Raw genomic sequence first — 72,089 nt, 5'->3', positions numbered from 1 at the left:
CTGCAGTTCAGTTTAAACTGATTCCTAAGGTAATCATTTCAAACTTGCCCAAGTCCCATTTTCAAAAGTGATTTGTTCTTAAGTGACTTGGGCAGCTTTGAAAATTTTACTTAAGCCTGGTCTACACTACGAGTTTAGGTCGAATTTAGCAGCGTTAAATCGAATTAAGCCTGGACACGTCCACACAACGAAGCCCTTTTTTTCGACTTAAAGGGCCCTTTAAACCGGTTTCTTTACTCCACCTCCGACGAGGGGATTAGCACTGAAATCGACCTTTGCGGGTCAGATTTGGAGTAGTGTGGACGGAATTCGACATTATTGGCCCCCGGGAGCTATCCCACAGTGCTTCATTGTGACCGCTCTGGACAGCACTCTCAACTCAGATGCACTGACCAGGTAGACAGGAAAAGCCCCGCGAACTTTTGAATTTCATTTCCTGTTTGCCCAGCGTGGAGAGCACAGGCGACCATGCAGAGTTCATCAGCACAGGTAATCATGATGGAGTCCCAGGATCGCAAAAGAGCTCCAGCATGGACAGAACGGGAGGTACGGGTTCTGCTCGCCATATGGGGAGACGAATCAGTGCTAGCTGAACTCTGTAGCAGTAAACGAAATGGCAAAATATTAGAAAAAGTCTCAAAGGCCATGAAGGACAGAGGCCATAACAGGGAAGCACAGCAGTGCCGTGTAAAAATTAAGGAGCTAAGGCAAGCCTACCACAAAGCCAGAGAGGCAAACGGAAGGTCCGGGGCAGAGCCGCAAACATGCCGCTTCTACGCAGAGCTGCATGCCATGCTAGGGGGTGCAGCCACCACTACCCCAACCGTGTGCTTTGACTCCTTCAATGGAGAAACACACAGGGAAGCGGGTTCGGGGTACGAGGAAGATGATGATGAAGACAATGAAGATAGCTCACAGCAAGGAAGCGGAGAAACCGGTTTCCCCAACAGCCAGGATATGTTTATCACCCTGGACCTGGAACCAGTAACCCCTGAACTCACCCAAGGCATGCTCCCAGACCCTGAGGGCACACAAGGGACCTCTGATGAGTGTACCTTTGTAAATATTACACATGGTTTAAAAGCAAGCGTGTTTAATGATTAATGATTAATTTGCCCTGGCAATCACGGCCAGTACAGCTACTGGAAAAGTCTGTTAACGTGTATGGGGATGGAGCGGAAATCCTCCAGGGACATCTCCAGAAAGCTCTCCTTCATGTACTCCCAAAGCCTTTGCAAAAGGTTTCTGGGGAGGGCTGCCTTATCCCGTCCGCCATGGTAGGACACTTTACCACGCCAGGCCAGTAGCACGTAGTCTGGAATCATTGCATAACAAAGCATGGCAGCATATGGTCCCAGTGTTTGCTGGCATGCAGACAACATCCATTCCTTATCTCTCTTTGTTATTCTCAGGAAAGTGATATCATTCACGGTCACCTGGTTGAAATGGGGTGATTTTATTAAGGGGACAGTCAGAGGTGCCCGTTCCTGCTCGGCTGAATAGAAATGTTCTCCGCTGTTAGCCACGCGGTGGGGGGGAGGGGTGAAGTGATCATCCCAGAGAATTGGGTGTGTGTGGGGGGGGGGGGTAGTTGGGTTTGTGCTGCATGTTAACCCGGAAACCCCAGCCCCTCCTTTTACATTGCAAACCCATTTTAAATGGCCAACCCAACGGGTGCTTGGTATGGGAAATGAGGGCGCTGCTGTTTGAAACCATTCCCACATGTTATGAAGGTTAAAAAAGCCAAAAGACTGTGGCTTACCATGGCTGCCTGCAAGCTGAATTCTGTTGCCTGGCACTGCGTGAGTGATCTCTCACACCAAACCGGCAGGCCCTCAATATAAGAGGAAAAATGCAACCTTGTAACGAAAGCACATGTGCTGTGTAATGTGAACAGCAAAATTTAACGTGAAAGAGTGTACCCATTGTTCTCTAAAATGTGTCTTTTTTAACCACCTCTCCCTTCTCCTCCACAAGCTGCAAATGTTTCTCCTTCGCAGAGGCTAGTGAAGATTAGAAGGAGAAAACGGTGGACTCAGGATGATATGTTCTCGGCGCACCAGATGTCCTCCCACGCTGACAGAGCACAGCAGAATGTGTGGAGGCAGTCAATGTCAGAGTGCAAAAAAGCACAATATGAATGAGAGGAGAGGTGGCGGGCTGAATCGCGGGCTGAAGAGAGCAAGTGGCGGGCTGAAGAGGATAGGTGGCGTCAGCTTGCTGACAGAAGGCAAGAGTCGATGCTCCGGCTGCTGGAGCATCAAACTGAAATGCTCCAGCGTATGGTTGAGCTGCAGGAAAGGCAGCAGGAGCAGAGACCACCGCTACAGCCCATGTGTAACCAACAGTCCTCCTCCCCAAGTTCCATAGCCTCCTCACCCAGACGCCCAAGAACACGGTGGGGTGGCCTCCGGCCACCCAGCCACTCCACCCCAGATGATTGCCCAAGCATCAGAAGGCTGGCCTTCAATAAGTGTTAAAGTTTTAAAGTTTTAAACTGCAGTGTGTCCTTTTCCTTCCCTCCTCTCTCACCCCTCCCGGGCTACCTTGGCAGTTATCCCCCTAGTTGTGTGATGAATTAATAAAGAATGCATGAATGTGAAGTAACAATGACTTTATTGCCTCTGCAAGCGGTGCTTGAAGGGGGGAGGGGAGGGTGGTTAGTTTACAGGGAAGTAGAGTGAACTGGGGGCGGGGGGGAGAAGGGTTCATCAAGGAGAAACAAACAGAAGTTTCTCACCGTAGCCTGGCCAGTCACAAAACTGGTTTTCAAAGCTTCTCTGATGCGCACCGCTCCCTGCTGTACTCTTCTAACCGCCCTGGTGTCTAGCTGCGCGTAATCAGCGGCCAGGCGATTTGCCTCAACCTCCCATCCCGCCATAAATGTCTCCCCCTTACTCTCACAGATATTGTGGAGTGCACAGCAAGCAGCAATAACAATTGGAATATTGGCTTCGCTGAGGTCTATCCGAGTCAGTAAACTGCGCCAGCGCGCTTTTAAACGTCCAAATGCACATTCTACCACCATTCGGCACTTGCTCAGCCTGTAGCTGAACAGGTCCTGACTACTGTCCAGGCTGCCTGTGTACGGCTTCATGAGCCATGGCATTAAGGGGTAGGCTGGGTCCCCAAGGATAACGATAGGCATTTCAACATCCCCAACGGTTATTTTCTGGTCCGGGAAGAAAGTCCCTTCCTCCAGCTTTTGAAACAGACCAGAGTTCCTGAAGATGCGAGCATCATGTACCTTTCCCGGCCATCCCACATTGATGTTAGTGAAACGTCCCTTGTGATCCTCCAGGGCTTGCAGCAGCATTGAAAAGTACCCCTTGTGGTTTATGTACTCGGTGGCTTGGTGCTCCGGTGACAAGATAGGGATATGGGTTCCGTCTATCACCCCACCACAGTTTGGGAATCCCATTGCAGCAAAGCCATCCACTATGACCTGCACGTTTCCCAGAGTCACTACCCTTGATATCAGCAGGTCTTTGATTGCGTTGGCTACTTGGATCACAGCAGCCCCCACAGTAGATTTGCCCACTCCGAATTGATTCCCGACTGACCGGTAGCTGTCTGGCGTTGCAAGCTTCCACAGGGCTATCGCCACTCACTTCTCAACTGTGAGGGCTGCTCTCATCCTGGTATTCTGGCACTTCAGGGCAGGGGAAAGCAAGTCACAAAGTTCCATGAAAGTGCCCTTACGCATGCGAAAGTTTCGCAGCCACTGGGAATCGTCCCACACCTGCAACACGATGCGGTCCCACCAGTCTGTGCTTGTTTCCCGGGCCCAGAATCAGCGTTCCACGACATGAACCTGCCCCAGTAACACCATGATTTGCACATTGCTGGGGCCTGTACTTTGTGAGAGGTCTATGTCCATGTCAATTTCCTCATCACTCTCGTTGCCGCGCTGCAATCGCTGCAATCGCTGCAATCGCCTCCTCGCCTGGTTTTGCTTTGGCATGTTCTGGCTCTGCATATACTCCAGGACAATGCATGTGGTGTTCATAGTGCTCATAATTGCCGCGGTGATCTGAGCAGGCTCCATGATCCCAGTGCTATGGCGTCTGGGCTGAAAAAAGGCGCGAAACTATTGTCGGAGGGAGGGAGGGAGGGAGGGGCGAGTGACGACATGGCTTACAGGGAATTAAAATCAACAAAGGTGGCTGTGCATCAGGGAGAAACACAAACAACTGTCACACAGAATGGCTCCCCCAAAGATTGAACTCAAAACCCTGGGTTTAGCAGGCCGTTGATTTCACGGAGGGAGGGGGAAGCAAATGAATACAGAACAAATCTGGTCCATCTATCTTTTACATCTTAGGCTGGCAGCAGACGGTGCAGCATGACTGATAGCCATCGGCATCTTCTGGGTGCTTGGCAGAAGATGCTGTATTACGATTGCTAGCCATCATCATCAAGACGGTTCAATAGGACTGCCAGCAGGACTGAGTCTCCAGGAGACAAAACATGTCTGCCCAGGTGCCTCTGACCGAACTCACTGAGGAGTACGACGACGACAGATACCAGTCGTAATACACCATCCATGCCAAAAGGCAAGAAGCTGCTGCTGTATATCAATGCAGCCCCACGTCTGCCAGCACCCAGATAGCCGATGACGGCTACCAGTCATACTGCACCGTCTACTGCCAAAGGCAATTAGCTGCTGCTGTGTAGCAATGCAGTACCACGTCTGCCGGCACCCAGATGACATATGGTGACGGTGAGCTGAGCTGAGCGGGCTCCATGCTTGCCATGGTATGTTGTCTGCACAGGTAACCCAGGTAAAAAGGCGTGAATCGATTGTCTGCCATTGCTCTGACGGAGGGGGAGGTGCCTGACGACATGTACCCAGAACCCCCCACGACACTGTTTTTGCATCATCAGGCATTGGGATCTCAACCCAGAATTCCAATGGGCGGCGGAGACTGCGGGAACTGTGGGATAGCTACCCACAGTGCAACGCTCCGGAAGTCGACGCTAGCCTCGGTACTGTGGACGCGGTCCGCCGACTTAATGCACTTAGAGCATTTTATGTGGGGACACACACAATCGACTGTATAAAACCGATTTCTATAAAACCGGCTTCTATAAATTCGACCTAATTTCGTAGTGTAGACATACCCTTAGTCTAAGCTAACCCAAAATAAGTGTCCACTCAATCTCTTGCACTGCTCTAAATATTTAAAATTACAAGTTAAACTAGTGCAACCAACCCACTTGAATTGTCATCTGGTGTATTTTATATAAATGGAACAGGAGGTTCTCTTTTCCAATTTTGTTCTTATGAGAAATCATTGTAGCTCTCTTTTCATGAGTCTGGTCAGGCCATACTTCATTTACTGTGAAATTTGGACTAAGACCCAAAAATCAATTCCCCCAGAGTTTGGGGAGATGGTTCAGGTCTGGTATCTAGTGCTGCATGCATCACATGGGTCTGATGCTTTACATTCCTTCAAACCGCATAGATTCCTCATTCTGGAGGAGCAAAGCCCCTGCTGCTCATACACATGAAAACTTTATAAACACTTCTGCCCTTCTAATTTTAGCAGCAGTTGTTGATACTGATCCAGGCTGAAATCTCACAATTTGAATCCTCCCATTTTCATCACCACAGATTTCCTTCTCTCACTGTCACCGGAACCAGGGCCGCCAGGGGGCCATGCCCCCCGTCCCCACACCTTTTAACAAAAGAAACACATGCACTGTGGGGAAAACACAATCGTACTGTTAAAGGCCAAGACGCACTATGAGATCAGATCAGATGCATTCCTAAATATCCACTGCAATCCTAGATAATTGTGTAATCGCGTGATCAAAATTGTGCTAAGTTTACATTTTTTGCTTAATAGATATCGTATTGCGTTTATCTGCTACAGCCAGTTGATGGTGTTTGTTAGGTTTCCTAAAAATATATTTTTTACTTATTTTATTTTATATAAAATTTTAGAAAAAATCATTTTATATGGTAGCGCTTATCTGGGGACACATTTACCTCCCTTCAAAGTTGTTTATTATTTATTTTGCTGATGCCTTTTTCCAAGGAGATTTACAATTTAGGGTTACAATTGTTAAAATATGCATTGTATATAAACAAGGATGATTGAATTTTAATGTTACAGAACTGCAAGTTACAGTTCAATAATGAAGAGTGCGATATTAATAAATAGTGGAGTATACGCAGTAAATGTAAGTGAAGTACAATATATGAAGTGCAAAAATGAAATGTAGTCCCGACGTTTAGAACTAAAGTCTTGGGGTTTTTTGTTTGTTCATACTATAATTATACTTTAAATATTATAACATGGCTACATTTTGTATTCTGGTTATTTATATTACAGTTGTACTCTGTGGGATATTTAAGTAGTATTTTAATTCCCCTGCCACTTTGGCCTTCGCCCCCTCCTGCTTCTATAAAAGGTTCCAGCGCCCTTGCCCTCTCTCATTCTGATTTTATTTTCTGCAGTGACGATGGAAGCATTTCCTTCTCTTTTGCTCTGCAGGTCTGTAGCCTGTCTCTAATTTAGTTGGCCTTTTAACATGGTTTTCCTTTTACTTTCCTCACTGTTCTTTCATAGAGGTACAGTCTGGAGCCAACAGATGTTCTTGTGTAGTTGTGGAAAACAATGGGCTAAGAGTATTAACAAAATTCCTTCATTTACTGATGTCTTTATAGTAATAGTAGCATATGAAGTTCAAGAGTCTTTTCCCCCCTCCTTTGCGTAGTCTCATTCCTTCAATTAGAAGCCAGGGTTTGAACAATTTCTACACCATTTGAATACAGATGTGGGAACTAAGCGCCAAATTCTTCTTGGTTACATCAGTGTAAATCAGGAATAGCTCCACTAAAGCCAATGGGATTACTCCAGGCTTACAGCAGCATTGCAGAACAAAGTTTGGCCTCAAATCCTCTCTCACTGCTCTCGCGTTCCCATGCTTTTATTGATAGCAACTTTATCATTCACAGCCCACCCCAAGAGTGTTGTAAAGTAGTCCTGGAATCTAGCAACTACAAAGTGCCTGTTCTAAACTAGTTCATCGGGTGGCTTGTTGTGTGAGTCTAAAAATGCCTCAGCCTTATAAATGGCTTCTGCTAGAATATTTGTTCCATGAAAATGGAGGGCGATAGTACCTCACTCTTGGATGCATAGGCAGAGCTCTCAGCTGAAGTCCATGTAAGCTGCTTACAAAGACAGAATCTAGCCCTGGAACTAAAACCTACGGTAAAGGCTGTATGACCCAGGCTAACAAGAGCAAGGCAATTCCAAATGAAGCCTGAAACAGCTGTTAAGTTTCTGCCCCTCCCTTCACATCCCTTTCATCATTATGATAAGGATTGCAGGAGTATGGCATCAGTGCAGACTGCAGCAACTGTGTAGCCTACGATCACCAGAGCATGGAGGACAGACTGTCAGGCCTTGTCTACACTACGAGAGTACTTCGATTTTAGTTAATTCGACTATGTGGAATCGATATTACTAAGTCGAACGTGTGTGTCCACACTAAGGACAGTAATTAGACTTTGTGAGACTTTGTGAGTCCACACTAACGGGGCAAGCGTCGACATTGGAAGCGGTGCACTGTGGGCAGCTATCCCACAGTTCCCGCAGTCCCCGCTGCCCATTGGAATTCTGGGTCGAGCCCCAAATGCCTTCTGGGTAAAAAAATGTGTCGAGGGTGCTTTTGGGCGCCTGTCGTCATCCGTCCGTCACTCACGCCCTCCCTCCCTCCCTCCCTGAAAGCGCCGGTGGGAAATCAGTTCGCGCGCTTTTCTGATTACTGACAGCGCGGACGCCACAGCAGTGCGAGCATGGATCCCGCTGCGACCATCGCTGCAGTTGTGGCAGTTCTCAACGCCTCGCAGCTTCTCCTCCACCTGTACCAGAGGCAGCTGCAGATCAATCATGAGAGGAGGCTACGGCACCACCGTGACGGCATGAAGTCGGACACTAGCTCCGACCTCTCTGAGAACATGAGACCCAGCGCCCAGGACATCTCGCTGTCACTGGGTCTTGTTGATACTGTTGAACGGCGATTCTGGGCCCGTGAAACAAGCACAGAATGGTGGGACCACATAGTGCTGCAGGTCTGGGATGAATCCCAGTGGCTGCGCAACTTTCGCATGCGGAAGGGGACTTTCCTCGAACTGTGTGAGTTGCTGTCCCCTGCCCTGAAGCGAAAGGACACCCGGATGCGGGCAGCCCTGACTGTCCAGAAGCGAGTGGCCATAGCCCTCTGGAAGCTCGCAACGCCAGACAGCTACCGGTCCGTCGCTAACCACTTTGGTGTGGGCAAGTCTACCGTGGGGGTTGCTGTTATGCAAGTAGCCAGGGCAATCGTCAAGCTACTGCTATCTAAGGTAGTGACCCTGGGAAACGTGGAGCTCATCAGAGATGGCTTTGCCGAGATGGGATTCCCAAACTGCGGTGGGGCTATAGATGGGACTCACATCCCTATCCTGGCACCGGACCAACAGGCCAGCCAGTACATCAACAGAAAGGGGTACTTTTCCATGGTGCTGCAAGCACTGGTGGACCATCGGGGACGTTTTACCAATATCTACGTTGGATGGCCTGGCAAGGTTCATGACGCTAGGGTGTTCAGGAACTCTGGTCTGTATAGACGGCTGCAGGAAGGTCTTTACTTCCCGGACCACAAAGTAACTGTTGGGGATGTGGAGATGCCTACAGTCATCCTCGGGGACCCTGCATACCCGCTAATGCCCTGGCTCATGAAGCCCTACACTGGCGCACTGGACTCAGGGAAAGAACTATTCAACTACCGGCTCAGCAAGTGCAGAATGGTGGTGGAGTGTGCTTTTGGCCGTCTCAAGGGGAGATGGAGAAGCCTACTCACTCGCTGTGATCTCAGCGAGACCAATATCCCCATTGTGATAGCTGCTTGCTGTGTGCTCCACAATTTGTGTGAGAGCAAGGGGGAGACCTTTATGGCGGGGTGGGAGCTTGAGGCAAATAGCCTGGCTTCTGATTACGTCCAGCCAGACAGCCGGGCGATTAGAAGATCCCAGCGGGACGCGCTGTGCATCAGGGAGGCTTTGAAAGCCAGGTTCCTGACTGAGCAGGGTCTCCAGTGACTGTTCACTTTGTGGACACAGATACTGAACCTGCCCCCGTTTCTTTACCCAGTTACTGTTGACTATCCTTCCAAGTTACATACCCCCTTCCCCACCTTCCCAACAAATAAAATCTGTTCCGTTTTGTTACTGAACAAGGTTCTCTTTCTTACTGTTTTCGCGGGAATGTTTTAAACCGGGGACGCAGACTGTGGCGGGGGGCTGGTTTATTGTTTTGATGCAAATGATGCTTCTAAACTCCGGGAATGACAGGCTCCGCAGTGCTGGATTGGTTGTTTCAACGCAGCCTGCCAGCAGTCCTGGGCGGGACTGCATGTATGTGTCGGCCAAGTGACTTTCTGGCAGGGGGCGGAGGGTAACAGATCCCCTGCTGCGTGGCTCTGTGATCCAGGATAAGGACCGCGGCAGAAGATCTGTAACTGCCCTCCCCCGCCACAAAGTCACAGATCAACCCCCTCGCACCCCAGAACATGAAAACCGCCTCCCAGACTGACCAGGGTAACTGGTGACTGTACTGTGTATGTGTCCTGATGCTGGACCTGCCCCCGCCTCTGTAGCCTGCTACAGGTGACTGTCCTGTCCAAGTAACAAACCCCTTCCCCCCCTTCAGACAGAATCCCCTCTAAAAGACACTCTCGGAAACAGTACTTAACAGAAACAGATGTTTTATTATGAACCGCACATGAAAAGGGGGGGAGGAAACTTGGACGTGGGCTATTGTGAGATGGGTAGGAAAGGGCTTTTCAAACTTTGGAACGAGAGCCTTCCATTGCTGCAGCAGTGTGCAGGGGCCGACTGAAAGTTTTAACGGCCCTTGCCGCCCCTCCTTCTTTGGACTTTTGGTGAGGGGGGTGTGGGACTTGGTGGCGGGGGAGGGCGGTTAGAGATAGACAGCAGCAGGGCTCTGTCCTCCTGCCTCCGGTCTTGCAGAACATCCACTAGGCGCCGGAGCGTCTCCGTTTGCTCCCTCATTAGTCCAAGCAGGGTTCGAGTAGCCTGCTGGTCCTCCTGGCGCCACCTCTCCTCCCGTTCCATGACTGCTCTGTGCATTTGTGACAAGTTCTCCCTCCACTGTGTCGTCTGGGCTGCCTGCTCTCGTGAGCACTCCATAAGTTCATAAAACATGTCTTCACGCGTCTTTCTCTTCCTTCTCCTAATCTGCGCTAGCCTCTGGGAGTGTGATGCCAGGCTGGGTTGGGAGACAGTCGCAGATGTGTCTGTGGGAATGGGAAAAAGGGAGTAAATTCCTGAGACAGATAAATGAAGTTGCTAACAAAGAACATAGTCTTTCTCTGTGAACAACACCATGCACTGGACCTTTCACATGCGCACACAGGACAAGGTCGAATTTTCGGCCCTCGCCTTCAGTGCCTGGGGTCTTGCAGTTGCGATCAGAGAAGCGTGGCAGGACACCTCTACTTTTGTTGCAGGAAAACATGGTAAGCCGTAGACTTGTGGCAGCTTAAAAATGTAATAGTAGCACTGGGCTCCTTTCGCACTGAATGCAAGGCCACTCTCTGCTGGCAGCAATCAGGGAAGCATGAGCTCTGCCCCTGTCCCACCACCTCGCGGCTGTCCCCGGGAAAGATCACTGTATGCTGCCCCTCTGCCGCCTCCACCGCGTGGCTGTAAAGCAGTCCCAATACTAACATTCCCCTCCCTAATTTAAAGCAGGGCGTCATGTGCGATATAACTCTAATGAGGATCTCGGAGAGCGAGAGGGGAAGAATGCTTCGGGAGACCATGCAGAGGCCAGGGCCGTATGCCGCCATGCTGTGCCGTGCCATGATCCCAGACTACTTACTGGACTCATGGCGTGGGAACGTGTGTTACCACGGTGGACCAGTTATGTTAAAATTACATGTTTAGATGTTTAAAGCACTCACTGCTTGATCCTTCCCCTGATTCGGTGTCCGGGGTAACGGCTGTGGATGGTTGGTAGGGGATCTCGGTAAGGGTGATGAAGAGCTCCTGGCTGTCGGGGAAATCAGTGGTGCAAGCGCTGTCGACTGCCTCGTCCTCCTCATCTCCTTCCTCATCTTCCCCGTCCGCTAACATTTCCGACGAGGAACCGGCCGTGGACAGTATCCCATCCTCTGAGTCCACGGTCACTGGTGGGGTAGTGGTGGCGGCCGCACCTAGGATGGAATGCAGTGCCTCGTAGAAACGTGATGTGTGGGGCTGGGATCCGGAGCGTCGGTTTGCCTCTTTGGTTTTTTGGTAGCCTTGTCTCAGCTCCTTGATTTTCACGCGGCACTGCGTTGCATCCCGGCTGTATCCTCTCTCTGCCATGGCTTTAGAGATCTTCTCGTAGATCTTTGCATTCCTTCTTTTGGAGCGCAGCTCTGAAAGCACGGACTCATCGCCCCACACAGCGATGAGATCCAAGACTTCCCGATCAGTCCATGCTGGGGCCCTCTTTCTATTAGATTGCACGGCCATCTCTGCTGGAGAGCTCTGCATCGTTGCCAGTGCTGCTGAGCTCTCCACGCTGTCCAAACAGAAAATGAGATTCAAACTGCCCAGACAGGAAAAGGAATTCAAATTTTCCCGGGGCTTTTCCTGTGTGGCTGGTCAGAGCATCCGAGCTCGAAGTGCTGTCCAGAGCGTCAACAGAGTGGTGCACTGTGGGATAGCTCCCGGAGCTATTACCGTCGATTTCCATCCACACCTAGCCTAATTCGATATTGCCATTTCGAATTTAGCGCTACTCCTCTCGTTTTCGAGGAGTACAGAAGTCGAATTTAAGACAGCTCTATGTCGAATTAAATAGCTTCGTGGTGTGGACGGGTGCGGGGTTAATTCGATGTAACGGCGCTAAATTCGATATAAACTCCTAGTGTAGACCAGGCCTCAGAGAATTAAGCACTGAACATGAGGTATAATTTCATATCCTTGTCATAGTTGGCTTGTGCCACCGTCTTATGATTTATTCAGGGTGGTTAAACACTGGAATAAATTGCCTAGGGAGGTTGTGGAATCTCCATCTCTGGAGATATTTAAGAGTAGGTTAGATAAATGTCTATCTGGGATGGTCTAGACAGTATTTGGTCCTGCCATGAGGGCAGGAGACTGGACTTGATGACCTCTCAAGGTCCCTTTCAGTCCTAGAATCAGGGCCGGCTCCAGGGTTTTTGCCACCCCAAGCGATGCAAAAAAAAAAAAAAAAAAAAGCCGCGATCGCGATCTGCGGTGGCAATTCGGCGGGAGGTCCTTCGCTCCGAGCGGGAGTGAGGGACCGTCCGCCGAATTGCCGCCAAATAGCTGGACGTGCCACCCCTCTCCGGAGTGGCCGCCCCAAGCACCTGCTTGGCAAACTGGTGCCTGGAGCCAGCCCTGCCTAGAATCTATGAATCTATGATTACTTACGGTAATTGACTGAACTGCATTTTCATTAAATAGCATTACTTGCAAAAAGCTAGCATATGGGTTCTGACAAACCATAAAAACCTATCAATTTCTCTGATTTTTAAATACACTTTTGCTGATTGAATTGACTCTATCAAATCTATGGCCTTCCCCCAAACTGTTCTATTCAAGTTAATTGAAACAGTGGTTGGAGATTAAAGCCAGGCTGACTCCAGTTTTATGGAGTGTCGATTGGGTAGCAGGTGCCATCTAAATAGGGAGCACAGAAGGTGCATTTGGTGGATTGAGTGTGGCGTAATATCAAGGTCAGTAACCTTAGACAGTTGTGTTGCAGCAGGCTACCCTCCTTTGTATTTTGAGATGTTAGTGCATAATGTGACCACTGCGTAGCCAATCACAGTAGAACATTTGGGCTCCTTTTGTGTGTCCTTTACTTCCATTCCAGTTGACTACGATGAATCAGATCAATTCAGAGAGCCAGCTCCCCTCCACTTCTCTGGCAGTGCCAAGCAGCATAACCTTAAACAGGTGGCAGTGGCGGATTCCCTTTGCATAGGGGAATTGGGCCACTACTGTGACTCCTGTGCTACCTCCACCCCACTCAGCCTATGATGTAGCTGTGCACTAGGGGAAAGAGCGGCTGGCATGGCCAAGATGTCTACACCCCAATGATCCCTAGCTGCTGGAATGGCCCTGGCTGGCTCCATGGACCACCAGGTGAAAAGCAGAGCAGCTCTGAGGCTGGCCTACTTTACACTGGGGCTGGGCCAGCAGCTAGATGGCCCCTGAATCATGTGAGATGTAAAGTGGCTTAAAGCCACCTTTGCAAACATCCCTTCTGAACTGCAACAAGTGCAGCATGGAGGTGGACCCCGAGATGTGACGAATATCCTCACTAATCACCCTCTCCCTTTGCTCTTTTGCCTATTCCTTCAATTAACTCTGTACCCTAATGTTTGGAGGCTACATCAGGAGAGTTAACTATGCAGCTAGTCTGTCATTCCATTATTCTCACACAGTGTTCCCAAAATCATTCACCTCCAGTCCAGACTTTAAAAATTTTGTACTCCTTTTCCAAAGTGAAATACACTAATATTACTGGAAGTCTGACTTTCAAGGGTCCTCAGTTTTTGTATGAGTATTTTTTGTCGTTACATCTAAAGACATGATAATAGAACGTCCAGCAAAGCCTGATGCCAAAAACATCTTGGCAAGTCTCCTTAAGGGTAAGCTCCTTAGGGAGGGGACTGTTTTTTAGTTCTGCATTTGTGCAGCACCTAGCACAATGGGGTGCTGGTCCATGACTAGGGCTCCTAGGCATTATGGTAATACAAATAATGGCAGGAGTTGTGGGAGACGAGAACCAGATCTCAATTTAACTCTCTTACCTGCACTACAGGCCTGAAAAGGTTAAAGAGTAGCAGGATTCAGCATTGATTCAAATGGTTTTTTTAATTAAGTATTTGTAGAGAAATGACTTAGCTTTGCAAAAACAGAGCCAGGGGGAAAAAAACAGTTGTGACTAAAGAAAACAGACATAATGGAGTAAAAGCGTACCATACAGAGGTGTGAAAAATGATCTGATTTTGTAATGTTAAGTGAGGTTTAGTCACAAAAGATCAAAATATCTTATGCTTGCAAACCACAATCTCATTCCTAACTGATACAATAAACTGGGAAGTGTGTAAATTGTGCATCTCAGAAGTGTTTACCAGAGCACATCAACACTGCGTAACACTTGCAGAATTTCACCCCAGACTTGGCTGCATTTCAGTGGTGGGTGAAATGCTTTCGGTAGTCTGGAGAGCCTTTGGAATTGAAGGGCAATATATAAATATAAGTCATTATCCTTGTTAATGGCTTTGCTATTCATTAAATCTCACATCACATCCATTGTGCTTAATTCCCCTAACAGCCATTAGACTCTTTGGCAGCAAGAAAGCATGAAGAAAGGGGACAGAGCTACACAGCAGGAGACCGCAAAGAACTGGGACAAATTTCAAGAACACTTCAGCAATTTGAAGCTAAGCAAAGAGCTCTAATGCAACAAAATGGTTTTAAACTCCTCCCCCTCTCCCTAACCAAACATTTTAACACATAGGAAGAAATGGTGACCCAATCCATATTGTACTCCTCATCCTATCTTCCTTTTACAAATTAAATTTCCTGTTGGGTCCGTTGTGCTTCATCTCTGAGAAAATACAAGCAAATGAAGCTTGTAAGGAGGTGCTGCCAAAATCCTAATGAGCTGCATTCCCAATGTATTGAATGAGAAGCAAACGTTTTCTCATATAAAATAATGTGGGCAGGGAGAGATGGCAGCATGAGTGCCTGAGCTACACCACCAGCCAAGAAACTTAGAGCGCGCTGGTGTGAAGAGTAAAAAGAAGCATTGTGTCATTCACAAGAGAGACAGTCAGAATTGCAGAAGCACATACAAAAAAGGATTAGACATCCTCACACCAACTGCACAAGACACCATTCAGCCCAGCTGGAAAAATAAACTAGTTCCACCCAGAAACAAAACAAAGCAGGATTTCCGGGAAGACTACAAAGTTCAGGGTCTCTGTTGCTGAAGATAAAATCTAGACTATTGGACAGCAGTGATTTAAAACTTAGATTTAGAAAGAGTGCATGATGCTCTCTTTATTATTTCATGGGACTGTGGAAACATTGCCTATGTAAAATGGTAACCAGAAGTCTTATGGACCATTTCAATATGCACACATGCACACACACTCTTACTTGTTTGCTACTTTAATTAAACTCTGTAGGAAAACTTAAGATCTGTCACTTTCCTGGTAGCATCCATTCCTTATGGGACACACCATTCAAGGACCATATAAAACTTCAACTGGAGCACAGTCAAGCAGCAAAATCCACAGGAGTTATCTACAAGAGGTTATGCTTCTGCACTACCTTTTCTAAAAGCTTCCTTGTGTATGGGATTTTCAATAAAACAGAGAGCCTATTGTGATGCTGTATGGAATCTGGGGGACACTTGAGGATATTATGAATATTAATATTGTAAAATTGCAATGAGTTATGCCAGATATGCCATGTACGATATCTGCAAAAATGTTATGATTTGCCAAATATGATAATCTCATTTATATGTTTGTATCACTTTTATATTATAAGTTATACATATGTTTAGTATCAGAGGGGTAGCTGTGTTAGTCTGGATCTGTAAAAAGTGACAGAGTCCTGTGGCACCTTATAGACTAACAGACGTATTGCATCATAAGCTTTCGTGGGTGAATTACCCACTTTGTCAGATGCATGTAGTGGAAATTTCCAGAGGCAGGTATAAATATTCAGGCAAGAATCAGTCTCCATTTTGTCTTCAATCCTGCTTCTTACCCCTGGAAGAACTTTGCTACAAACTGAAGCTCTGAACAAAGGACTGAATGACCCATCGAAGCTGTGGATGTTTTCCAGAGGGACTTTCAAGCCAGCAAACTCACCAGTACTGCTAGGAACCTGATATATACACTTTGAAGTCTTTGTATGTATATGACTGTTTTACCATTTAACACCTCTCTCCTTGTTCTTTCCTTTTTCTTTATAATAAACCTTTAGTTTTAGACACTAAAGGATTGGCTGGCAGCAGGATATTTTGAGTAAGATCCAAACCTATACTGACCTGGTGACGTGGCTGACCCTTTGGGGTCAGAGGAACATTTTTGTATATGTGAGCAGAGTTTAAAATAACTTCTCACTGTTCTGGACCTACGTGCTGACTGGGAGCCAGAGAACTGGAATGCAATAAAGGGGGCTGTGTGATTTCTTTTTTGCTTCTTGATAACCAGTGTGGAGGATCACAAGCACAGTTTGTGACTGGTTGAGGAGAATAACTTCAGTGTTACCCACCAGTCTTGGAAGATTTGCTCTTCCTTTTGCAGCCTGCCCTGACCTTCGTATTTCCAGTGAGGGTTGCCCCGGGCACCATGAGTCACACCTATAATTGAGTTTTTTCCTGCCTAAATAAACAGTATAAATTCACCACTCCCATAAAACTAATCCATCAGCTTTAGCCCTATTGCGTATCTTAAATAAGGGCCTGCTTCCACTGATATCAATAGGCTGAAGGTAGCATTCCTTTGTACTAGGAAAGATCTAGAAGACAGATTGATCCTCGAAAAATCAATGGCTATATTAGCGGAGTCAGATAAAGAATTCTCACCTCCCTCAGTTTATTGCATGCTCCTCATCTGGATAGTCCTAAACGGAAAAAAAAACATTTGTGAACTAGGCATTCACATTCACGTGTTCTTAGAGCTTTACAAAAATCTTCAGCATTCTTCAGTGATCAAGGAGAGACACAATATCTTATCTCCCTACCAATGCTAGACAACAGTAACAGACCACAGACGTTGAATTGCATCAGTGTTTACAGTAGATAAAGCCTAAAATAGATACGTACATCTCTAATCTGCCACTTTCCTCTTTACACTACACTAGCATTTTCCCTGGTGTTCTACAAATCTAGTTCCAGTAGAACTATCAGTCCTGAAGCTGTTAAACCTTCTCAGGGTTATTTTGAGATGGGCAGCTCTGATATTACATTTTAAAAAATTATCTTTTTTTATCAAATTGTTTATCCAGCAAAACAAAAAATTACTTGTATTAGCATTAAATCATAGGCCGTGCTAGTATCAAAACCCTGCTGGAAAATATACATGATACAGTTCAGTCCATAAATTTTTCAGATTAATAAAATTGTAATTTAAAATTAGTCACAGTTGCAAATTGCTGCTGTCAGAGTCTCTAAATGTTGTTGGACAGGGCTTTATAGATGCTGGGGAACTTTAAATTCGCTTCCTGATCCTATACTTTGCTCCGCAATACAGTAACTCTTCATTTAACATTGTCCCACTCATCGTTGTTTCAATGTTACGTCCCTGCTCAATTAGGGAACACGCTCATTTAAAGTTGTGCAAGGCTCCCTTATAACGTCGTTTGGCTGCCTGCTTGTAAGATTCTGTGGAAGAGCAGCGACTTTACAAGGGAGCATTGCACAAGTTCCGCTTCTCCGCCTCCCTCCCAGCACTTCCCCCACCACTAAACAGCTGTTTGGCGGCGCTTAGGACTTTGGGGGGGAGGGATGTGGTGTGCTCTGGAGAGGAGGTGGAGTGGGGGTGCAAAGAGGTGGGCCTGGAGTGGAGCGGGGACAGGAAGAGGCGGGCCTGGAGCATTCCCGACAAAATCCGAACCTGTTCTCCGGGGAAGCTGCCGCTGCTGCTGCAAAGGTCCTTGCCTGCAGCGGGCTGTGCCTGTGTGGGGTAAGCCAGGGGCACTTCCCAACCACAGTACAGTACTGTACTGTACAGTATACAGTATTATGCCTTTTGTCTGCCCCCAAAAAATTTCCTTGGAACCTAACCCCCTGCATTTATATTAAATCTTATCTGACAATTGGATTCGTTTAACATTGTTTCACTTAAAGTTGCATTTTTCAGGAACATAACTACAACGTTAAGTGAGGAGTTACTGTACTATGAGCTGGGTGAATAATTAATTTAAAAATGCTCTGTGAATGTTCACTTGAAATATTAAATGAATTCACTGTAGTCGTGTATATACCCCATTGAATATTTGCACAAGGTGAACAGTCCAATTTACTAGCACAACATCCATAGAAAGGGAATTTCAAACCAAGTTTCAATATGTTGGAAATGGGTGCACATTCATTGAATTATGGAACAAATGCCATGAGACTCACATGGCCAATCACAATTAAGAAACACAGCTCAAATTTGGAGAAAGTGATAAATCCATTGCGAATTTTTGAATAAATACAAATACAAATATAAAGGAAATCACTCACTGTGTGCAGAAAGAGGCTAAATTCAGATCAGCTTATTGCAATTCTCTTCCTCAGCTCTTCTGATAATATATCCCTTTTATGTTCCTGGTCCAATAATAGTGTGGCATGAGCTTACTATCTACACCAAAATCCTTTGATAGTTGGAACAATAACACATTTTCCTACAAGTATTTATAATCAGGACCCTGTCTATTCATATTCCCTCCCCTCTGTCATCATACTGTGTAGTGAGAGAAGAAAGTAGTCATGGAACAATATCAAAGGCTTGTAGAAAATGTGAAACTTATGTGCACCACCGTTTTATTCACTCAAGGGGAATTTTTACATTCAGGCTGGATATACAGAACCCTATTCCATTAGTGGAATATTTTTTCTACCTTACTACATTTCCAATGCAGCTTTCAGTAGGTTACCATTTGAATGTACATTTGTACATGTCCAGTCTCCTGGAATGAATGTAAATTTAGGGATTTCTCCACAATCATTAGCATCAGCCTATTTATTTGTCTCTTGCATTCAAACTTCTGAGCAAATCAGAGGTTGTTTATAAACAGATCTTCTAGTTAGTATTTCTAGTTAGTCATAGGACTGTCAAGATCTTGATAGTGAAGCTTCACCATCAAGATCTTGACAGTCCTATGACTAACTAGAAATATTTTTTGCTCCTAATTATTGCAAATATAGCATTCATTCCCATATTCAAGCACTGTCCTCAGTTGCACCTATTCAGTACCCATTTGCTGGGGTTGCACACTTGTAACTGAGGGCAGAATTTGAACCAGCTTGCTCCGACAGAAATCAATGATAAAGTGGCCACTCACTTCAGTGGAAGCAGAACTGAGGCACTAGATTAGGCTCCTCATCTTCACTATTCATGGGAGATATGGGTGAGGAAGAGGCACTGCTAATGCTAGCTACAAATATTCCAGTGATGGCATTCCCACAGGAAGAGGAGGGTCTTAAGAGCTCTTTTTCAGCTAACAAAGCTACAAGCTGCTTTATTGTGGAGGAAGCTGTGGACACCACAGCTTCTTCCCCAGTTTCATTAATTTCAAATCTCAGCCATAACTTTGCTCAAATAAAGACAACAGGATTCAGCCAGTGTTAGCCCAGCTGGCTCATGACACTACCCATTGACTTTGTGCATTTTTCTGTAAGCAAGCACTTGCAGGATTTGGCCCAAGTATTCACTGTTGTGATGCTATAATGAAGTAGATTAGTGAGGAGCATGGTGCTGGAGTCAGCCTTCCTCACAAATCCCCCTCAAAGCTCTATCACCATGTAACATGCTCCCCTAACACCTCTCTGTTTGGAGGAATTAGATTCCACTCTGCCCTTCTCTCAATATTTTCTCACTGGCTGCTTGCCACGCTCAAATTCTCAAGCCTCTTACCAACGCCTGCAGAAATTGATAGCATCCCTCTTCACATCTCCCTCTTTTCATTCCAGTTTAATTTTGACTAAATATTTTTAGTGCCTGTCAGAAAGAAAACTTGACTCATACATTAAAACCACCAGAAAAGCAGTACAAGATGCTAATTTAATCCTAGATGTATAAGCAAAATTTTAAAGAGACAAATGGTATTAAACTGCAGCTGCTAATGTTGCCAGTTTCACATACTTTTGAAGCTACTTAATCATTACAGAACGGCTCACGATTCCTTCAGACAGCCAGGCACAGACCCATGATATACCCTTAACTACACTAATGAACAGTACATTTGCCTCTGTCAACCTCTCCAGTGCAGGAGTTGCAAACTGAACCTTATACAGTAGTGAGGACCTATGTACCCCAGGGAGATTAAACCTAGGTGAGTGTTGGTTGTATTTGCAAGGCATCTCTCTCCTGAGTTCTGCCACATTGGCTTTAAATTATAACCCAGAGTTTATAGGAATTTCACGGACAAAAGTTGTCCAAGGGATGAGCTGAATTAGCACATCCTCCAGGTATCCTGAGCACACACCTTAACCAAATAGCACCACCTGCCTTGTACAGCTGCACTTCTCTTCCAAGTAGACTTTTCATCACTAGGGCACTCTACCTCAGGCTGGCATATCCCAGCCAAATATCTTGATTTAACAGAACTCTGCATTGGAACAGGACTCCTGCACTTTCTATACTCATTCACTGACAAACTAATAGCATTTACCAGGCCTGACTTAGGGACTTTTTTACACTCTGATTTCCAATTGCTGTTAGTGTTCATATGAAATACACTAAGCTGTAAGTTTGTGTTGAGTATTATTGGATTATGATCTTTTTAAACACACACGATAGTGATGAAGCTAACCAAGCAATCAAAAGATGTGCAGCAGCATGTGTATGGGGGGGGGGGAGGAGCAGGTGTCAGTAAGAGTACACTGCAACAAAAAAGCAATAGCATGAGAAGTCCCCTTATAATTATTCAAGTGCCCAGAAAGATGTCAAAGATACTGCTGAATTGTGGGATGTAGTTTGTAAAGTCTCTTAAAACCCAGGATCAAAAGTGCCATACAAATGGCACTAATTTTGGAGCACTCTGTGGGTTCATTGACGGAGCTCATATATTCCTCAGTGCTACCTTAATTACCTTGGTACATAGAGCAGATATTTCATTCTTCTGCATAACAAGCTTCGCACTTAACAACCTTGTTGTTATAATTTCTCAAAGTTTCTCTTTTTACTGTTCTGTAGTCAATTACAGCCTCATCTCCCTCATCCATTATAACTGGCCTTTAGCCTGATAATAACAAGCACTCCAGAATATAATGGAAAATGGGAAATTTGTCCCCAGCTATTACCATAACCACAGGCTGTAAAGGTTCTGAAACATCAACCAAAGCTCAGTTATAGCTGATGTAAGTGCTCTACTCACTATCCACAGGGAACAGTTTAGAAAAGACATCTTTGGAACAACAGCAGAGTCTGCACTGAATCCCAGTGTAGCCCCCAAGGAGATTACCTAGATTCCTGGGGCTCTGTCTGCTGGCAGCTCAGGGAGAGGCACACTGTCCCTGGGAGGGAGGGGGAGCCAAGGCAGACTCAGAGTCTGCCTGGCAACCAATAGGGAGTGAGATGCTCTTCCCAGAGAGTTCAGGAAAGGGGAGAAGCCAGTTTTGAGTCAGTCTGGAGCCAGTCAGGGCAAGGGCAGGACTGGCTGTGTGGGGAGCTGGTGAGTCCCAGGGTTCCCCCTGAGAACTGGCCTCTAGTGACCTGAAAGCAAGATCCCTCAGCTGGGCTTTTCCCTCTCCACCGATGACTCCCAGTTTGTAGAGTTTTGCTGGGAAATTTCCCCAGCCAAGCTGAGTTAGCCCTCCAGCTCCCTAGGTCACCACATGGTCAGCTCTGCTCTGGCTGCTAGTTCAGAGCTGCTGCCTGCTGTGAGTGTGTCTGGACACTGGGCTAGGAGACTACAGTTTGGATTTTAGTACAGTTGTGTAATCTGCACCTTGAGCCCTGCACCCCTTTGTGGTAAGGGGAAATCCTGGGACCGAAGCAGCCTGACTCCTGCTTGAAGAGGATCCCTGCCAGCAGAGATCAGCCCCTCTGCAGTGACTGAGGAGTCCAGAGTCATCTCTGAACCTGAGGATCATTCATGGAGTTTGTGAGTGCACCATCTTTTAGTTAGTCAGTCAGGGAAATTGTTTTGGGGACCCCCTACTCCCTGAACTGTGTCCTCAAGCCAGGGAGTAAGGGTCTGGGGATTTTATAACCTGCTGCATATTAAACCTGTGGAGGGACTTACCACCTTCTCCCATTTGTGAGTCCTTTGGGCTGTACTGAACCCAGTCAGCCACACTGCTAAACCACTGCAGAGAAGATATTGTGGTCATAGGTCATCAAGGGCCCCAACAAAGTACACGTACCAATGGGACACTGATCTTACATTTGCTACACAAGGTCACGTGACTAGGGAAAGTTACGGGTATTATCAGCATGGGCACCGGTGACCCTAAGAATAGTGTTTCACCCTGTTATGTTATATTTGTTTCCTGTTTAATATAATTATTGTATTGAATATATTGTATGTGTTTGTATTATTTCTTTGAAGTCTCCAACTATCTGGCAAGTAAGTGGGGATTACCCTGTGGTTGGAATTTTCCTCCCAAGCTGCCCTGGTGACCCTGCCAGGAAGGAGTGATGGGGGTGGAGGCACCTCCAAATAAATTCATAGGAAAAAATAAAGAAGATACACCCTGCTGAGTGGGTGGCGGGATCCAGAAGAACCCAGACCTGTCCATCAAAACCTGTAAGCAGATTGGCATTAAAGAAGGTAACCGGGAGGAGAGGGGGCGCTACACCAGTCCAATCAAACCAAACTATTGATCAAAGCCTAGTCTCTTTTCCCATACTACACATGGTATTTCTGTACCAATTCTTAGATTTGTAACTAGAATTTGTGCTGGAAATGGAGTAAGTTGCCACTAACACAATAGCTATTCTTTATTCCACCCAAAACAGCATCTTGCATTATAAGTAGTAGTTCTGAATATGACTATGAGCCTAACAGATGTTAGTTTAATTAGCGGCACTGACAGCATTTAGACAGCACAGTAGAGGGTGAAGAGCACCAGTAACCTATAGAGATACAGATTTGATCTCCCAAGTGCTACAGAAATTTTAAAAAGTATGCCTCTATACTTACAAAAACTGTGTGAAAGAAAGTTAAGATTGCAAAGTCAAAGTCAAGCTCTAAAAAGTTAGGAAATGCCAGAATTAAGGGTGCCCTAATTCTGTCTCCTTGTGCGTGTGATTGTGATAGTGTTTAATTATATGCTCACATACAGTTTTAAATAGGATCCCTGCCTCAGACACCTCTGACATTTGACCTATTCCCACTTTCCAAATTTCAGAGTGTTGCTGCCTATTGTTGAGATGCTATAGCTCTTGAAAGTCAAATATATATAATGGACTTAGTCAACACTAATGAGTTGCTAGTGCTCACTATACAATGACACATCCTACCCCTTTACTTTCCTGCAGCAAGAATCTGGAAATCTGTGTGTACTTTACCAGCTAGCAATACAGTTAAAGAATTATATGCCAGACCTGTACAACTTCATTCAGGATAGGCCCGAGCAAGGCCACTGGAATTACATAGCTTTTGCCGGCTTTAAATGAGAGAATTGAGAAGGAGCGACACTACGGATCCTCTCCAGAGTTAACAAGTGTTCTGACACAATAAAATTTTCTAATGTAGACAAGCCCAGTTTGAGCATGTTTACAGGTAAGGTTTGTTTCATCCCCAAAATATATGGATGTTTGTTCTGGTGAGTGGGTCCATCTCTCTGTATTTTGGAGATACAAAAAAGAATATTTGGTGAAGACCAATCATCTGAGTGATAATAGATTATAGTAACATGGTGTTAGTCCGTTAACACCTGAGATATGTGAAACTGGCACCAAAAAACAAAAAAAGGCATTTCTGAACTCTTTGGTGAGTTCGGGCTTTGTTTTGAGAAAGCCCAGGCCCATTTGTATGCTGAGTTGGAAGTTCGCAAAGCTCAGCCATTTCATACATTTGACAGGAACACAGGCGGAATGAACCATTTCAGCAGAGATCATGTAGAGTATCTGCATTCACTTGATCTCAAAACTCAGTGACATTTGTGAGGTGCAAGTCCAGACAAACTCAATTAAAGATTCCCATTGTTGCAAACCAGAATAGCCATGTTTGCATAGTTCTAATCACCATAGACTCCTCTACTGCACTTACTAGGTGCCAAATTCAAGCAAAGTCAATTTGGAGCAAGTGGGCCTAATTCTGAGCTTTTTACACAGTTTGAGAATTTATACTGATATACATACATACATACATACATCCCGAACAGAATGAAAGAAAAGATGGATACCATCCTACATGAACAACAATCTGAATTTAGTCAAGGGAGATCGTGCACAGATGCTATTTTCACCCTGAGACAGATTATTGAGAATACAATTGAATTCCAAGGCAGTCTTGCCATCAATTTTGTGGACTTTCAAAACACATTCGATAGTGTAAACAGAGAAACAGTGTGGAAAATTGTGGAACAATATGGAATTCTAACAAAATTAATCAACATTCTGAAGGCATTCTACGGCAACTCAAAATGCTGCATTAAAATGGAAAATGGATTGAGTAAGTCATTTAGCATCAAGACAGATGTAAGACAGGAGTGTGTCCTGTCTCCTTTTTTGTTTATGCTGGTCACCAACTATGGATTAAAACAATGCAACAGTGATATATATAGCTTAAAATGGAACAATTCAAGGCTATTTGATCTAGACTTTGCTGACAACATCGCTCTTAGCAATGAAGATGCCAATGAACTACAAAAATGCACAAACCAAGTAAAAGAAGTAACGGAGAAGACAGGTTTGAGATACAATGCAAAGAACTGTAAAGTCATGTTAATGGGGACTACAGGCACAGAAATCAAAATTGAAGAAGAGAAACTGGAGAAAGTGGACAATTTTACGTATCTTGGAAGTACCATCAGCCAAGATAGTACTAGTTCCGAGGAAATAAGAAGAACCGGGGAGTCGAATGCTGCATTTGGAAGACCCAAAAACATCTGGCAACTCAAAAACATTTCCCTCAAGACAAAACTGAGAGTGTACAAAGCAATTGTTATCGCCATCACAACTTATAGCAGTGAGACATGGCAACTTACCAAGAAATATACGCAAAAGCTGGAGGCATTTAATCACAACTGTCTGAGAAGAATATTGGGAATAACATCTAGAGATAGGAAGACGAATAAGGAAGTCAGAAAAATTACTGGACAAGGCACCCTCTGACAAATAATCTACAAAAGAAGACATCAGTGGTTGGGAGATGTGCTGAGAATGGAAAAAGAACGCTTACCAAATACTGCCCTTGAATGGAAGCCAGAAAACGCAAGAAGAAAAAGAGGAAGACTGCGAATAACATAGAAACGAACAGTTCTGAATGACATCAAGCACCTCAACATGAAATGGGAAGATTTGGAGACAAGGGCAGTTGACAGGCAAGGATGGCAAATGTGGGTAGCCCAATGTGCAGCAAAGCATGGGATGGACTACGGATATATACTTCACATTTACACAGCTATAAACAAGACCGGAACCTGAATTCAATTTCCATGGAAGTCTCTGGCCAAGTTCATAAGAAGGGATGTAGATGACTTGACTTCAGTAATTTTGATACTGTCTTGCGTGACCTTCTCATAAACAAACTAGGGAAATACAAACAAAATGGAGCTACTATAAGGTGAGTGCATAACTAGTTGGAAAACCATTCCCAGAGAGTAGTGGTTCACAGTCAAGCTGGATGGGCATATTGAGTAGGGTCCCACACAGATTGGTCCTCAGTCCGGGTCTGTTAAATATCTTCATCAATGATTTAGATAATGGCATAAAGAGTACATTTATAAAGTTTGCAGATGGTACCACGCTTGGAGGTGTTGCTTTGGAGGATAGGATTTAAATTCAAAATGATCTGGACTAACTGGAGAAGTGGTTTGAAGTAAATAGAATGACATACAATAAGGACAAATGCAAAGTATTCCACTTACGAATCTGGTGGGCCCGACAGGTCTGTGATGACACCATTAGAGAGGTTGGTGTAAGCGCTAAACGGGAAAACGGTCTGTTCTGAGGCGTCACCTGTCATCAGTGAATGCAGCAAATGAAATAAAATTGTGGTGATGAAAGAAACATTCAGTGGTTAGCAAGGAAAGAGTTACATTTTATTTAGCACTTTAACAGAAATCCACTTCATGTGCATAGCTCCATTGACTTCAGTGGTGCTATGCCAGCTTACACCAGCTGAGGATCTGGCCCTGCAATTAAAATTAATTTTTCCTACCTTGCTGAGCACAATGCACTACCACAGTGAGGCAGCATGTGTGGTAAGATCCGCAGATGTTTTCTTTCCTAACAAATATATACTGCATAGAAAATCAGGAAAATCAGACTCTGAAAGAGATAATTCGTCGACAAAGTGTTGGTCTTCATCAAGATTTAAGATTTTTTGCCATCATTAGATTGCTCTAAGAAACTCAACTGTGTGAGCTAGTCCTAATGAATGGTGCTGCAGGTCTCGTACATGTACTGGGATGATTACTGATTTGGTCAGAATCTCAAGATAACAGTTTGAGACTTTCACAACGAATCCTTATCCTAATTTTAACCTGATATGGTCTCTAATCTGAACCCTGGATCCCAAGCCTAATTTTTCTCCAAATAAACCATTTCTAGATATGACTGCTAATGATTATCAGTTCATCTCTTGCTATGACCTGCTAACAATTGCACATAGATGTTACTGTATATAGTGACGTTCACTTGAGGATCTCTAAGTGCTTTATGCACACTAATGAAAGGAACTTCCCAACACCACTGTGGATGTGCATATCACACTTTAAATATGAGGCACATGGAGGTTGAGTCTTGCTCATCATCAGGCATCCACACTCCAAGTCCTGAGTTCTAGCAAATAGACCTAGTGCCTCCATGCCCCAGGGTGCCTTTAAAAGATAAACAACAGGGCAAACTCATTACATGTTAGAGCATTTTTGAAACAGCCCATACAGTTAGTGGCTCATGTTCTCAAAGATTTTCTGAAAAAGCAATCTAAATGAATTTACTCTTGTTCTTTAATATATCTTCTTGCAAAATGATTTTCTAGGGTATAGGGTATCTCACCATGCCGGTGAGGCAAGTTACACAAGTCTTTTTATGGAACCTGAAAAGTTATAAAATATAGCTCTGCTCTGAAACAGATTAAACAACACTCCAGCAGTAGACAGTGGAGCTGGAAATCAATTCCCTGCCTGAATAATTAGCATCAAGTCTACAGGCAGGGGCAGATTTCGAGTGAGAAAATGGGAATTAACTGTCTCTCTTTTACATTAATATGCAATGAACAGTGTCTGCTAGACAAATTGGCTGTACTACCACAGTTCATAGGTTGCAGATGTCTTTTTTTTTTTTTTAACTTGATCAGGATCCTTGGAAAGGATTTGGAGTAGAAAATATTCAATTTTATTAACTTCTAAAAGTTTGGGCAGAATTTTGCAGAGTTCCACACTGAGAGGGAGACTCTTCCCTTTGTGAAATCTTCTCTGGGTGACATTAAGATAATCTTTTAAGAATTAGTCCCTTCCTCTCCAACCTGGCAGTTCTTTAATCAGTGACCCTGTCTAGTGATCTCTTCAATAAGATTAATGACAGTAAATTGCTTGTCAACAGCATAGTTGACGCAGAGGATTGTGTGCATACAATGCGGGGTCCTCTATGTCCAATGGACTTACAAAGGGACTTCCGAAAATTCCCCAAAACTTTCCTCTTAAGCCCCTCATATGAAGGCCCATGGACTTATAGCTGAACAATGTTTGTCTCTGGCATGGACTCTGACAGCTTCTGTATAGAACTTTGGCCCAGTGGTAAAGCCCTCCCACCCACGAGTGAAGTCCCTTTGAAGTTCACATTCCAGGCAACATTTCCACCCCAAAAGCCCTCCTCTTTTTTTTTTTTTTTTTTTTTGGAAAGCAGATCTTAAGAGGATACGGCCTTTCATTTGCATTTGACAGATTCTGCTACCGTGTTCAAGTTTAGACGGCTGGATCTGAAGTAGATGCTGTTTTCCTACTGTGTCACTTGATTGGGACACTAATTTGTTGGCTTTAGGATTTAAACACTCCCCCTTCCCCCCCCGCCCCGCCCCGCATGTTTAGCTGGTTTCTATGCATACCCACATCTTCAGTTCTAATGTATTCCTAGGAAATATAGTAAACTGATTCAAAAGCAACACAGGACTTCAGATGAATTGTTTTCTTTTTAAAGTAGTTTCTTCAGCCTGGATATGGTTGAAGTCCATAACTGCACACAACCCACAATGTCTATATTACATTGTGTGATCTGCTGGGTTGATCATGAGCTTCGGTTAGAGATTTGGCTCTTATGCTTATGCATTGTGTGGCCTTGAGCAAATTACTCTATCCCTCTGGGTCTGAGTTTCTCCACCTGTAAATTGGGGTTAATACCTTGCAGGGGGGGTTGGCAGGATTAAGGGTCTGGGAAGTACTATGAGCATGGAAAGTGCAATATAGGCACTGTCTTTATTAAGTGGTGCCTGAGGCAGCCTTACACTTTGTCTCCACGACCTTCCTTGCTGCGCAGCAAAGTTTCATTTTCCTTGTTTACTATGGTTAATGCTCTCTGGAAACTCATTCCCCTTTCTGCACCACCTGATGCTTATATGCTTAAAACAGCACCCAAAGAGCATTGAAATATCAATTGTTCCCCGGAGCTTGGGAGTCTTTGCTTTGAGCCAGTTAATCACTCAAGAGCCTCTGCATATGATTAAACTTCAGGATGGAGCAAAGGGAAAATCTGCTCTTCAGGGCAATATACAGTCAGAGGTAAATCCTGCCTCTCTCTTGCAGAGGCATGTCTGTGGCAGACAGGATGTGTGTATAGGGCTGTGTCACAGGATTATGCACCCTCTGGGTGTGGCAGAGCTCAGCTCTCCAAGGGATCCCTGCTGTGCCAGACACTAGGCTGCAGTGCTACTTCCCTGACACATTGCAGCTTAGGGATCGGGAGGGAATCCTACATTCTCCTCCCTAGGGAGCAACCCAGTACCAAATTCAGATGCTGCAGCTGGGCCTTGGGAAGAGCGTTTTGCCTAAGTCAGTTGGTTCTGTAGAGCTCTAGCTAGGAATGTTCTTTGCACTTGTACCACATTAAGTTCAGATCACAGCCTTATGTCTGTCTGTCTGGAAAGCAGTACATGGGAGCAACTTTTACATCTTGGACTTCAGATCAGATTCTGCTTCTCACTATATTCCATAGAATTTTATTATGCAGGATTTATTTCTTTGAGCCCTGCAATAAGCATGTGTGACCTATTTTACCTCTAGGCAAGCTGCTTGAATTATCAGACAGATCACCTCTTGACTGCCACGTGCTACCGACATTTGAATCTACTGACTATTTGAAGATTGTTAAACAGAGTGTTGACTCCTGTTTATGCATAGAAATAAATCAAAAGATAATCGGACATATTTTAGCTTTGTTGAAATGAAATGGAAATATGATGCAGATGAGATGGGGTAGTACTTTTTTGCCTAAATATATTGTGCCAAGTGTACTGTCCTGTCAGTAGAGTGTGAAGACATGGACCTAAAAACTGATTAAAAAACAAGTATAGCTACAGGATTGAACATAGAATCAACCAACTCTGACGGATGAGAATTCTAAACTCTGATCTGCCTGTAATGTAGTCAGAATTACTTTAAATTTCTACCAAAGTTAGAGACTCTGAAATTTGCTTTACCAGCAGTGACTCTTGGCAGAGAGAGTGCAGTGAACATATCCAGATATTCTGGGTAGATATATAAGGCTAGTTAGAAGGCCTCCTCCTGTAGCTCATTCACTTGAGCAGTCCTCCTGAACTCATCAGGACTACTCAGATGTACCAGGGCTGCAGGCTCAACCCCAGAGTGTGCACTGCCAAGTGAACCTCTTGTTCAGTATTTTGGTTTGACTGATAAATTTCCAAACTTCACAACATCTTGATTTTTGATGTTTGAGTAGCAGCTAGACACTAAGTCTCCAGTTCAGCAAAGCACTTAAGCTCGTGCTTAAATTCCATTGGACTCAATGGGACTTAAGCATGTGCCAGAGTCACATGAGGGCCAAAGTCATCAAACCAACATGTCTAATGTTAGGATCCTTAGTTTTTTTTAAAGCTGCAAAGCACTAACTTTAGTGGGATCTGTGGTTCTTCAGCACTTCTAAAAAACAGACCAACTTTATTTAGGTGCTTTAAACTATGGATTTAGAAGTCCGACCTAAAGTACTTAAGATTGGAAGTTTTGGCCTAGATCTCTCTCAAATTTTTGTGAACAAAAATGCTGCTTACACTTATAGAGACAGTGTATATTCTTGGCTATGTGTTGTAGATTTATACCACTTTACTAGCCACAGATTGTAGGGCATTTTATTTTTCATGTTATTTTTACACATTCCTACTTGTAAAATGTTTTGAAGACGAAAAGCTGATAAAGAACAAGTTTGGGTTTTTTTGTTTGTTTGTTTGTTTTTACAGGGCCCAGTTCAGAAGCCCCTAAGGAGAAACTCTCATTGCCCTCAGTGGGAGTTTTGCACAAGTAAGAAATTTACAAGTTGGTCGTACATATATATTGAGACTCCATACTTATGGCACTCTAAATAACTGGCCTTAATTAGATTAGTCTAGACATGAGTCTCATGCCAAGTCCTGGGCTCTAATATACCTAGACTTTAATGGGGTGTAAGCCATGGAGCCATAGAATCATGTTAGAAAGAGGAATCTAAGCAAGGAGGCAGTAGGACAAGCCTCCTCTAGGTCATGATATAGATTGAGTTCTCACCAGTTCAGTCTCAATCTTCGTAGAAAATGCAAGGAAGTGCACACAGCTGTTTTTCAGACTGAAAAGCGTATTAGACTTGTACTTGAAATGAGGCCTTTGTCATCCCACTGGAAATGAGCTTCCCTGCACTTTCAGTCAATTTCCACCTCTGTCATGATCAGAGTGCAGCAGGCGAATAAGAAAGGCACAAGAGGGAATAAAAAATAAAGAACATTGGATAGAAGTAAATTCTGCCACTGAAACCTGTTCAGATGTTTAATGGAAGTGGTCTTTTGCATGATTATAATCAAAGCACAGAGTTAGACTGAGTATATAGAACAGAATTGGAAAATACTGGATTTTTCAAGATGAAAATTATATTACTTGTTAATTATTTTACTTTCCCTGGGACCAAATTCTGCATTATGAAGCATGAGCAAGTGCATATTGATCCAGCAAAAACTGTCCAGACATAGAGGGAAACAACTTCCCATGTACCTAACCTTCGCAGCCTGCTGGGGTTGCCTCTCTACAAAGGGTACGTCTATACTTACCTCCGGGTCCGGCGGTAAGCAATCGATCTTCTGGGATCAATTTATCGCGTCTTGTCTAGACGCGATAAATCGATCCCGGATCGATCCCGGAAGTGCTCGCCGTCGACGCCGGTACTCCTGCTCCGCGAGAGGAGTACGCGGAGTCGACGGGGGAGCCTGCCTGCCGCGTGTGGACCCGCGGTAAGTTCGAACTAAGATACTTCGACTTCAGCTACGTTATTCACGTAGCTGAAGTTGCGTATCTTAGTTCGAAGTGGGGGGGTTAGTGTGGACCAGGCCAAAGTGTTGGGGGGAGGAGTTGGTACTATAGAGCAGTAACTTTACAGCCTTGTCTATATTAGGAAAATTAGGACCTGTAACCTATCAGTGCAGACAGTGCTTATGTATTTTTGTCACCATATAGTCTGGTCAGGGTTACAATAGGCTGAGCGCTATCTACCCTACAGCTTCCACTGTTACTACCACAGTTAAAGCTGTACTGCTAACAAGCTATGGGTTCCGCTGAGATGAGATGTTCTGACTGAATATGTTACACTGCCAAAAGCCCTGTTGAAGCTTTCTTCTTCCTTGGCTTTGGAAAAGTGTCTGAAGACCCATAAGCATTTAATGGAGTTTCAGCCCTATTGTTTTCTCTTCATTAGTGAGTCACATAATTAATTCTTGAGGAAATCGCATGAGTCCTAATGGGAGTTCATTATTCATATTTTGTAGCTTTTCACATACTAATTTCAGTAGGTTAACTTTGATATGGCAAATAATGAATCTAGCTGTTGAACCTCTTGTAAGCTGAGTATCTGTTGTTGAAAAATGTGCTCATGTCATCACACCATAAAATTGAGATATCATTTCTGGGACATAGTATGTTAGCAGCTATGAAAGATACAATGTATTAGCTTCAGCTTCTCTGGTTCAGGAAGATGATAAACACTCTGTCCTGCACCAACACAGCCCACTGTGCTCAAGGACAAGTTACTCCTGGGGAAGCCAAGGGAATATATTTGATTATCATAGAACTGTAGGACTGGAAGGGACCTCAAGAGGTCTTCTAGTTCAGTCCCCTGCACTCAAGGCAGGACTAAGTATTTATCTAGACTATCCCTGACAGGTGTTTGTTTAACTTGCTCTTAAAAATCTCCAATGATGGAGATTCCACAACCTCCCTAGGCAATTTATTCCGGTGCTTAACCACCCTGACAGTTAGGAAATTTTTCCTAATGTCCAACCAAAACTGCCCTTGCTGCAAATTAAGCCCATTGCTTCTTGTCCTATCCTCAGAGGTTAAGGAGAACATTTTTTCTCCCTCCACCTTGTACTTGAAAACTGTTATGTCCCCCCTCAGTCTTCTCTTCTCCAGACTAAACAAACCCAATTTTTTCAATCTTCCCTCATCGGTCATGTTTTCTAGCCCTTTAATCATTTTTGGTGCTCTTCTCTGGACTCTGTCTAATTCGTCCACATCTTTCCTGAAATGTGGCACCCAGAACTGGACACAGTACTCCAGTTGTGTCTTGCTTACAACACTCCAGCTAATACATCCCAGAATGATGTTTGGTTTTTTTGCAACAGTGTTACACTGTTGACTCATATTTAGCTTGTGATCCACTATGACCCCCCGATCCCTTTCCGCAGTACTCCTTCCTAGGTAGTCATTTCCCATTTTGTATATGTGCAACTGATTGTTCCTTGATTGTACCTGCCTACCTAGCTGCTGTGAAGGGACCCAGCTGTTGGATACCTGGGTGTTATCCTCCTCCAGAGCCTGAACATATCCCAGCCACTTCTACAGGCTTGGGATACCTAGGCGCTGTCTCAAGATACAGACCTTCAATCTAGCACCCTCAGGTGAGAGCTGGAACCCACTATCCAACTGCCTAACACTCGTATCAGTGCTCACTCTTCAGACTCCCCATAGCTTAAACACACTCTCTCACAGAACTCCACCACAAGGTAGGAGCCTTCTGGGTTAGTGTTTAACTCTCTCAGGAGGCATGTGGTAAGTATAAAGCATCTAACACACATGGACACTTTGCACACATTCTAATAGTATTGCTCTTTTACTTAGCATTGGGTGGTCCAAACTTTTTAGTGATATTGGCTCCATGCATCGTTGGGCTACACCTTCACGGGCCACATACAGAAACTAAATGGCATCCTCCTGGTTTGGTTTCTGCCTGAGGGTGAATTCTTTTAGAAACTCTGAACAAAAGCAATGAAGCCATTTTTCAGTAGGTGGTGAGTGAAAATGGCAGTTATTATTAACAACTGTGCACCCTTATTTTGAATAGCTCTAGCACTGAAACATCAGGGTAGAAATTCAGCATTTGGCAAGGCGTCATTCTTCACTGGAGGAGTAAGTAGTGCCAGAACATTCTGGTAATGACTGGTTTTGCTTTGAACAACTTAAAACCTATTGAAAGTCACAAATATATTTTGCATGGAATTTCCCTCACTAATCTCATAAAATATGGAGCTAAGGCCCTGCTACGCTAAAAATTGGAAAAGAGGAAGATGAAATCCTTAGGAAACATTCTCCAAAAAGAGAATGATTAAGTGATTAAGATCTCACCCCAACAAACTGTACAAACAGCGTTCATTCCAGAAAAGCTTCAGTAAAGTAGCATTGACCAGAATCAGGCAGTCAAAAACCACAGCAAGTGAAAGTGGCTGTTTCTCATTTTGTCGCTAGCAATGAATCAGTTGTCACCTGACACAGGTTTATATAAATAAAAGCTTTCAGCCATTTCTACTGTCCACTATTGTTAAAATGATTTAAATAAAGTTTGGGATTTACAATGGATGAAAGTGATGTATAGGAGAGTTCACTGGGCTGTGTTGTAACATTAACTGGAAAGCAACTTTGAACAAATGACGTAAACATTCACGTCAGGTCCTCAGCATAGCCACATAATGGATAGTAAATGCCCTTATTGAGTATATTGTCACAATCTGCTGACATTAACATTTCATGTTTGTTACTATGCTGCCCACAAAGGTCATTTATAACTTAAGAGCAACAGCTGGGATAGAACCCAGATCTTGCACCAAAAGCATATATTCCTACCACTTGAGTTACAGGAGAATCACCACTAGCTGTTAGTAATACATGGTCTGACACGTGAGTGCTGATTCCATGCAGTGGAGGGCTGTAAAACCAGTGCTCAAGTCCTGCTGGAAGACTCTGAGATGCCATTCCAGCAACCTTTTTTTTTTAAAGCCAGAATGGCATCTTGCAGCACTTCGAGTACTTGCATTCCAGCACTGCTTGAAAGCTGCACTCAACCCCTTAGCAAAACACTAACTAGCCATTTCAACATAACAATATTTTTGCTTTTGTAGTACATAACACCTTTCATCTAACAGTATCAAAGTGAACTTACATTAATTAAGCTTCAAAACGACCATGTAAAATAAGCAAGTAGAAGTATGTGCAGATGACATTTGTGACAACTTATGTGTCTTCATTTGCACCCACTTTTATACCAATTTCTGCTTATGCTAGAATCGGTGTTAGGCCATGTCAGTTCATGTTAGATTAGTTTGGCAACCTATCACCTGCATAATCAGCTAAAAGGGGCACAAAATAAAGTGAAATTGGTGTGACATTCTGGTTAAGAAATGAACAATCATGGAGCATAATTCCTGAACTAATCCTGAAGTGATAGTTATACCTTTTTCCTTTCACAAAACATGGATTAAAACAAACATGGGGATAAAATATTAATCTTACATGTATTAAATTAATCAAATGACCCATCTTCCCTCTAGTCAAAGTTATAAATTTATCTTATATTTCAGTTCCAGTCAGTGGCTGGTCCTCACTTAGGAATCAAAATTCAGGGTAGAAGCCAGAGCTCAGCTAAATTTAACAACTACAGAACATTTATCATAAACATGTCAACCGTTCACAATATATTGGGATGAATATGTCCTCATTTACTTTTGTGCATCTTTGAAGGAAGGTGGAATATGGATGTTTATTCCAAGAATTACTCCAGTATTCTATTTACAATGTTTCTGTCTTCTTTTGATATAAGAAAAGTTGGCATTAATGCAATAATAGGAGTTATGAAAGAATGCTACCAGGTCTTTTTGTAACTGCACAAAAAGTTTGTTTTATTCAACATCTTCCTCAGGGCATCAGGTTAGCCAGAACCATGCATCACCTAGGATAAGAGGCACTGCAATCAAAGCTCTCTCTCATGAGGTAAAAATTTCAATCATGTTAAACTGTTCCAAATTACATGTTATGATTTTATATTTGAATTGTTTACCACTGAAAGCTGTACTAAGGCAGGCCATTAGGATTTCAGATTGGTTTAAGATTAATAGTCAGAAAGTAAAGACATCAGCTATTATTAACCTAAGCGATAGGATTGAGGCTTTCGTTTCATTTTGCATCTGAAAAAGAAAGTTTGAACTAGAACATTAATGGAATTCTTGGTATTAATGGAGTTAGAACATGACAGGCTCTGAGACAGACTGTAACGCTTGGGGTGTTTAATCCTGCTGTGAGATATGGTCTTACTTCAGAGCAGTATCAACGTGCTGTCATGTGTTCTCCCAGATTTTTCAGGGTTGGGGTGGGGAGTTTTTTGTTTGAGTTTACTCAGCTTCAAAAAAGGCAGTTTTTAAAAACCTGTGTTGAGCTAGATTTTCCAGAGATTGGAACACAGATATTAAGAGTGATCTGCTGAACCATTTAGAACCTGCTAAAATGTACTAAATTCCACCTGATATTTCAAAGGTTTCCTTTCCCCAGAACACAAGGCTCCATTGTCTCTTTCTCCTCCTCAATTTTTTTTCCCCATGTTTTTTTCCTATATTTGGCTGACGCCTGAAGAAACATAGAGGATATTGGGAAACTCTGTTCCAGAAGATCAACAAGGAATCCCTGATAAACTTAATCCTTTCATCCTATTCCAATGCAAAGGGATTAGATATCCTTTTCAAGTCATTTCTATAGTGGTCAATATAAAAATGTTTCCCCAGGTCAAGGTTTTATGCTTTGTGATCCAACCCAATAATTGTTTTGCATGAACAGGATATATTAGCTCACAAACCCAAGAGAGATATATTCATAAACACCCCAGATAGGCAAGTATGACAAGTTATGTATGCAGTCAAACTTAAAGGCCCGATAAACATTGCTCAGCCTCTTTGAATTGAGTTTTCAAAGTCAGCCTAATCCATGAGTCACACCTATGTTCTCACAGCAATTGGGGTTTTTTTCTGTGTCAAACCTGCTATCATTCATACTTTTTCCTACAGATTACAAGAGCACCATTACAGGCTCACCATCGTCTGCATCAACAACCTCCACTACAACAGCATCAGCATCCATGACTATTCCAAGAATTTTGTGGACAACCAGGCAGTTACAGTTATAAAGTAGCTTTGATGTCTGTGCCCGATTTCTCAGGTTTATTAGGGAAGCAGCCACCAAGTCTATCTTGATTTCATTAAGGTATATCTTTCTCCTCAGAAGGTTCTTGGTTCTTATCCAGTTCAGGACTCGAGTCACTAACCCTGCCTAGCAGCTAACTGAAGTTGATATGGGGAAGCACTAAAATGTTTTCAAATGGTCTGTTTATCATGGGTATTTTATATAGAAATGTAAAACTGATCACAGGATACTCATTCCATGTAGTTGTATTAAAGGTATATAAGTGGGATATTATCAGTTATTCTGAATAATGGCTCTGTTAAACAGGCTTAAGAAAAGAACACTTGTACAGTATATGGAAAGCTATTTGCACTGGGTACAGCATTATTACAAACATTTCACTTGTTTTAAGAGTAGTGAGCACTTACACTGCATTTCATGGGCCAGATTTTTCTGCTGCCATAACTCCACAGAAATCAACAGCTGCAAAGTTTTTGGCTATAGTTTGGCTATATATGTTATGGAGATTAACCCTCAACATCCCTTTGGGAGTTATGTTGAGCATTATCTCTATTGTACAGCTGAAGTAACCACACAAATAGGTTTGATATTACTTGGTCAAAGGTGACCGATGACTCAGACAGGAAATCAGAAACTACTCACTCCCAACCTGGCCTCTTAGCACTAAATTTTTGGATGCTTAACAATTTGATCAGTATGTGTTTGCTCATCTTGAATTGAATTACTTATATTTTAATCCATGAAAGAAGTGTCTAAATAAAACGTATTGAATGAGGGGGGAACAAGCATTTTAATGAATGTTAAGTTGATTCGACCATCCCATTTATCAGGTTGCTGGGCAATGAGGCTGGGTTGTTCTTAACAGATTACATGCTTTGTGCTTTTCATTTTGCAAGGTTCCCCAGTGCATCACACCATTAACTGTATACATTATAGAAATCAACTACACTGCAAATTGCCATTTGTTACAGTTCAAGGTATATATCCCTTAACGCAAATGACTACTGCAGATCTGTTCAGTAGTTGTCAACCCCCAAAAATAAAAAGCTTTAGCTCTGTTAGAACTAAGCATGTGTTACACATTGGTAGAGTTTTGTATCATTCATATGGAAGATCATTCTTCTGCAACATACCCATTTAATTTCTGCAAAACAAGGATATTATTCTTGGAAGTTTAGCCATTTCTCTGTTTCCATGCTTGATCCGTTAAGGAACTCCTGTGAAGATTGGCAAACAATCCCCTAGTTCACGGGCTTTCTGGCTGTATGATCTGTCCTGTGCTGAGGAGGCAGCTATTGCTGTCTCCTACAACTCTGCAATATTTCCTTCAGTATTTGTGGAAGTGTGGGGGGAGAATGTCACACATGCATGGAGGGGAAAATGCTTTCAGAGAGCCAACAACTCGGTGTCTGGAGCCCCAGCATATTTAGCTGTTTTTATTTCCTGCATTTTATAGTGTAACATGGCTTGTGCTGTTGTACAGAGAAGTGAAAAAAGAACGAGATGACAAATGAATGCTCTGTAGTTGTTGCTGTGTCGGTCCCAGGATATTAAAGGGACAAGGTGGGTGAGGCAGTATCTTTTATCTTTTCAAGAAGAGCTATGTCTGGCTCGAAAGCGTGTCTCTCTCACCAACAGAAGTTGGTCCAATAAAAGACATTACTTCACCCACCTTGTCTCTCAAATGAATGCTCAAAGCAGGAGAGAGAAGAGCAATGGATCAAACTGGTAACTAGGCAGGTAATACTAAGTTGCATAGAGGGTGAAGTGCAAACAGGAGGAGAACATGTGCTTTAAGGTTAATACAGGGTTTGGGCAAGTTATGGTGGATTGTACTAAACTAGTTATTCAACTACAAGTAGTGCACAGAAAAGCATTTTGTTGGAAAGTCAGATTTTTACCTTAGCTCTCTTAAGCTTTTTAAATGTATGCTAAGTGGCTCAATGCAATACAGAACAGGGACACTAGAAAAGGATGGAAGAAAACCAGTTACAATTCAAAAGAAAAATGCTGTAGTCAGGCCAAGACATTAAGAGAAAACTATTTTAGGCAATAAAATGGAAAGCAATTGTTTCCCCCAATTTGAAATCATGTTTTCCCAACACAGCTAACGCTGAGCGTACGTATTTCCTTCAAAGGCAAACACTGAACAGGGCTCAGCATGTTTATTTGCAAAACAGTCAAAAGCAGTGAATAACTAAGTGTCTTTGCCATCAGTACAAGATGGCTGAACTGTCACTGGTTAAACACAGCTGCTGCTTTACTATGGCTATAGTGAGAATTTAGAATATTTAGGTATTATTTTTGAGGAAAAGAGGAGGAAACATCCATTGCACAATCTGATATTTACAATATTGGATTTGTTATCCCATCAGTGTGTATACACATGGACCCATTCAATTATAGGGGATACATATGCTCAACAGGAGAGTATTTATTAGTTAAAATATATTCAAGGTAGCTGCGAAAAACATTCGAGAGAGAATCTGCCAAGATGATCTGATCTGCTGCTGCATTCCAATGAGGGATTATCCACCCTAACAATGTGATGCTGAAAAGCTGGTAATTCTAGGTTGGGAGAGTAAATGTTGTTCTGCTCAAAATGGAACAAGCCCTTCCATCATTCTCTGAGAGAGAACATTGTATCTGTTTCCCAACACATTAAAGTTAAATGCTTTCCAAGGACCAAAATTAGACATCATTGGTTTTATTAAGATAAAGCCAAATGGAGTTATGTTGATTTATGCCAGGTCAGGATCTTGCTGACAGTTTAAATTTATCTGTCAGCAAGATCCCAGAGGATGATGCAATGCTATTCACATCTTGAAGCGACACAAAACCCAACATTCATTATCCCACCCACAATTACCAGCCTGTCAATATTGCTTTGCTTGTGTTAACAATCCCTTATTTGAATGCAAGAGAAGATCAGATCTTGTTTCTGTTAGAAAATTAGCAATCTTTCACAACTATGTTGAATGTGCAACTTCAGTGGAACTACACTTAGGCCTGGTCCACACTAACCCCCCACTTCGAACTAAGGTACGCAAATTCAGCTACGTTAATAACGTAGCTGAATTCGAAGTACCTTAGTTCGAACTTACCGCAGGTCCAGACGCGGCAGGCAGGCTCCCCCGTCGATGCCGCGTACTCCTCTCGCCGAGCTGGAGTACCGGCGTTGACGGCGAGCACTTCCAGGATCGATCCGGGATCGATTTATCACGTCTAGACAAGACGCGATAAATCGATCCCAGAAGATCGATTGCTTACGGCCGGACCAGGAAGTAAGTGTAGACCTGCCCATAGGGTCTGGCCCCAAAAGTGCAAGGCTAGTTCTGCTTATAGACAAAAATTGGCATCCAAACACTTAGCAAAGTGTTTCAGATGCAGCAATTCATAATTAACAAGTAAGCATGGGAATCTACAGCTCTGACAAAACTGCCCACTAAGATGAGTAAAAATTGCAATATTTGTGCTTTATGAATGAAAACCTATGACAGCTCTAGTCAAAATCCTTGCTAATATCAATCAGGTCATGACAGCAGTGCACACCAAAAAGATTTGATACCTACCCAACAAATATTGTGTGAAATCTAAAACTAATTAAATATGGCTTTGCACACTGATTTGGGATGGTTAGATCTGAGATCATGGCTCACGTAGTTTTCCCAGACTGTGATTGCTGCTCAGAACAGATGTACAATGGGGCAGTTCTGGATGCAGTGCACTAGTAAAGCAGAATCTTGTCCATATGTAAGGCAATATATTGTAATATTGGCTGCAGTCTGATCAGAGCTAAGTCTAGGAGGGCCTCTATAATAAAAAAGCACCTATCTGTAAGTTTTGCATAATGTTTCAGACAGCAATACAAAGCATATGCCCACTGACCAGCTTCATGGTACATTAAATATCTCAAGCTCATGGTTTGCAATTCAAAGTGCAATCTTGGAAGCATCTTGCTATGAACAACCTTGTTGTGCTAGAAGCCCTTCAGGGGGTCTTATGTTCTGTTCTGTAAACTTAACCTGCTGGAAAGTGAATCATACTTAAGGGCCTGTGTACACCCTTGAAAAAATCCAGATTTAATTTAATTTAAAATGAAATGTTTGTTAAGTTATGTTGACAGAATGAAATGCAAATAGTTTTCTAAATGATCCAGGCCTTTGGTTATTTGGAAAGTCTACACAGAAGCTACATAGATCTAAGCCAGGGGGTCTCAAACTTCATTGCTCCGAAACCCCCTTCAACAACAAAAAATACTACACAACCATGGGTGGGGGGAAAGCCCAAGCCCAAGGGCTTCAGCCCTGGGCAGGGGGCCTGTCACCTGACCCCCGCTACCTAGGGCTGAAGCCCAGCTTCAGCCCCGGGCTGTGGGGCTCGGGCATTGGCATCGGCATCAGCCCCAGGTCCCAGCAAGTCTAATGCCAGCCCTGACAACCCCATTAGAACAGGGTCGCGACCCACTTTGCAGTCTGGACCCACAGTTTGAGAACCGCTGCAATGGAGATTTGGTTGACTTAATTAGGTCATACAGAGCACAAAATTTTTCACAGCCCTGAGCGATGTAGCTAGGTTAATCTAATTTTTAGGTATAGACCAGGCTTAGTTACAAAATTAGAAAGTTGCTTAAAAGTTACTTTTTCTCAGTCACTTCAACTAACAAATCAAGGCATCATCCCTTAAGGTCCTGCGCTTATTTGATAATAAATAGAACTCAAAATTGAAATTATTTTTATAGCAGGAAAACAAAACTGTGATAAACACCAGAAATATATTCCAGTATTTTAGTTTAAAGGCTTATAGGCTCCTATATAACAAGCCAAAAATGGATGGTAGATAATATATGTAGATTCTAGGATCTTATCCTGCGAGGTGCTGAGCTTTCTTAATTCTATTTAATGTCAGTGGGAGTTAAGGTGCTGTGCACCCTCACAGCATTGGGCACTTATTTATCAAGAGCCATTTAATATAAAATCAGAGCAGTAGCCGTGTTAGTCTGGATCTGTAAAAAGCAACAAAGTCCTGTGGCTTATTGGAGCATAAGCTTTCGTGGGTGAATACCCACTTCGTCAGACGAAAGCTTATGCTCCAATACATCTGTTAGTCTATAAGGTGCCACAGGACTCTTTGTTGCTTTTTAATTTAAAATGTAAGCCCATTCTGTTAACTAGTATATTTTAGGCAGTGGGTGAGGAGGAGGAAGAGGAGAGTGAAAATTGGTTTATCATCATGGTCCTTGAAAGGGTAAAGTGACACACAACAGCCCTGAAAATGTTCTGTAGCTAAATTGAAAAAATTAAAACTTTTGCTCCTTGGCACATTTAATTTAGGTAAGTGTTTCTAAGGAGAGCACTTGCTGCTTTTTTCTTTCCCCACAGTATTTTAAGATGTACATTAGTCTTGAAAATTGTGCAGTTCATAGCAAAGCCATATATTCTTTAGACTCATAGAGGCCAATTGGGATTTGGGCTGGGGAGTTCCATGGGGTTCATGAGAAGGGAAGAAAAGGCGGGTCTCTCTTTCCTGCCAGAGGGGCAACATGTATGCAATAGATTCTATGCTCTGTGTTACGGTTGAGGGCAACTGCACCTGTATTCCTGCTCTGTGGTCCACCAAACGCACCCACTTAAAGCTTTTCCAGCTCCCAGTCATCACCTCTCCTGGGCAGAGATCCGCGTCTCTCTCTCTCCTGACCTGAATTTTTCCAGGCTGCACAATTCCCTGCCTACATTGTGATATTTCCAACAAGATAGACTGCCTAAAGAGGCCAGCATCTGCACTTTGCTTCCTCTCCGGAGACTATTTCCAGCGTAATTGTTACAAGTTACCGACAGCTTTTTCTAAGCAAGCGCATTTATTCAAAGGGGAAAGCATTACCAATAAAATATTAAAAACAATAACAGAACCTACACGCATGCTAACAAACTTGCCAGAGGTCGTACCAACTCCAGCCTTGGGCTCTGGTAGGTGTCAGCCCTTCAAAACCCACAACGGGTTTTTCCCGTGCTAACAAATTCATTACTGTCTCAGATTCAGAACCAGAACCCAGATTGGGCAGTTCTGCTGTTTCTTGATACAGCTCAGTCCTTTGAGGTCCTCAGGTAATCAGAGGATAATGACCCACTCCTCAGGACATAGCTTCCAAAGGCTGGTTTTTGCATAACCAGAGGAGGGGAAATTTGCACCTCCCACTAGGAAATCCATTTAACACTTAGTGTCTCAAAAATCCATTCTGGTCTGGCACATTTTCAATATAGTCCTTCAAATTCCCAGGCCTCAAATCACACACACATCCCCGAGAGGTTACATACCATCCCAGCCCACAATAATACATAAACTTACTACCATAAGGTTTTTCCAAGGACACTGCAGGAAATTACCGTATCTGTGACACACTGTACACCGACTTCATCAAGATGGTGAAAGTGGTCAGTCTGCCTCAGGGCCGTCCTTACCCATACGCAAAGTACGCAGCTGCGTAGGGCACCAGGAAATTTGGGGCACCAAATTTCCTGGTGCCCTGCGCAGCTGTGTGCTGCTCCAGTCGCTGCTCCGGCTCTTCCCCAGGGCCCCCACCCCTGCTCCGCTCCACCCCAGCCTCGCCCCCACTCCCCTGAGGACTCCAGAAGCAGTCGGGCTTGCACTCACCGGTAAGTAGAGCGACCTGGCCCCAGCTGCGCCGCCGGCGAGTGCTAGGGGGTGGTTCCCCCCTCCCCCCAACCAAGCCTGGGAGCCAGGGGAGCAGAGCAGGCTGGGGCCGGGTCACTCAACTTCCTGCAGGAAGTGGCCAGCCCTCCTCCCCCCCCGGAGGCCTGGGGCCAACCGCCCCACGGAGGCCTGGGGCCAGTCCCCCTTCCCCCCCGCACTCCCCCGCGGAGGCTTGGGGCTGCATAGGGCACCAAAATAGCTAGGGACGGCCCTGGTCTGCCTACTCATAGACCCATTGGCAATACCTCGAATCTATCCCCCATCTCTTCCACCAGTTTAGGCAAGTGCTATTGCTAGATCTGTTGATCTGAATGTGTAGGAGTTAAATCTTGGGGAAGTGCTTGTCAGCTGTGGTCCAGTATTTTAGATGCTGGGCTTATCACCAGTAAGGACTGTTCCCTTCCCAAATGTGTCAGACTACAGATTGTTCTTAGGTGTAGCTGCTTCCTGCACAAGCAAATAAAATATTACATGGTGGAAAAACACCAAAATCTGTTGGAACTATTTGCACAGGTAAGGATTACTTTGAGGTGTATGTGTTGGAGGATCAAGCTCCATCCTGCTAGGACCTGATCCAGATAGAATGAACCTTTAGAACTGAAGGACTACAGAAGCTACAGAGGTTTTGCTAAGTATCTCCTCTCTAGCAGCTGCAGAATTAGACATTCAGTGACTATTTGCCTAAAATTTTTATACAACTATTTGCACTCTGAATTAAAACTTGAACATGAAAATAACGGGGGAGGATGAAAGCCAATTAATTCACAAGATTTAATTCACAAGTCACTAATTCACGGCCTGCACAGCGTTATACCTATGAATCACTGTAAGAGCGGGTTAATTAAAAACCTCTTTCCATTGATTTAAGTGTGTGCAGTGTACTGGTACAAAGCAAGATGTTTTCACTTACAGTCCAAGGGTGTGTGTGTGTGTGTGTGTGTAAGGGCAAGATTTATAAAGGTATTGAGGTGCCTAAAGTTGCAGATTGAATATCCACCTATCTGCAGCTGTAGGCACCTAAATACCTTTATAAATCTGGCCTTAGAACTCAGTGGTTGTTACATTAACCTTTTCCTCCTGATATTTCCCATGTTTGTAGATCCGTGTTGGTAGCAATGGTGGGAATACTAATGTAGATCAGCTTTGTTTGTTTCCCATCGTAAAATGGGGATGATAATACTTATCTCACGGGTGTATTAATGCTTATGAAATGTTCTAAGATCCTCAGAGGGTAGGGCCCCAGATTTATCCCCAGATTTTTCTTGGCCCTGAATAACCTATACACACACTCGCACACAGACTGTATGAGCAGAGAGAGAGAGAGAGAGAGAGAGATGGCGTGCAACCAAACAGACTATCAAACCAATAACAGTCATATTTCACATCAAAGCCAGTCCAGCAACCCTTACTCATGAGTAGTCAAGCAAAACAGGAACTGACATGATTTTTTCCCTCCCCTGTTAAATCCTTTTAATATAATGGTTTAAAAACAAATTTAATGATGTAACCTACAGGGGAATAAACATTTTTAAATCCTAAATCCAGTCCATTGAAGTTCAGACCTATAATCTTCACGTACATATGACAGTTACCACCATTGCAAGCAGGGCTATAATACTGAAAAGATCAATATAATGCTTTTAGCTGGGCACTAAAGGTGAGAGCGTTTAGGTTCCGAATCATTTAAGATAAGCAACAGCTTAATGTTTTTATTTCCAGAGATTTGACCTACTTTAGGATTGCTCACAAATAACAGTCAAAAATGATTGTTGATGTCAGTTAGGTTTTGAATTTGCTCCTTTACAATAAATAACTTAGAGCAAACAGCAAGAAAAACAGCTTTTTTACATCCAAGACAGTGTGCTCCAAAGGCTATAGCAGAGCACTAAATTAGGACTCCTGGAGCCTATTCCTCACTCACATGACTTGCTATGTGACCTTGGGCAAGTCACGTAACTCGGTTTACTCTATAACAGCATGCTCTTTTATAACTACTATAAAGCCAGCATTTCATTAGATAGATAGATAGATAGATAGATAGATAGATAGATAGATAGATAGATAGATAGATAGATAGATAGATAGATATAAAGTGAGCTAATATGTGCTATGCACATTAGGCAGCAGACAAAACAGGCTTTAGAAGTGCCGTTAGAAAAGCCAGTTTGTATTTGCTTTATAGTAGCTATGCAATTTGATTGACAAGTCAATAGCACCAGAATAATACTTTGCACTTAAACAGCACCTTTCATCTGAGAATTTCAAAATTATTTTAGTGTGGTCACACACACACCGTATTGTATATGCCTGGAAAGCACCACGCACATTTTTAAACTATAGAGATAAACATGTTAGTTAATTAAATCTCACAACACCCCTATAGTGGGTGGGCTCAGGTGGGTAAACAGGGTTAAGTGACTTGCCCAACGTCACATAGTGAGTCAGGCATAGGATCCAGGAGTCCTGACAGCCTTTGGTGCACACTGTGATGTACGTAATGTAGCTGTTTATTTGTTTGAAGTTATACATGGTAAAGGAACACATTCAAAACTTCATCGACATATCAAAAGCTATTTTTGACAGTTATTTGTGAACAATCCTAAATTAGGTCCCATTTTCCTGGAAATAAAAAAAGGATTATTTGATTGGCTAGTGTGCAATGAAATTACTTTAAAAACACACCACTCAAATGAAGAGAAGTGACCTAGTTTAGAATTTATTGTAGGTCCCAAGGCAAGATTTGAAATGCTCTAGCAACGGAATGCTAAGGGCAGCTATACTTCAACTCCATTAATATTGCCGTGCCTGTTCAGCTGAACTCAAGCATATACAGATCTCAAAAGGTCATGACTCACAGATCCTAAACCAAACTCTAGGGTGGTGGAGGGAATCTGTTAGACCCAAAATCATTTGCAATCTAACTTACAGTGATATTTAGCCATATCACTATCACCATGTGCATACACCCAAAGGAAAAATGGTATTGGGGTTGTGGCACTAGTCTGGGACTCGGATCTGGATTTAGTTCCTTGCTCCACCACAGGCATCCTGGCACAACCCTGGGCGGGTCACAGTGTCTGTTGTGCCTCAGTTCCGCATCTGTCAAATGTACTTCCTACATCTGACCCTTAGTTTTGTTTACGTAAACAAAGCCCCAGGTTTTTCAAAATGGCTCTCTTCAGCACTAACTGACTTAGGAGACCAAGTCTCATTTTCAAAAGTGACTTAGACACCTAGGTCAACTAGACATTGCAATGTCAAGCAGAGCAATGCCTCAATACCTTAAAAAATCTTGACCAAAGCTCTTTGGGACAGGGGACAGCTCCTGTGAGTTTATACAGTGACTAGCACAATGCGGGCCCTATCTCTATTGGGACCTCTAGTTTTATTGCAATATAAGTATTGATGTTCACCTCCAACTTTTAAAAATGTATTACCAACTCAACCACACTAAGATACACAACAGTTGTCCATTCCATTACATTCCTGGAAATCTTAACCCATAAATTTGTAGCCCTTCCATTAATTATTACTGCAATTAAGGTTTCTACATATGTTAAGGTTTAGACTGGGATATTCTAAGGAGTTTAAGGGAATTAGTGGCACTAAACCTGATTCAAAACACCCAACCTTAGCTGCTATGGACAGGGTATTCTAAGAAGCACTCTTAAATTAGGACAAATCCATCCATGGTGTGAAGTTGATGAATTAGTGAAGCTACACCAGGGATTAATTTTTTTTCTCATTTAACTGAATTCACAAGTAACCTCTTAAAAAGAGGATAGATGTGACGTGTCGAATACTCCTGTTGGCTCACACAAAGCAATTGCTGAACCACACAAAATTCAAAGCTTCTCTTTGATTTGGATAAGAACAGACACTTACTAGATTTCCAGTATTTCCTCCTTCTGGTGAGTGCAAAAATACAGGGATCATTGCTTCTTTTGGTATTTTGTCACTTCCATTTCTGCTCAGCGGGCACATAGATGCCACTGTGAAAACAGGAGAAAGTTAGTTGAAGTGTTAACCAGACTTTTGAACCTCCATACAACTTTCAACTCAGTTCTGGGCAAAGGTCTGGGGTAGGTTCAAATTTTTTTCTAAACTAGCTCATCTAGCCCCAATCTTAAGAATACTTTCTATTCCTAAAGCAAATACCAGCCTCAGAATGCCTTACACATAGGGCCGGTGCAAGGATCTGGAGTTATGAATATTAACTATGCATCTGAATTTCAAATGTGATTGCTCCTGGGTAACTCCCACAAATTAATTCACATCCAGTCTAGCCAGCACATTGTGAATGGACTATTCAAGGTAATGGCCCATCAGCTAAAACAATGGGCCATGGGAACAGCTTAACCTCACCTAATGGTCATTCCTGTGAACGTTCTAGCCAAAATATGGGTAATGGCCCCTCTCATGACTCATCAAAGCATGCAAGGGCATGTGATACTGGACTCCACCATGTGTCTATTTTTTTCACAAACTGTGCTGGGGACTTTGTTTGGAAAGTTCCCTCCACATGGAAGAAACTATAAAAGGGGAAGTGACATCACCACTTGGCCTCACAACTCAACACCTGGAAACACCTTAGGAAGAAAGACTGAACTGGGGAAGGGGGTCCCAGGTGGGAAAGACAGAATCCCAGCCTGTGTATGGAAAATTGGTAGACTGTTTGTACCAGCATGGTGAGACACAGGTTATTTCAAATTGTGTCTAGTGTATAGTACTCCTCGGGGAATTCTACAACAAAAATGCAGAATTCTGCACCAAAAAATCCAAACTTCTGCTTATTTTATTTGTCAAAATAATGCAATATAATCACACCAGTTTCACTTATTTTGGTAATTTATTTAAACTACCATATAGAAAAAAATTCACAATAAATGTTCAGCATTTCCTAAACACATGAAAGTTCAGTTACAAATTCTGGGTAACCGATACCCTGCATTCCAGTTATAATCCTAGATTTTCATTTAAATTACATTAGTTTTATTTTAATGTTTACTGTTCTGTAAAGTAGAATATCGCTTTAAATTGCTCAGACTTTCACACATGAAAGTCATACCGTTTTGCTAATCATTGTCCTGCATTTTTTTAATGGATAAGTAAAATAGATCCTGAGCTGTAATCTAACCCCATTGTGCCCCTCTGGTACAGGAGAAAAAGCGAGAAAGTACAAAGACCTTCCTAGCTGAGGATTCCGTTACTGCCATTTACAATAAGGCTCCTTTACACCACTCTGGCAAGGTAAAGGAGCCTTAAATTGGCTAAGAATGGGAACAATTAACTAACAATGGGAACATTAGCAGCCTGCCTGCTTAGTTGTTACATTTCTGCTCTGCCTCAGGGACAGAGCCTGCTTCACACAGCCCTGTGCCTCCAAGCCCGGGATGCAGCAACAGCGAGCGAGTGAGCGGGACATAGTGAGTCTCTCTCACTTGTTCGCATGCAGGCAGGTGCCCAGCCTCACCTCCTTAATGTCTCTCCACACACACACACACCCCACGATGATCTGCTCCCAGCAGACATGCCCAAGGTGATGGGGAAGGGGGGGGGTGTTCCCCACAGATTTCTTTGCTCCCCCATTTTTCTGCAGGGGAGCCAAGATATCTGTGGAAGGTATGAATTCTGCATCCCCGCAGGGACACAGAATTCCCCCAGGAGTAGTATAGAATTTAAATTGCAACTTTGTAATCAACTTTGATCTGTACGCTATTACTTATAATCACTTAAAATCTATCTTTCTGTAGCTAATAAATTTGTTTTATATTTTTTACTTAAAACAGTGTGCTGTTTGAGGTGCAAAGGGAAACCTGCTCAGGAATGGGGGCTGGTGCACTGTTCTCTCCACATTGAGGGAAGGGTGGACTGGAAAATAAACTTACCTTTTGACCAGGGCAAGATGGTACAGGTCTGGGATCCTAGGCTGGGGAGCTGGGGTGCGGGGCTGGCTGAAGCCTCTCTATTGTTGGTTTATGAGTGACTGGCTAGAGAAAGCATTCATGTAACTGCAGCTGGGTGTGTCCCTGTTTGTGTATGGCTGTATCAGTGCAAGTCCTGGAGAGGACTGTAGCTTGTCACAGCCTCACAGCTTGAGAGGGGGCCCAGAGGGCTCAGCAGTATCTCAGTTCCAGGTTGCACCCTGGGGCAGTCTGTCACAGCAACCCCTCACTATGGTGGATCAGCTGTGCTAGACAGGGAGTAGAAACGGTTGAGTCAAGACTCAGCCCATCCCCCACCCAACCATATCTAGGTGGCTGGGAAGTAAGCCAACACACAGCTTGCAGCATACTTACACCTACATGCCATGGGCCCAACAAGTCCAAGCAGGAATGCAAGTGGAGTCTCCTTCATCCCCCCACAGGAGCAATGTAGGCCAAGCCACAGTCCAGCCTTTAATTCCTGTAACAAGACGTATAATGTTTTCTGTCAGACTAATGACTAAAATTGATCAATGAGATTTAGGGAAATTTGTAGAGTTTCCCCCACCCTCCAGTTCTAAGTTGTTTTCTCTGAACTGAGTTGCACACATAGATTTTATTCTGTGTGAGCGATTTCATTTTTAAATTGCTTGTAATAATTATTTCATTGCTATTGTGGTTTCTAAAACTCCTCTATGCTAGATTGGTCTTCAGATTATTTGACTCTTTATAAGTCTTCCAGTTAAACCCTTCACACCGAAATCCCCTCTGTGCATATGTTTCCATTTGTCCAGGTTGGGTTTTTTTGGGGGGGGGTTTTTTGGTCATGCCTCTTGCATACAGGCACATTTGAAGCTTCCCCTGTGTGGTGGTCTAATTACTTGCTGGAGCTTTCCTGGATTAATTCCTAATTTTTTCCTTAAATCTGTTTCTTCCCCCTAGAGTTTATGGAATCATTCCACAATTAAGTTTTGCTGGCCTTGCTTGAAATACACTTCATTTCAGCTGCTTTTTCTTCTCTCTCCAAAGGCCTCTCTACAGGCACCCCAATACACTTGTCCCTTCCACAACGCGGATGCCTGTCATTAAACTCTCCCCACATTCTGGGCCAAATTTAAAACCTGGTATAACCAAATGCAACTTAATTAAATGGAGCTAATATCAGATCTCTGTTTGCATCCCCCCACACACACTAGAGTAATTTAAACTCTGTTCAAATGTATCCTGTGCCACACGTTACAAATAAAGGCTCAATTGTTTAAGAACCTCTTTCTACTTAACACTTCCTCCACACCAGCTCAGTCATGTTTCCTGTCTTCTTGCTCACCATTTTCTCCTAACCTTAAATATTTTACCTGCAGTATTTGGGTGCAGTACCATCAAGGTCTTGCTCTTAAGCATCCCCCTTAATTCCTCAAAACTCATTTGTAGACCTACTCAATTTACACACAAAAGACACACACCATATTTTATTGTCTAAAGTGAGAAACTAACAATTGCCACAGCCTGTAATCCATTACTCTCGCACAGTTCTGCCAGTGCAGCTGAGTTCTGCTCTGAAATACCCTTTTGTGTGATTGCCAATAAGAGTCTCCTGGGCCCAGGGTTTACTGCTAAGTATGCTCAACTGTACAGAAATTTTGACGCATGGGCACTAACTGCTGAAAAACCTATTCATTGGTCCAAGCTGCTTTTCAAGGGATAGCTTTCTTAGCAACAATGGAGAGCTCTTACAGCAACTTCTTTGGGAAATTCATTAGGCAACACTGATTAGTGGTTAGACCAGCACTGCTGTCAGGAGATCTAAATGTCATTTCCCCATTGCCACTGATTCACTCTGACCTTGCGTAAGTCAAATTTCTGGGCCTTCCTGTTCCAAGCTATAAAAGAGGAATACTACCCACCCTCATTGGCAGTTATGAATCACTTTGAGCACCTCAGCTCATTTCAAGTGCAAGGCACACTTCAACCCTGCCTTTGCTAATATGTGTTGAATAAAATCCCCTACAGTTTCCCAGTGGAAAGGAGAGGGAAGAAAGAATGAACCGCATAGAATCATAGAATCTTAGGACTGGAAAGGACCTCAAGAACCAGCCCCCTGCACTCAAGGCAGGACTAAGTATTAACTAGACCATCCCTGACAGGTGTTTGTCTAACCTGCTCTTAAAAACCTCCAATGATGGAGATTCCACAACCTCCACAGGCAATTTATTCCAGTGCTTATATGAGAGCTGCTAATGTTCAAAGTACTTCTGGATGATACTCAGATACCATGGTGATGAGGACTGTATAAGAACCTGAACTGAAGAGATGAAAGGCACTATATCAGTTTTAAGCCTGAACCACCACCACCACCACAACCAAGGAACAGTTCCCTGTAATGTTGCTGTTATGATGTTCTATACTTGCACTCAATGTTCCTCTGGGGCAGACGCTTAATACCTTTAGCTTTTTATGAACCACACTGCTTTAAAAATACATTTTCATTCCTCTTAATGTGCGATTTCCTTTGGGGTCACCTCCTGCTATGGTATGTCCAATCCACACAAAATGCCAGATAAATTTGGTCTGCAGGAGCTCCAAGCTGCATGTACTAACATTTACAACAAATTGCGTCCATATTTCAGTACAAGTTGGTTGATTAATGGTAGTGCAGGCAGAGAGAAAAGACAAAAGAAATAGAGTCTCTCTTTCATTCAATACATTTTACTTTCATGTAATATGCTCAAGGCCCTATTTACAAACTAACAGCTAATGCAGGTCCACACTAAAGAACAGACTCTGTGGGATTTCCATCTCAGCTGTATTTAGAAAGATCTGTGCATTAACAACTTCTCTACACTTACAAGCTTACAGCGATACAGCTGTGCTGCTTTAAGAGCGCTCGTGGAGCCGCGTTATGCCGATGGGAGAGAGCTCTCCCGTTGACATAATAAAACCAGCGCAACGCGCAGCGGTTGCTATGTCAGTGGAAGACACTCTCCTGCCGACATATCATTGTGCACACGAGCACTTATGCTGGAAAAACGTATGTCGCTCGGGACGGGAGGGGTGTTTTTTTTCACACCCCTGAGTGACAAAAGTTTTGCCAACATAAGTGCTAGTATAGACATGGCCTAAAATGAATCTAGAGTCACATCCCTCTCCTTTATCAAGCTTTTATTCTGAACTATGGATTACATTTAGATCTACAGTCATGAAGGATGTTGGGTCTGATTTTTCCTCACTTCTACAGACATGAATTCACTGGAGTTATACCTGATTCACACAAGTGTGAGAGGAGAAGTCAGTCCCTTAGTCTTAAGTGAATTTACATGAGTTCCTTAGGACAAAGACTATCACAAAACTGTCTAGTAAAGACGGGTAAATTTCTCAGGCAGCCTATTGGTCTGGAAGACCCCAGAACTGACCCATTCTCCAAATGGAAGTCTGCCTAATGCTGCAGGAACTTGTGTTCTGACACTGAGGTTCCCATCCAAAGGGCAGAGAGAGGTGAATGATACTCTAATTTAAAACCTATTTTGGAAAAAATGATGTTGAGAAAAGGCAGAGAGCTGTGGAATAAAATAGCAACAACTGTATTCAAAACAGTACTCTGAAAGCTTTTGTCAAGTTGGGGAATATGAGCCTAATTGAGGATTGCATCCAAACCAACCATGGGGCATATGTGCCAGTGTCTATACAATGGATACTCCAGTTACACTCCACAGTTACATCCAAGCACTGGGCTTTGTAAATGCCTATGCCCCCATATATTCAAGTGTGTGGACACTGGCAGGCTTTAATTCTCGTTTTACTAATAAGGCTCCCTTTCCAAGCATCAGAGTGCATTCTGAACTCCATTATTCTGTGGAGGGAGAGCAACACACTAGTAGCACAATGCCTTTCCCTAATCATCCTTTCCTGATTCTGACATCATGCACATTCCCCTTAGTAGTGCCAATCCATCACTTGGTCAGTATTGTGCAATGCTGTGAACTCCTCAGAAACATATCACCTTAGTGACATCACCTGGTCTTCCACAGGAAGAGCTCGATGTCTCTCATAGCAGAGAAATATCTGCTATGCTGACCACTAAAAATATTCTGAAGGGAAAAAGAATAAACCTTTCCCATTAAGAGGGCAATCTGAGAGGAAACTTCAGAAACTTCCTCACTAGGCTTTATCCTAACCTGTCTTGCAATTAACTTTTTTTTTTTTTAAACAACAGGAAATTAATTTTTAGCAGCATAAGATGGGTGATTTAAAACAGTGAATGTTTTAAACACAATTATCCCAATGTTTTACCAGGTGGTCAAAAATAGACATTTTTCAAGTCTGGTCTTTTAACATAAAGAAACAGGGGAAACTGAGCCCTGTTGTAAGATAGTGTAACTTCAGTGAAATCAGTAGAAATGCTCTGTTTTACGGCAGGACTGACTGTAACTCACTGTCCCCATCCTATACATTGTGGGAGATCTATGCAGAGAGCGGGAACAGAATATCAGGGCTGACATCTGCCACAATGATGGGAAAAGTGCATTGCTCTTTTTACAAAAGACTAGAACATTGTAAAAATAGCCTGTTAGTAGTTTAGCTTTGTGGAGGTGGAGATAGATTAGACATTTTTCATAACTGACTTAAAATAGCCTAGCATCAGTATTTTAATGGATAAGCAATTGACAAGTTTGTGTCACTAAAAATAGACACATCTGTCAGCAGGTTTGACAGTCTATCAACGTAAAGAGTATGAAGGATATAGCCAAGAAAATGTCTTCATAAACAGAACTCACCAATCTCATGTCATACAACAGTAAACAAGGGACCCACTCAATTTGATTTTCTCAAATTGATTTTCTTCCTCCCTTACAAATCAAAACATCTGTTGACATTGTCTAGTTTTTATTATATAACTTTGTTATTATATAAAGTTCTGCTGACCTACTCACAGGGATGTACTCTGATATTATAGCTGACAGGCACTGAAACGTACAGTAATTCAAGTTATTCTTCTTCCAGAAGAATAAGTATTTGGTGCCAGTGTTGCTCCACTTGGATTTCTGGCAATGGACTTTTTATTAAAATATCCTGTGCCAAGGAGTGAACAGACCTGTAGGGCTGAGATTAACTCAGACACTTTTCCCTGATAACTCATTAAAACTGAAGCTTACGCAGGTTTTCTTTACATCAGTTCTTATTCACTATGATTATTAGGTTTACAACTGTAAGTTTCTTGAACTGACAGTTACCACTGTTCATCCGAAGTATCCTGGGGTAAAAATGGGCTAGTTATGTCAACCACCAGCAATGAACCCTAGCTGAGAGGCGGCTACAGGGATGAAGGAAAACTGTCCTGAGCATGCTCAGGTTTTTATTCTGCATGTAGGAGGAGGGAGCTGCTAATCCTTCTGCTGGAGCAGAGGCCTTCCAGGAAGACTCAGACTAACCAGCAGAGTGCTGGTTGTGTGCGCAGGAGAGCACATAGGTATGCACTTACACTGCCATTGCAATTCAAGATTTGGGAACCACATTGTAAAGATCATTACAATGATAACTGAGGTAAAACAAAGGTTTTACTGCTGGGCTAATGCGCAGAACAGAGAGTTCATTTAAATATAAAAAGAGAATTCACCACCCAACACTTACAATGCTGACAGAGACAGAACCACTCTGTTCGGAGATAATGGCCCAAATTCATGCCCACTGCAACTCCACTGACTGCAATTTCAAAAATCAAATGGAGTTGCACTAGGATGAATTGGGCCAATCCCAATAGATTCACTAACTCAGATGCTGATGTTTGGAGAAACCGACTGCCAACTCCCAGGGAAAGGAAAAGGACATTGGATCATTGGACAGTGTTTTAGGACTACATCAAAACTCAGGAGGGAACCTCTTAAGGAGAGCCCTATCAGATGGACAGCAGCCAAGTCCCACAAGGGTAATCTTATTCCCTAGGTATTGAGGGGCTAATGTACTCCTATCATATGTTTGCTCTGTACCTTTCTGCCCTTGCCATCAAATAAAATGGGAAGCAAAAATAAGCAACAGTTACCCAGTAAGGATTAAGGAAGCAATACTGAGTTTCCAAAGAATATAGATTTGTACATTCCAAGGGCAGAGAAGATATATATATAAATATAGCCGAGGTTTTCTGAAGTGCCCTGTGACTTTGGGTGCCCAACCTGAGATTAGTTTAAATGGTCTCACTTGCAGAAGGAGGCACTTTCTGAAAGTCTGCCCCTGTGAGGCAGCTCAGGTTGATCACCCAAAAATCATTAGTCACGTTTGAAAAACCTGGAGTAAGAGCAGTTACTTAAAGTTTATTAAAGATTAAAAACCAATACAAATTTGTCTTTCAGTTCTGTGCACTATTTAAAGTCCAATTTTGCAGAGCAGTTTCTTAATTTTTGGTGCTTTTATATTTCAGGAGCATTCATTTTTGAACTGATTAATGGTCAGTCTAACGTTTAAATTATTTATGCTTCATTCATCATAAAACTGGCAAATTGCCATTCCCTCCCACTCCAATTAATGACATTGCTGAATAGGCAAAGGATGCATTGTATTCCTCAGCACAATCAGCCTACATGCTTAACATTCAAATCCTAAGCACAAAAATTTACAGTAGATATAATTACTAACTGACCTTATGAAGGTTTCTCTTAACCCTATGATCCATGAGAAAACATATGCTCTACTAAACAGTAATTGGTTATCCCCAGATATGGATGGGAAAGGAAAGATGTTGCAGTGGGGGTTACACTAGCCTTTTATTCTGGGAGAAATGTCTATGCCAAATTTAAAATTCTTTCTCCCAGAATAAAAGGCTAGTGTAACCGCCACTGGTTTCCTGGTCTCACCCATTTTCTAGTTATTTGTTCATATCACACAATATGTTACAGAAAAATTTGCCAGTTTGGCCCAGGACTGGACAGGAAGAATGATGCAGGTGCATATGCAAAGCCATCTGTTTGCAATGTTCCCTCTACTCTGTCTGGCTGTAGCCACAGCTATACATTATTTAACCTTCATGAATATTAAGACAAAGTCAAGGTATTTTGTATGCTGTGCATGCAAAAAGATAGAAAAATGTTTTCAAAGAATACACGATAACCACAGCATTCTACTGGCAGAGTTAATAATCATGGTACAAGGTGGCAGAATTTCATTGACTGACCTACCCAGTTCAGTTGGCAGGTGTTAAGACCCTGCATAAAGCTGGTGAAGTTTCACTGACTATGACATCTGGAGCTTGTTAATTAAATCCTGGTAAATTATCACTATATCTTGCTGATAGACTAGTAGATAACTCCCTTTTAAAGTAATTGGGCTAGAGGAAAGTTTCTTTCAGTGGCATCAATTAAAATTGTTTTCTTAGGTGATGGATTTGTTCTACCAACAGAATTTATCTTCCAAATCCAGTTCAACACTTTAGCTATTGAACTCAACCATTAGATTCTTTTATAATGGATGGAAAGTATGCATACAGTGAAACTGCTTTAGCTGTCCTTAAATCAAGCAACAGAAAGATAGATGGTTCTGTTCTCCTTCGGGGCAAATTCCAGGCTGAGAAATCCACAATGACACATTGCAATAGCCTCCTGTTATGGTCCCACCTAGTTGATAAGAGTTTAGGTCTGGAAGGCTTTAATATTCACATGCCTATAGGGTCACCCTATAGCCTGTGCTGGGAGGGGGGAAATCCCTACTCTGTGCTGGCTCAGCAGGGCCAGTGAGTGCGTCCGGGGGCAGGGAGTGGGGGAGTGGGTCTTTGGGGGCTATGTGGGGGGGGTGCTGGGCTGTGAGGGGGCAGGGGACACTGGGCAGTAGGGGAGGTTTGTTTTGGGGTACTAGGCAGTGTGGGGGTCTGTTGCAGGGGCACTGGGTGGTGGGGGAGATCTGTGTGTTAGGGTGCTGGGCAGTGGGGGGTCTATGTGGGGGGCTGCGTAGTTGTGGTGGTGGGGCTGTGGGAAAGAGCACTGGGTAGTGGGGGAGATCTGTGTGTGTTGGGGCGCTAGTGGGACGTCTTCATGGGGCGCTGGGCAGGTGTGGTGGTGTGCAGAACGCTGTGCATTTGTGAGGAAGATCTGGGGGGGGGGCCCTGGGCATGGCAGGTCCAGGGGGCACTGGGCATAGGGAATCAGGGGGTGTTGGGTGGGGGGGCTGTGTGGCGTGGCACAGTTCCACCCCCAAGGGGAAGGGGCATGCTGGCAGCACAGGGTCGGGTGGACTGCTGTGTGTCTGGCCAGGGCCGGCTCTAACTTTTTTGCTGCCCCAAGCAGCAAAAAAAAGCATCGCCCCCCGAGCACCCCCCCTCCCGCCGAGCGCCGCGCCGCCGGAACCCCCCCCAAGCGCCGCGCCCCGCGCCGCCCCCCCGCCGAGCGCCGCGCCGCCAGAGCCCGCCCCCCCCCCCCCCGCGGAATGCCACGCCGCCGGAGCGCTGCCCCCCCCCCTGCCACCCCAAGGTTGGCCGCCCCTTACCAGGGGCCGCCCCAAGCATGTGCTTGGTTGCCTGGTGCCTGGAGCCGGCCCTGTGTCTGGCAACTGCCTGTCTGTAAACAGTGCCCTCGCACTGGGGTGGGCGGAGCAGGGCCGCCCCTGCCATACCATGCGCCTGGCCTGTCCCTCACTCCGGGGACTGACCTCCCCGCGCCATGCTCCATTGCCCCAATGGGGGCCCACAAATATCTTTGGCACCAGGCCCACAAAAGGTTAATCCGGCCCTAAACTGTATTTCACCCTCTGCCTTCTCCAGGTGAACTACAAGGTGAGATGTGCTTCACCTGAGTTTAAAACGTTACACTGCAGTTGATCATAGTACTGAAATCCTAAAAATCTTTCTGCCATCAGGTTAACCCAACTGGGGCTGACTAAAAAGGATACAACATGTAGTGAAGGACCAAGAAAGTGTAAAGGGTCCCAGGTCTGTTTATCAGAAAAGGGGTTTTTTAATTAGAAAATATTTTTTTCCTATAAGTGCTGTTACTTCCGAGTGTGCTTCATACCTGAGTAAAACAGCACTGGTTAGAGGTACTCATTTGTGAAACTTAACATGGAAGTTTAATGGAGTTCAGCCTTTTCCAGTGTATAAGAAAGCAGAAAGGTAAAGCTCAGAAATCAAGTTCCCACAAAAAGCAATAATTTGTTATTATGTAAGTAAAACTGCTTACGCTGCACTCCAGAAAGAGGCTTGGCAGTGCTTCTATAGCTCACAATGCACATTTCATTAAACAAAGGACATTTCATTACAGGAAAGACTATTTGTAAATGGCAAGAGTGGGGAGCTCTGCAGCAGGACTGAAATTTCACAGACCTGGATCCAAAGAGACTCCGAGCCCACTTCCGCAGGGGTAAGGATGTCTCGTAAGTGAAGCATATACAGGAGAAAAACTCTTCGAACTCTCAGAATTCAAAAGAACTAAGGAGAATTAACTTTGTCTTCTGTCACAGCTATTCCAGTTCCTAAGGTCCTTTCTAAATAGGGAATTCCTACGAGCTTAAATAGACTTTCTATAAGGCACAGAGACTCAAATTTGAAATTTAGTTCATGTTGGACTAAGGACATTAAGGCATCTGTAAGAAACTGCTGTGACATTATAAATAGCTTTAGAATAGGAGAAGTTATGTAGTGCTATTAGTACTCATACAATTAATAAATACCCATAATTATCTCAAGTCAAGCATACTTATTGAGTGTTATTTATAGAGATGTGCTGCTATTAACAGAATGTACGCTACAGATCTTGCCTCCATCTCTAGACAACAGTAAATGTGTATCACATAACTTTATGCCACATCATGAGGCATGAGGTAGCACACTGCAAACCAAGGTACTTCCTAAACTTTATCACTCACTTTGAATGGCTGCATTTTATCTTCTTTAAAAGAAACACTGCACTAAATATATTCCACATAGTTATGATCAGAAAGCTCTCTAGACATACATCTTATGTTCCTGGCACATGCATGTCATTAAGTTCCAACCCCAGTCATAATTAAATAGACAGCAGGTAGAACCTCTGTCTAATTTTGCAAAGCATCTAAACCTATAAAATCTTTCTAAAACAGTCTAGCAATTCATTGCCATTCGCAGAAATAGCAGGGATGAAAACTAGGCCACAGTGAAGTCTGGATTTGCCTAGATTTCACCTGAAGTGTGTAATGCTGCACGATTTACTCTGCAAAAAGATGTGTCTTACAATAGTGTGCACACGAGCTCAGTCAGTTAAGCTGGTTTATACGTATCCTCACCACTTTCAGAGAAACCACACCACTTTTTACGTATAATGCACTTGAACTTGGATGTACAAGGTTCATTTTAGCTAGACTGACCCACAATTATTCAGCGCATAGTTATTTTCTAACTCATACATAGGCATCTCTCTCTTTTGTGTATATGCCCTTGCAATCTATCAGAATGCAACCATGTCTTTCTCAAACAATGTTAGCTTTTTATTGCAATTTTGTTGCCTACAAGCAACCATACCTCAAGAGAAAAATCAGAGAAGAAAGACTATGTATAATAAGGTGGCCAGGATTTTACTCCTACTTAAACTCATAAACTAAAGAGATTATGTATCTAATCTCACTGAAAACTATATGTTCTTGATTAGCTTTTCCACCTTCTTACCAAATATAACATGAATCTCTCCTGTTTTTCCCATATCAGGTAACTGTAAAATATTTATCATAACCCCTGGAAAAATCACTGTGACTGTTTCTAATTTATTGATGTAACCCATATTTAAGAATTTTAGTGATGACAGAAGAAATGGATGCTAATTTCAGATACCTGTGGCAATAAGTATCTAAACCCTAGCTCAAATTTTAGAGTAGCTAATTCTCTTATTCAATATCCTTAAAGGGAAAATGTCTATTTATTCAGTGAAATGTAACCAAGGACCCTCAATGCCATTAACAGTGTCTGTGCACTTTTTATTCTCAGGTGTCGCACCAAGCTGTGTAAGTGACATGGCTTAGTTGGTTGCTAACAAATATGAATGATAAACACTGATTAAGATTCTGCACTACCATCTCTTGTAAAGCCATGCACAGAAAGGTAAGATTATAACAGCATTGCCAAGCTAACCTTTGTCTTATCAAGAGTCTTATCGTCAGTCTCTGCTGGAAAAATCAAACCTTCAATTTCTGCTATTTAAATAAATCAGTTCTCTTTGGATCCTAATCAGGCTGTCTTCAAACAGGATCGTCCCTTGATGCCCCTTGCTGGCACTGTTGAGTGTTTGGACGAGACAAAATCCATGCATTATGATCTTGTTGTCAGGGACTTTTAACCCAGACAGCACCGTTCGTTGTCTGACCGCAGAGAGAGAGACAGGCAACACCAGGAAGGTCCAATACAAGCTCTTTATTGAAGAGTGCACACAACAATAGAGAGCGGCCCGTCTCCACTGAGAACCAGCCCCGATTACAAAAACTAGTAAGGTTATATAGACAGTTCCGTCGCGTCATAGTTAAAACAACCCAATCCCCCTTTATTAGTTAGAAAACTTCTAATATTCATGCATATCTATCTTCTTTGACACTACAAACAATTCGTGATGCCTCAGCAACTTCTTATGAGCTTTGTTGTCATGCACCAGAAACTAGGAGAAAGGAGGGAGTTAAGAACAGATGAAGAACAGAAACAGGGAGTGGAGACTGCAAGTTTCCATATGTCCAAACAAACTGTTCCTAGCACTTCTGGTACAAGAATGCGGCCCCCACCTCTTATCTCGTTCTCTGCAGCTCAAGCAAGCATGTCCTCAGGTTTCACAGAGAGACAGGAATGGCCCAGCAACTACTGTTAGCCTAACTTTGGCTAAGCTGGCCAAACAATGTTCTATACTCCATATTTTTGGGCCTAACATTGTCATGCAATCAAGCGGGCTCTGTCAGCAAGCGACAAGTGTTTTGTCTCAGATGTTATACTCAGACATCAGAACTATGCTCCATGACTTCACTAAAACCATCTGAAAAGTATAAGGTGGATTTAAAATCTGAAATGTAAATAACTAGCAGCCTTGCAACATGCAAATCATCTAATTAAAAAATGATGGGAAAACTGATGTGTCACCTAGACATCAAGGAGGATTCTTACAAAATGAAAAACTAGCATTTGCTACTTAGGATTAGGTGTTTTACTGAACCTATTTTACCACACACAAAATTATATAAAATCAGGGCTGGCTCTAACTTTTTTGCCGCTCCAGGCAAAAAAGAAGAGCGCCGCCCCGCCATAACACACACACACACACCAGCGCCGCGCCGCCGACCCCCCCCCCCCCAGTGCCACGCCAGGCCGCCCAAACCCCCGAGCACCGTGCTGGGCTGCCCAAACCCCCGACTGCTGCGCCGCCGAAACCCCCGCCCCGAGCGCCGGGCCGCCCCCCCCCCCCAGCGCCACGCCAGACCGCCCAAACCCCCGCCCCCCGGAGCGCTGCGCCGGGCCGCCCAAACCCCCGCCGCCACGCTGCCCAAACCCCCGGAGCGCCAGGCCGCTGAAGCCCCCACCCCCTCCCCAGCGCCACGCCACCGAAACACCTCCCGCGCTGCCCAGCCGAAACAAAAAAAACCACCCTTTGAGCGCCGCCCTGCCAAACAAAAAAAAACCCACCGCGAGCGCCCCCCGCCATCCCAACATTGGCCGCCCCTTCTAAGGTGCCGCCCCAAGCACGTGCTTGGTCGGCTGGTGCCTGGAGCCGGCCCTGTATAAAATGGCCTGCCTGGTCGTGGATAAACACTATAGAAATAAAAACTAGCAGGCAGCTGTTCCAACAAGGGGCCAAATTCAGTGCTTAATTTGTGCCAGGGCTTGCTAGGGCTGAGCCCCCGCACCTCTAGGCTTGTCAATTCATAGCCCCGGCACCCTCTGGGCTTGCTGAGTCAGTTATGAAAGTAAAAAAATTGCTTGAGCCCCGGAACGTCTTTCATTATAAATTAAGCACTGGCCAAATTCTATTCTCACCTAACATCATAGAAAAATCTAAAGTAATTTGAGGAAAAAAATGGTCCATAGACCATCTTATCTCCTATCAATCCTGGGTTTCCCCGGTCTGGTCTGATACCTTCCATGGTGCTGTAACGTGAACAAGCTGACTATGTTATATTCTGTAGGAACTTCAAAGCCCCAGTCAGATCAGGGCCCGGTTGTGCTAAGCACTGTACAACAACAAAAAGACAGTCCACCTCCCCAAAACCTTACACTCTAAAATACACGAGACAATAGGTGGATACAATCAATAGGAGGAGCACAAGTAAACAATAAGATAATATTGGTTAGCATGGCAGGTAGTGGTCTCAGCACCTCAGCTGCCTATCAGTTATCAAACATGCTCTGTGTAACTTGAAAACTTGTCTCTTTCACCAACAGAAGTTGGTCCAATAAAAGCTACTACCTCACCCACCTTGTCAAGGTTTTTTGTAGGCATCACAACTAAGAGTTTTAAGGAGGAATTTGAAGGACAACAGTGAGGTGAGCTCTTCCCATGTGTGAGGAGTAGTATAGGAGAGAGCACCGTGGTGTTTGTTTGAAAGTATAACAAAAGATCAGTGAAGGCTGGTAGCACTGGGAGTTGACACAGTGATAGCATGAGAGAAGTCAGGTACGATTAGGCTGCAAAGGGCCTTGAAAGTAAAGAGTTTGTGTTTGATGCAATGCAGAAGCGGGAGCCAGTGGAGGGACACAATGAGAGGGGTGACATGGACAATGCAGAACAAGCACCAGTGAGCATGTGCAAAATAAGATAATACCTACATGCAGTACAAAATTAGGTGAAAGGGTGTTGGCAGAAAGCCAAGTAGGGAACAGTTAAACAGCTCGAGCCTGGGCTGGTTTGGAACTGCTTTTTCTGGTAGCAGCAAACATGCCCAGACAAAAACCTGACAGCTAGGACAGTATAAAAGGCAGACAGTCAGCAGGCAGTTAGACAATTAGGAGCAAGAACAGCTGCTGGAAAGAAGTTAGAAGAGCAGCTGCTGAAGAAGAGAGAGCCGACACAAAGCTGCAACAATAGCAAAGCAGGAGAAGCTGCGAGACCAAGTGGCAACAGTAATAACTAAGAAGAGAGCTGAGGGAGAGTGAGCTGCAACGGTAGCATCAGCAAGCAGCAATAATGTAAACAACACAGCAGGATCAACAGATAGTTAAAATTAACAAGTTTACACTATAGTTTAGCATAAGTATAGTGTAGTATTAGTATGTGCATGTGTGTGTGTTAATTGTATTTTACCTATGTAAAACTTAAAGTATAATTTAAGAACTGCTGTCAGTGATCTATTGCAGACTGGCCATCTGCAATAGAGCACATCGCTTAGAATCATTTAAAAACTGTATGCTATTGTAACTTGTAGTAAGGGATTTGTGTCTGATTTCTATTTTTAGATTACAATGTAGTAGGGATTATTAGTTACATCAATAAAAAGATACTTTGTTTTGGAAAGCATATTGCGTGTGTCAATCACTTTATTGGAAGGTTATATTTGTGTCCTTCAAGTGTTTCCTTATGTGACGCATGGCTAGAAAGGGTTAAACATCCTGCAAAATGAATAACCCACAGAAGACATGTGGGGAGATAATGTTTGTGTTTTTGCGTATTTATATATGTACGAGTAGGGTGGACAATGTAGTCAACAGTCCCTGTCAATGCTGTATTCTGATAATTCGGAGGTCAAAAGAACATCCTAGCATGTAAATGAATTGTAAACACGGGATATCTCAGTATTCATCTCTCTTTGAAATGTACTGTGAATGGTGGCGGAACAAACAACCCAATTACATACCCAGAGTCCTTGATGTGCGGTGCTGGGGTGGCTAGACAACACCAATGCTCACCACACCACGGTCTCACTAGCACCATTTTCAGCACCAGTGAGATTAAAGCCAGGGTGGGTCTGCCTATCGGCATTGTAATAACACCTTCATCTGCGATGTAGACCTACCCTCAGACACAGTATGGGTGAGCATCAAAAGGTCAAAAGGTCAAAAATCGAGAGGGATGTCCGGATTACAGGCCTAACTGACAGGGAGGATGGTGATATTGTCCATGTTGATCTTAAACTGATGGCTGGGTATTCAGAAAGATCTGTCAGAAAGACAGGCCAAGATTTTAATTTGTACAGACAGGTCCAGAGTAGATGGGTAGATCTGAGAGTCATCAGCATAGAGAAATAGTTGAATTTGTGTTTACATAAGAGATGGCTGTAAAGGATTTATGGCAAATAGACTGATCATTGGATCACCGGAATGCCCCCATCATACCCCTTCCCCCCCAACCATATACTCTGTGCCAGATGGAAGGTGTCAAAAAAGCACTACACCACTCACTCAGGAACCCCTCTGCATGGGAGAGGTCCTCCACAGGCTAGCTAACCCAGATTAAAGACAGCTTTGTACCAGTGGAGTGACAAGAAACTGCCCTAATGCAGGGGGAAGGATCTGACCCCTAATCTGGAAGTATCCCTGTTTATAGCTTAATGAAGCCTAATGGGACTTTCCCCCCCTCTTCTCTCCATTGTTTTATTTGTACACAGTTTCAACCTTTCTCTTAGTTCTTTTTTCACATCTGTCTTGAGGGCCAAAATACCTACTTGTATTCAGATATGGGTTGTATAATTTGAGCAACTTTTTTCCCTTTCCTCTAGTAATAGGAAGAAAACATAAGTCTTGCAATTGCTTGGATTTTTTATTTCTATAATATGTCATTAAAAGAAAACTAAGCTAACAGAACATGATAAAGGCTTGCTAGTTCTTCTTGATACAGTATGATGGTAGCAAAGATGGATGGTTTGTAAAGATGGCATGGACTGTAATGAATGAGATTTGCAAATACATCAGTATTTTGAATTCTGTTTGTTTCACATACTGTATTCAACATCCACTCCTGAGAAGGTAAATCAGACTATTGAGGAAAACTATTGAGGAAAACTATTGAGGTTCTTGTTTTTATACATTTTCAGTAAAATGAGATTACACCAAGATTATGAGCTCCTCAAGGCTTTCTGCTTGGAAAATGTGCTACTGAAATTAAAACCAACAAAAATAATATTTTCTCAAGTTGCTGTCTCAGAAAATTTCTTTGTTTTGTTCTGCTTCTTCCTGTTCTAGTTAGTGCTTTAATTTAGCATCTCCTCTGTTATATACCTTACTATATGCTACATTCTCCCAAAGCAGCTGCCTGTCTCCAGAAGCCTTGTTAGCATGTCTGCTGCATGTTTAATTTTGTCAAATCTTTTTATAAGATGTCATGAGTATGCAGTACAGTGTGCAATTATGGACTCATTAGGCTTCAAAAAGCTAGTAATTCATTACAAACGACAGTTACTGCAATTGTTACCTTGACAGATGCTTCTTTGTTTTATTCTAGCCTAACCCTTTAATTGCTGATATAAAAAGATACCCAAGTTAATGATGCATCAATGACCTCAGTGGGGGAGGGAGAGAGAACGAGAGAAAATGAGAATCAGTTTTCTTCCCTTTCATGGAACAGAGGTCAAAATTGGAATCTTGGCTAAACATTAGCTGGGTTGTGTATGTATTTTATCTGTAAATATTAGACTCTTTATATTGCCTCACCTGACTTCCCATCCTCCACCCCAATGTATAATAAACTAGAGCTGACTACAGTACATAAAAGAAATAACCATGCACATACATTATCAAGCACAGGCAAAGCAGCTCAAGACCTTTACCTTCAAAAGCACAGGACATTTTCATTACAGCTTCACAACAGGATGTCGTCTGATTTTGAGATGCTGTTTCAGTGACTTATTTACCAATTTTAGTAAAACTGGGAATAGTGGCCACACCTATCTGCAACAGAGATTGCAGAGGTTTTATTCATTTATTTATTGTTCCGCCAAACCTTCAGTTTTGGGCTGTGGGCTCTTCCTTTACTACCTTTAACCCCAAAAGCCAGTCCAGAAGTACATAGACAACTGCAGTTTCCTTTAATGTACATACTGTCTCAGCTGCGGCCTCAGTGCTTTCTGTCTGAGAGGACAGGAGAGCAGCTTCCACAATTAGGAGCACTGCTGACAGATTCAGAGTGAATGCTAGTCACCCCTATCTCTGGCTCTCAAGACCTTCATCCTAGACCAGGGGTCGGCAACGTTTGGCACGCGGCTCGCCAGGGTAAGCACCCTGGCGGGCCGGGCCAGTTTATTTACCTGCTGACGCGGCAGGTTCGGCCGATCGCGGCCCCCACTGGCCGCGGTTCGCCGTCCCGGGCCAATGGGGGCGGCGAGAAGCGGCGCGGGTGAGGGATGTGCTGGCCGCGGCTTCCCGCCGCCCCCATTGGCCCGGGACGGCGAACCGCGGCCAGTGGGGGCTGCGATCGGCCGAACCTGCCGCGTCAGCAGGTAAATAAACTGGCCCAGCCCGCCAGGGTGCTTACCCTGGCGAGCCGTGTGCCAAACGTTGCCGACCCCTGTCCTAGACACTTGCTTGCATGGTCCCATAGAATTGCAGCTGCCTCGTTGGGTCATAAATGGTCTCTTCCATAGCTGAGCACAAACCTGTCAGAATCTTAAATAGACCCCTACATGGAGCTCCTGTGTGCCAGATTCTCTGTGGCCAGTCCTGCTAAGGGGTACGTCTGCTGCATTCTGCACAGCGTGGAGTAGGTGTTGCCTCTACTTTCAATTTCAGATACAGTGAGTTACACTAGCCCACTATGGAATTGATGAAAGACCAGATCATTCTTGTCAGAAGAAAGAGGCATAATTTCCCAGCAAGCCAGAGGGAGAAGAATTTGTTTCTCACTATGGCTGCTACCAAGATTATTGATGGATCTGGTAGGACCCTGAGGCTTTGCACCTCCTTAATGAACTGTGGACATATACTAATTATTTGGTTCCAAAAGTATGAATCAAATTAGCCAGTGATTGAAGAGGAAGAAGGCCTGTACCATGATTAGGTCCTCAGTTGTTAGGGTGACCAGACGTCCCGATAAAATCGGGACCGTCCCAATATTTTGGTGTCTGTCCCGCGTCCCAACCGATCATTGGTCAGGATGCTCTTTGTCCCGATATCCGCCAGCAGCACTGGTTTTTTTTTGCTCAGCCAGCGGCCACCCCCCACGCCCCATGTGTCCTGATATTTTCTTCCCCTCATCTGGTCACCCTATCAGTTGTTAAAGCATTTTTATATATTCTGTTGCAGAGGATGTCCATTAATGTTCAGTGCTAGCATCTATTCATACACATCTGTACAAACTTTTCTGTTTTCAAGCCTCATTTTAATTTTTTATTAGGCATTCTGTTAAAAGAAGCTGCAACTTGCTGTAAAGCTCCACTTCATTTTTGGCATACTCAGCAAGATTCAGGACATGTGTCTGAATTAAAAGTGAGGCTAACAACTAATCGAAGAATGACACAGCCAGAGAAATTAGACAGCCGAGTGCTAAGTATAACAAAAAACCCACCACAGACTAACTGAAACAAGCAGCACAAAGGCTGTATTTAGGGAGACAGACAAGGGGGAAAGCTGAATTCAGTAGGGATGTAATGATACTGAGGCAGTGAGATAAGAAAAGAGAGGCTGCCTTTGAAATAACAGGATAAAAGAAGGTGCCAAGGATCAGGATCACATTCTCCCATTAAGATCAAAGCCATGCAAGATCAGTGGCAAAGGAGGTACAGAATTTGTAAACCCCAATTCAATTTTTCTTTTATTGTTGCCACACACACATATGCAGGGCACACACCCCTCCCTGTTTATCTTGCTCTTAGTTTGGTCAATGCAGATGAGGAGGAATGAGTCAGAGTCATTTGCTGAAATCAGCACCCTGTGTGTCATGCTGCAACTGAACAGACAACATAAGGTAAGCTTGCAGCAAGAAATAGAACAGAATTAAGCTGCCTAGTAAGGATTTAATTTTTCTTAAAGCAGCAGCCTTTCTTCAAGCAGCTAGAGAGCAATTATTCATTTTCAGAATAAAGGAGAACTCACACCTGAACGCTCACTGAAAGAAAAGTGTACCCAGGCCACTGTCTAGAAGCTGTGATCAGTTTTAGCTACTAGGCACCTGTTTTCTAGGAGAAGATTGATTTTATTTATTCATAGGGACATGAGATGCCCTGAAAGTATTAGACACAGCACAAAAACGCAACTATACTTTCAACAGATTAAGCTCCTTTGTGGGCCAGATCATCTCAACCACTTACAGGAGATATCTATTTAATCAATAGTGCACCCTAAAATGCTTTGTATAATCACTGTGGGAGACGGAGATGGTTAAACTTATGTTTTGAAGATTTGACTCTTAAACGGGGCCACATTCATCTGTGATGCAATCCCACTGACTCAACGGAATTACACCAGAAATGCATTGGGACCACTGTTTTAATTCATTTTCCTATAATACTCATCTGCACAAAACTAAAGGAGAGCAACAGAATCAACCTAGTTCTAACTGGTTCTCTGTCATACATAGAGTAGATCTGTATGTAACAATGCATCTGTTACAAATAATAGACTACTTTGCTGTTAATATCTGGCAGATTTTAATGTGAACAAGTAAAATCCAGCAAGCCAAACCTAGAGACAAGTTAGAACAGATTATGGGAGTGTGTCCAATTGCTCGTATACACATAATGGAGGGAACACCTATGTGTACAAACATAAAGCAAGACTTACAATTTTTGTATTTTGTTTCAGTCATGGGCTAGTGACCACATCACTGACAGTAAGGCTTTAATGGCCTTTGGATTTCTTATTAGGAATAGTGAGATGGATAGGCAAGCTAAAGGAAAGGTACCTTTTTGTCCAAAAAAACAAAATTGTACTTGTTAATCATCCTGCAGATCCCTCTATTAAGAAAGAATGGAAGCTGCCCCAGGTTTAGTAGTGATGAGTCATTATTAATGGATGTCATTATTTCTTTAGGAACAGAGAGGCATTATGAGCCATTTTTTCTTGCAGGAGTAGGGCTGCAGAGAGGTTTTCAGGAGGGCCTTGACTAAGTTTGAAACTGAGGCCCTCCACCTTCAAAAATAAAATAACCCTGGAGACAAAACAGTTTGAAAGGGGAGAGTATAGGGAGGGGAGAGTCAGAGAGGACTCAGGCCTGTGGAGGCACTGCCCTTCTCACAAGGATGGGGGGGAGGGGGCTGGGAAAGTGATGGGGGGTCAGAGAAGGCCCAGAGCTGTGGGGTCATTGCCCTTCCCGCAGGAATCAGGGGCCAGGGTCTTGGGGCAAACTGCCACTTTGCCTTGCCCTACCTCAGGCTATCCTGCTCATCAGTGAGAAAAGAATGAAGTAAATCTTTAACAAGGTGCATAATAGAAGAGAGAAGCAACAGTATAAACTAACCCTGGATGCTTCACTGCCTAATGAAAGTGACTGGAATATTAGACAACAACGATCAATTCATGCAAAATACTACTGAGCTACTGATAATTAAGTGAATTAACTCTAATGGCGTTACAAGACATCTAATACCACAAACTACAAATGGATCTGCACAAAAGTTTTGGGTATTTTGTTTGTTGGTTTGTTTTTTTATTGTGGTTTTTTTTTTTTTAGTGAAAAAACTGTGGAAGCTTTACTTTTCAGACCATAAGAGTGGTTCCAATAACATTTTGAATATTTCATACATTTCTATCCAAAAAAGATTCCTGAACCTAAAAAAAGTCGAATCTTTCAGTATGAACCAGGCAGAACCTGTGAAGGCAGCCATATTGCACTAGTAATTGTGTAAAAAAAAAATCACAAAGAGCATTATATTAAGAGCTTATTGCTGCTAACAGGAAAAACAACAAATGGGCTTGTCAGATAGATAATTAGAATAGAATGCAATTCAGCCTCCATCAGGTTTGCTAGTCCCAGAGCAAATTCTGTCACAAATAAAATGAAAGTGCAATTCAGAAACAGAGCCCAGAATTGTCTTAAGAATGCTTTAAACCATTCACTTACAAGCAGGTGGAATTTCCAACATGATTTCCTTTATTTCCCTGTACAAGAAGCCTTCATGAACAGCATCTCTAATCTTTTGATAATGTAACCAGGTTCATTAAAACAATGAGAACACTAAGGGTCAAATCCCATTCTCTGGACTCAGGTGCATATTCTCATTGACTTTGGTGTAACTATTCCTGTGAGCAAAGCAAAGCATCACTGGATCTTAGCTCACTCACAGTACAAAGGTATCTCCCATATTCTGTCCTGGACTAGCAGTTGATCTCTTGTGACCAATGAGGGCTAGCAATGGCAGCCTTCTCACTGGAAAGGGGATATTTTCAGTTTTCCAATAGAACACACTATGACGTTGCACTCTATATGATTTTATGAAAGTATGCTGATGAGTATGAATATAATGTAACTGGAATATGCTTCATGCAAAAGGTCTCTTGTAAGGAATCATTACAAAGCTTATAATCTACTGAGTGTGATCATTCTATTTGTATACATGTACCACTCTTGTATCTGAAACTATAAATATGAAATATAACTCTGAGGGCCTATTATGCAAAGTGTGGGCCATTAATGGTGGTTTGGAATCTTGATGGCTCCCATTAACCAGGACAATTGTCTGTAGATGGCTCTGTTTTACTTGTGAGTCTTCCTGTATACTGTGTGCTGGCAAGTAGGTAATGAAGTCTTACAGTGACATGTGATCATGTCACTTGAACAGGAATCCATCTTTAACCTGGTGCTTTTCCATTGAGAAGGGGGCGGGGGACTGGGACCCAGCGGGACAAAGGATTCCCGCCTTATGCAAAAGATATATAAGTGGGTGGAACAGAAAAAGAGGCAGCCATCATGAGAAATCCCCTAGCTACCACCTGAGCTGTAACAAGGGCTGTACCAGGGGAAAGGATTGTGCCCAGACTAGGAAGGCGTCCAGTCTGTGAAAGAAACTTATTGAAACATCTCTGAGGGTGAGATTTTATCTGTATTCAGTTTTATTACTGTATTAGACTTAGATTTGCGTATTTTATTTTACTTGGTAATTCACTTTGTTCTGTCTGTCAGTACTTGGAACCACTTAAATCCTACTTTCTGTATTTAATAAAATCACTTTTTACTTATTAATTAACCCAGAATATGTATTAATACCGGGGGGGGGGGAGACAAACAGCTGTGCATATCTCTCTATCGGTGTTATAGAGGGCGAACAATTTATGAGTTTACCCTGTATAAGCCTTATACAGGGTAAAAACGGATTTATTTGGGGTTTAGACCCCATTGGGAGTTGGGCATCTGAATGTTAAAGACAGGAACACTTCTGTAAGCTGCTTTCAGTTAAGTCTGCAGCTTTGGGGCACGTGGTTCAGACCCTGGGTCTGTGTTGGAGCAGACTGGTGTGTCTGGCTCAACAAGACTGGGTGCTGGATTCCTAAGCTGCCAGGGCAGGAAAGCAGGGACAGAAGTAGTCTTGGCACATCAGTTGGCAGTTCCCAAGGGGGTTTCTGTGATCTAACCCATCACACACACCACTTGATTCTAGCCCTAGAAAACCCCAATGTATCAGACATTACACCATTATGTATGGAAACCTACTATACTTCACAGGTTGCTAAACTTTAGTTATAATCTCTGCTCCTGTGAGGCCTTTCCACAGGGCTGGATTAACCTTTTGTGGGCCCAGCACCAACATATTTGTGGGCCCCCTTGGGTCAATGGAGCCTGGCACGGGGAGGTCAGTCCCCAGAGTGAGGGGCCAGCCAGGGGCAATGGGGCATGGCACAGTAGGGGTGGCCCCGTTCCGCCCAGCCCAGTGCGAGGGCACTATTTACAAACTGGTAGTTACCAGACGTACAGTGGCCCGCCCAGCCCTGTGCTGCCAGCATGCCCCTTCCCCTCAGGGGCAGGACCATGCCATGCCACACAGCCCCCCCCTACCCCGGATCCACTATGCCCAGCGCCTCCCCCAACCT

At 43.4% G+C, this 72,089-nt stretch overlaps 1 long non-coding RNA gene across 1 annotated transcript; it reads right to left on the bottom strand.

Moving 5' to 3' along the window:
* Positions 1-16,649: 16,649 nt before the first annotated feature.
* On the bottom strand, positions 16,650-49,283 carry LOC135884268 (uncharacterized). Its single transcript, XR_010561705.1, has 3 exons — positions 49,193-49,283; positions 47,190-47,296; positions 16,650-16,687 (listed from the first exon to the last, which is right to left on the bottom strand). It is a non-coding gene; the product is annotated as an uncharacterized LOC135884268 (long non-coding RNA).
* Positions 49,284-72,089: the final 22,806 nt, after the last annotated feature.

The sequence above is a fragment of the Emys orbicularis genome, chromosome 10 (genome assembly GCF_028017835.1).
Source record: "Emys orbicularis isolate rEmyOrb1 chromosome 10, rEmyOrb1.hap1, whole genome shotgun sequence".
NCBI classification, from domain to species: Eukaryota; Metazoa; Chordata; order Testudines; family Emydidae; genus Emys; species Emys orbicularis.
Note: the sequence above shows the minus strand (reverse complement) of the source record. Positions and strands in the feature narration are given on the sequence as shown.